At 42.3% G+C, this 72,089-nt stretch overlaps 2 protein-coding genes and 1 pseudogene across 2 annotated transcripts; 2 read left to right on the top strand and 1 right to left on the bottom strand.

Moving 5' to 3' along the window:
- Window positions 1–30,820: 30,820 nt before the first annotated feature.
- On the bottom strand, window positions 30,821–42,159 carry ctsd (cathepsin D). The gene is made up of 9 exons (XM_028576066.1): window positions 41,989–42,159; window positions 37,783–37,939; window positions 35,808–35,931; window positions 35,082–35,200; window positions 34,790–34,989; window positions 33,027–33,149; window positions 32,405–32,549; window positions 31,631–31,729; window positions 30,821–31,384 (listed from the first exon to the last, which is right to left on the bottom strand). The coding sequence occupies exons 1-9, from the start codon at window positions 42,048–42,050 to the stop codon at window positions 31,223–31,225; spliced, it is 1,191 nt and encodes a 396-aa protein (XP_028431867.1). The 5' UTR covers window positions 42,051–42,159; the 3' UTR covers window positions 30,821–31,222.
- Window positions 42,160–51,885: 9,726 nt separating this feature from the next.
- LOC114549922 (uncharacterized) lies at window positions 51,886–54,417 on the top strand. The gene is made up of 2 exons (XM_028570307.1): window positions 51,886–53,679; window positions 54,256–54,417. The coding sequence occupies exon 1, from the start codon at window positions 51,918–51,920 to the stop codon at window positions 53,289–53,291; it is 1,374 nt and encodes a 457-aa protein (XP_028426108.1). The 5' UTR covers window positions 51,886–51,917; the 3' UTR covers window positions 53,292–53,679; window positions 54,256–54,417.
- Window positions 54,418–63,808: 9,391 nt separating this feature from the next.
- LOC114555627 (uncharacterized) lies at window positions 63,809–67,223 on the top strand (annotated as a pseudogene).
- Window positions 67,224–72,089: the final 4,866 nt, after the last annotated feature.

Here is a 72,089-nt window from a genome sequence, read left to right as displayed (position 1 = left end):
TAGGTCGCACTTTGTTAAAGCTTTAGTGCGTAACTTTTTGATATTAATAAACATCCGTAACATTCAAGCCGTTGCCAAATGAGTTGCTACAAAGCTAATTAAGACTATCAGCTCCACACAACTCTCTTTCTCAGTATGACCATGTTCAGAGGATTGTGGCGTCCGGTGACTTTCTGTGCAGAAACTTGAGTGAAGATAATGACCTCTTCTGAAGAGTCCATCATGTTTTTTTTAATCCTCCGTGTCTCCTTGGCTACCAGCAACTGTGTGGAGGAGGGGTGGGGGGGTCATGTAAGACTTGTATCATGTGGACGCACCGACAGTTTTCTTGTCATTACTTTTGATTCGTCATGGGGGCGAAAGAAACTACGCACTATAGCTTTAAAGTCACCTGTTAAACTAGCACGTATGAATGGAAAGCAACAACCACCCCATGCTGCTCTGTGGGTCAAAGGTCAGCAGCACAGACATACCGTGTGTGTGTGTGTGTGTGTGTGTGTGTGTGTGTGTGTGTGTGTGTGTTTTAAAGCTCATCAGACTCAGCGGAAGCTCAGTTTGTCATTCACACTTGCATCCCATGTCGTCACACCCCTGTGACAGACCTGCGTCCCATAATCCTCAGCGTGTGATGTCACAGGGTCAGCCACGGGTGACTTGTCACTAAAGACGCAGATCAGGCAGGATTGGGACAGATTTCAGAGGTTCATTTCAAAGTTTAATTGCAGCCAATCAGTGTTGATGCTCAGATCACAGCATCATGTCTCATGCCTCGGGCCAGATTCTGTCCACACGAGCTTCGTTTGACAACATTTCTGCGCCCACAAAACGCAAAAAGGACTCCAAAGACTCGCCGGGCCAGTAGATGGAAATAAAGGCTGTGTCAACAATACAATAAAGAATCTGAGCACACGTAATGAGCCTATTTTCCTTTGACGGTGCAAACAAATCAAACAATAGTAGCTAATTAGGGCCCGAGCGCCGACAGCGGCGAAGGCCCTATTGAAACTGAATTATTTTCCCGTGAAATGAATTGGCTTTTTGAAGGGCTTAACATATTCAAAAACTCACCAAATTTGGCGGTCGCATCAAGTCTGGTGAAGATTTACGTATTTTAAGGGTTTCGGGAATAGGCGCACAAAAATGGCTCGCTAGCGCCCCCTAGAAAGTTAAGAAAATTGAGCCCCTGCAGTGCGTTTAACGTAGACTCACGAAACTTGGTACACATATGCAACATGTCAAGATGTACAAATAACTTCATTAGAGCCATACCCTAAACCCAACAGGAAGTCCGCCATTTCGAATTAAATGTTCGAAATTAGTGCGATTTTGGCCATTTCCACATGTCGTACTTTAACGAACTCCTCCTAGAGATTTCATCCGATCAACTTCAAACTCGGTCTGTGCCATCTTAAGACGTTAAAGAGGAAAAGTTGGTAAAAGAAAAACTTTTCGTCATAGGGCGTGGCCGTGGCGGGGCGGCCATTTTGTGCGTTTCGCCGCCGAAACAGGAAGTGGGTGTAACTCGAGTGTATGTTGTCTGATTACCTCGAAACTTTTCAGGATTCATAAGAGTCCGACCCTGAGGACAAATAAAGGCCGATATTTACTTAAAGTCATAGCGCCCCCTAGTGGCAACAGGAAGTAGACCTAAAAGTCAAGGTGTTATACTTTAACGAACTCCTCCTAGAGATTTCATCCGATGGACTTCAAACTTGGTCTGTACCATCCCAACACGTTAACGATGAAAAGTTATTAAAAGAAAAACTTTTCGTCAGACGGTGTGGGCGTGGTGGCCATTTTGAGTGTTTAGCGATGAACAAAGAAGTTGTTGTAACTTGAGTGTACGTTGTCGTATCTGCCCGAAATTTCTCACAATTGACAAGGGTCCAGGCCTGAGGACACCTACAGGCCAAAATTGATTTTGGTCATAGCGCCCCCCGCTGGCAACAGGAAATCTGCCTTATATGACAAACATCATCCGATTTGCATGAAACTCAGAATGTGTGGTCTACGTGTGATACTGAGCTGCCCCCTATAATATGGCCACGCCCGCTTACTCAGGCCACGCCCCCTTTTATAACATTTGAATCGTTTAAGGTAGAGTCTTGTGTGAGGTGTCATTGAACTCAGCAGAGAGTTCCTTCTTCATTGGTGATGGTTTGGCCCGCCCCCTATGTTCAAGCCACGCCCCCTTTTATTACTAATGGCCCGATTGATGTAAATACTTGTGTGAGGTATCATTGAACTCAGCAGAGACTTCCTTCTTCATTGGTGATGGTTTGGCCCGCCCCCTATGTTTAAACCACGCCCCCTTTCATACATGCTGACCCATTTAAGGTAGAGTCTTGTGTGAGGTATCATTCATCTCAGCAGAGGCTTCATTTTTAATTGGTGATGGTTGGACCCGCCCCCTTTCACGGCTAATGAACCGTATGACGTAGAGTCTTGTGTGAGGTATCGTCGAACTCGGCGGGGAGTTCCCTTTTCATTGGTGACAATTTGTGGCGTCTGAGTGCCGCGCAAATGCACGGTCGCAAGGAGCGGCGTCCGCTGGTAACCCCGACGCGCGCAGAGGCGCGAGGGACCGCCAATCGCTGCTCGCAGCTTTAATTATTTATTTATTTATACATATCTGATAGAGGTTGATTGATTAGAATATCCTTTCCAAAAAATATCTGTATACTAGTCGACCGGTCAATAGTGAGGGGTGAAATGTAACGTTAGATAGCTCCCGTTAGGTGAACTCTGTTGACACATTATGTAAGAAACAGCAAATTATATTCATTGGGGCCCGAACGCCGACGGCGAAGGCCCTATTGAAACTGAAGGAGTTATTATTACGGCAAATGAATTGGCTTTTTGAGGGGCTTAACATATTCAAAAACTCACCAAATTTGGCAGTCACATCAAGTCTGGTGAAAATGTACGTATTTTAAGGGTTTCGGGAATAGGCGCACAAAAATGGCTCGCTAGCGCCCCCTAGAAAGTAAATTTCTTTTTGCCCCTGCAGTGCGTTTAACGTAGACTAACGAAACTTGGTACACATATGTAACATGTCCAGGTGTACAAAAAACTTCATTACAGCCATACCCTAAACCCAACAGGAAGTTCGCCATTTTGAATTGAAAGTTCGAAATTGCGATTTTGGCCATTTCCACATGTTGTAAACTCCTCCTAGAGATTTTATCTGATCAACTTCAAACTCGGTCTGTGCCATCTTAAGATGTTAAAGATGAAAAGTTGTAAAAAAGAAAAACTCGTCATAGGGCGTGGCCGTGGCAGGGCGCCCATTTTGTGCGTTTTGCCATCGAAACAGGAAGTGGGTGTAACCTGAGAGTACCAACTGGCTCAAAACTTTTCAGGATTCATAAGAGTGCAACTCTGAAGACATTTACCGGAAAAAATTGTATCAAAGTCATAGGGCCCCCTAGTGGCAACAGGAAGAAGGCCGAAAATTATAGAACTATTGATTTCATCCAATCAACTTCAAATTTGGTCTGTGTCATCTAAAGACCTCAACAATGAAAAGTTATTAAAAGAAAAACTTTTCGTCAGACGGTGTGGGCGTGGCGTGGCGGCCATTTTGACCATTTATCGATGAACAAGAAGTTGTTGTAACTTGAGTGTACGTTGTCGTATCTGCCCGGAATTTCTCACGATTGACAAGGGTCCAGGCCTGAGGACACCTACAGGCCAAAATGTACTTTTGGTCATAGCGCCCCCCGCTGGCAACAGGAAATCCACCTTATATGACAAACATCATCCGATTTACATGAAACTTATAATGTGTGGTCTACATGTGATACTGAGCCGCCCCCTATAATATGACCACGCCCACTTACTCAGGCCACGCCCCTTTCATAACATTTAAACAGTTTAAGGTAGAGTCTTGTGTGAGGTGTCATTGAACTTAGCAGAGAGTTCCTTCTTCATTGGTGATGGTTTGGCTCGCCCCCTATGCTTTAGCCACGCCCCCCTTTTATAACTAATGACCCGTTTTATGTAGACCCTTGTGTGAGGTATCATTGAACTCAGCAGAGAGTTCCTTTTTAATTAGTGACGGTTTGCCCCGCCCCATATGATTAAGCCACGCCCCATTTAATAACTAATGACCCATTTCTTGTACACTATTGTGTGAGGTATCATTGAACTCAACAGAGAGTTCTGGTTTCATTGGTCATGGTATGCCCCCTATACTTTAGCCACGCCCCCTTTCACAGCTAATGAACTGTATGACTTAGAGTCTTGTGTGAGGTATCACTGAACTCGGCGGGGAGTTCCCTTTTCATTGGTGACGATTTGCGGTGTCTGAGTGCTGCGCAAATGCACGGTCGCAAGGAGCAGTGTCCACCAGTAACCCTGATGCACCCAGAGGAGCGAAGGCCTGTCCATCACTGCTCGCAGCTTTAATTTATTTTATAATCAAAGGTGCCAGAACGCCGTTCTTTATCGCTCCAGCGCCACTTTAACCCCTGAATGTAACCAAGTACATTTACTAAGGTACTCTACTTAACTACAATTTTGAGGGACTCGAGTATTTCAATTTCATGCATCTTTATATTTCCACTACGTGTCAGAGGTTTATATATTGGTGTTTGTTTTCTCCACATCTGGGGCGTTGTTGAAAGATCACGACATTAGTTTTCTTTATATTTACTGCCAGGGTCCAGCTTCTCTCTCTTTCTCTCCCTCTCTCTCTGTCTGCTTTATGTGGAACAAGAATGCTATTAACACTATTAAGTAGGTCTCTAATGAGATTAGCTTCTCTGCTAAACTCCACCAACCCCAAGTCACAATTACATCACCAACACATTTTTATATAAAAATGGGTCAGTTACATGTCCAAAGTTTCATAAACACAGACAAAAACAAAAGTTTAAAGCCACACCATGTGAGGCTGAAATGCTTCTTAGAAACCAAACTGTTATGGATGAAAAATACCAACAACTTTGCTTTCCTATCCTTAGTTATATAAAATATGACATTCTGGACTATAACATGTAACATTTGGCTTTTATTTCTATGTTTTTGGCTTGCTAAAATATGTACAGGTAGAATACAGGAAATACTGAGAGGAGGTTTTTGAACAGCTTTGGTTCCAGAAGTGATTTTCCCCGTTCAATTACTCCACTGACGTTTCAAAACATGCTTATATAAAGACTTGGACTTGGATATTGACTGTATATTTATAATGAATGGATGTATTATACAATTCCACATTTAGTTTTTAAACTTACAGCCTTCAATTGTTTTGAGGGATTATTAGTGTTCTTTCTTTCTAACCTGTTTATTGTGTGTATTTGTTCAAGCTGCTGCACACATTGCAGGGACAAATAAAGTTGTATTGAAAATTTAAATCAAGGAGCTGACAGTCGCTGATGTTAAGGCTCCTCCCAGTGGTCAGACGGAGAAGCAGCACAGAGAGAAGCTGTGTGTGTGTGTGTGTGTGTGTGTGTGTGTGTGTGTGTGTGTGTGTGTGTGTGTGTGTGTGTGTCTTCAGTGTTAGTGAGGAGCATCTCTGCATGGAAACATAATGTATGGGCTTCATGTAACATCATGACACTGTGAGCTTGTTGTTCCCACACAGAGGAGACGGTGTGTGTGTGTGTGTGTGTGTGTGTGTGTGTGTGTGTGCGCACAGTGGTGCCTTGTCCACATGTGAAGCCGATATGTGTCCCAGTTTGTGCCAGCGTAACTTTGTGTCATTATTACTGAGCGAGGGATCAGACAGGAAGGAGAGGAAATCATTTCTGAAACTTGAATTTGTGTTTGTGTAATCGGATGTCAGCAGATCGATATCATCTATCACTGATAAAATGGAGGATAAGGCTGGCAATATGTTTTTTTTATTGTTGACACATCCTATGAAAAGAACTCTGTGCAGCAGAGTTTTGGTTCCTACTGAAGACCAAAATCTTTCAAAACAAAAATATATAGTTTATTTTGTTTAAAGTGTCAGTCATTTCCTAAAACAGCTGGTCACTGTAGTTGTATAGGCAGTAGTGGAAGAAGTGTTCATTTTTTTTTTACAGATATTTTTTTGGGCATTTGTGACAGGACAGCTGAAGACACGAAAGGAGAGCGAGAGAGACATGCAGCAAAGGGCCGCAGTCGAACTCGCGGCCCGCTGCGTTGAGGCGTAAACCTCTATAAATGGGCGCCAGGTCTACCAACTGAGCTACCTGGGCACCCAAGAAGTGTTCATTTTAACTCCTTTATATAATGTTAGGTAGTTTAATCTACAGCAATGCATCATGGTCTATAAGATCATTATATATGTTTGTAGCGTCGCTGTCCTGTGAGAACCACGTATCTCTAACAAGTTTTAAACTTTTCATGGTGTCAGAAAAACAGCCCCGTTTCCAGCTTTGTGAAGATGCATTTCTCAGCTGATTCCAAGAGGCTTTTTAAAGACTTTATTTAGCTTAATCTACTCAGTGCATAAAGGAACACTTCATCCTTCAGTTTATCACAAACATTCAACATCTGGAGATACGTGGTTTTCTCTGGAGAGGAAGTGGATGAAAAACTGTCAACTGAAAAGCTTTCAGACAAATGTAGTGGAGTACAAAGTACAATATTTACCTCTGAGATGCAGAGAAGTAAGTATAAAGTTACATAAAATGGAAATACTAAAGTACAAGTATCTTGAATTTCTACTTCCCTACACTACTTGAGTAAATGCACTTGTGTTAGTATGTTTATTTGTGTGCAGTACACCTTTAACAGGTCTGTCTAACCCCGAAGAGTATTTACATTATGTGAGACATGTTTTCAGCTGCCAGCGTTCCTGTGCTGGATTCCTCCCAGAATGCATTAGGGCCACCAATTCAATTTGGCCCATCCAGCTAAAACAGATGCAAGTATTTTAGTAGGAGGCTGCGAATCCTCAGCTGGCAGGCGCTTAGTGCAATATGTGCCCGTAAGATGAAGTCACAAACATCGCAACTGTAGTCGACTCCCACTCGCCGGGCAGCACAGACGGGGCATTATGTGGACGAGTACCAGCTGGTACCACGGGCTCCTCATCCTCCTCTGGGACTTCATTTGTTTAGTGCGTCTGAAATCAGGACATGGAACTGAAATGGAAGAGCAAACCTGCGAACGTTCTCCTCGGATGCGTCGCCGTCGTCGTCGTCTGCTTTTGTACAGTTTGTCCGGCTGAAAGACGTGAGTAGAGCTCTGATTTCTGTTTAGGGTGTCATCTGTCGCTGTCGAGGGCACGGAGGGATGTGGATGTTGATGAGGCTGCTGAGAGCCAGGGAGAAAGAAACAGTTGATGTTTTCGATTAGTTTTGCTCTTTTAAAGCCTTTAGGGACACTATGTCTACTTGTGGTCCCTCATAATGATTTTTAGAGACCTAAAGAGGTCAAAGGATTCAGTATTTCACCAGAAAAACGCAGAAATTACACAAAAGTGAAAGGAAATGAACTCTGTGCAACTGAAATACTCTTTTTTTTTTTATATATATATTCCTTTAATCATTTGATGACCCCCCCCCACCTCTCAGATCAGATCTTGTGGCCCATTGGGGGGAGTTTCTGACCCTTAGGTTGGGATCCAATGCTTTAGAAAAATAGAAGCCTCTCAAAGGGTTAATTTATGTTTACTTCACACAACTTAAGTCGTGGGATTTGATTTCAGTACAGCATGAAAGAAACTCATATAAAGCACAACATAGCAGACCAATGAAATAATCACATTCAGACTTGACATAAACCCTAAAGACTTGGCTCATCAGCAGGTTCGGATTAGGTTGTTGTGCAGCTTAAACAAACAAGATATATAACCGAGAGCCAGTGAGAAAGACAGATGATGATTTTAATTTTTGCTCCCCTAAAGCAGGGGTTCCCAATCTTTAGGGACCCTATGTCTACTTGTGATCCATAATGAAAAGAGAAGATGTTTGCCTTTTCCAAATGATTTTTAGAGGCCTGGAGGCGTCAAAGAATTCAGTATGTCACCACAAAAAAACATGAAATTACACAGAAAATGGACTTTGATTTTTTCTTTTTTATCCATTTTATCAGCTGGTCTGATTTTGGGGCCCATTAACGGTTCCGGACCCCCATGTTGGGAACTAATTCTTTAAAAACATAGAAAATACAGACGTGTCTTTGAGTTGTAATTACATTTACTCCAGTACTGTACTTAAGAACAAATGTTGAGGTACTTGTACTTTACTTGAGTATTTTCTTTTCATGCCACTTTCTAATCTACTCCGGTACATTTCAGAGAGAAATATTGGACTCTTTACTGCACTACATTCATCTGTTACAGCTTTAGTTACTAGTTACTTTACAAGTTAAATATTTTGTACACAAAACACATTAAACTACCCAACAATATAACGGCCTACAAGTCCTGCTGTAATGATCAGCTGATTAAACACATCGTTTGCATCATTTCCAGTTTCAAAAATATGAGGATTTTTCTGTGTTGAGTACTTTTACTTTTAATACTTTATTTGTGATGATACCGACATACTTTTACTTGTAACAGAGTATTTTTTACAGTGTGGTATTAGTACTTTTACTTAAGTAAAGGATCTGAATACTTCTTCCACCGCTGCACTGTAAAGACATGAAGTGTCTTCTCATCTACAGTAACCAGAAAGTGAATGTTTCTCAAAATGTTGAACTATCCCTTTAAGTACAAGATCAAGTGGCAGGTTGTGTTTTATTACATAGCCTACTGTAATGTTTTGGCCCTATGGGGGTCTAACTGCGTGTCATCACTGCTCATGCACACACATTCATTCTCCCTTGTGGGGGAAGAGGCTTAGGAGACCGTTTAAGGCTTTAGTGGAAAGGGGGGAGGGACTAAGAAGTTGTTGATGTTAAAATTTTTGGCTAAGTCCTGGTTCTTCACAGTCCTACCTACAGCACCTTTAACATCTACAGAAGACAACAAGATGCCATAAAAAAGACAGAAATAGCTCACAAAATAAGCATTCTCAAGAAGCCATGCAGAGCAACAACAGGAAGCAGCGAGACGTTAGTACAGGTTAACATCTATTAACAGGTTCATCCCACCATGCAGTTAGCACTTAGTTTAGTTTCAAAGTTAGATATAATGTTTTAATGTTTTGCTAAGTAAAGCTAACTTATCAGATAAATGTAGTGGAGAAAGTGGGATGGAAAGAAAATACTCAAGTAAACTACAAGTACTTAGCTACAGCACTTGAATAAATGTAGGCTACTTACTGTATACTTCCACCAGTGTACAGTTTGTGTGTGTAATTAGGTAAATAGTACAGTCATTATGCAACATGTACACAAATTGAAATTCTTTCAACTGATCTAGTATCATAAAATTCTCCTCTATCACATTTAAAAAGTCCTAAGAAATCCAAGTGGTGGAAAGTATTGAAAAATACTGAAATCAGCAAGGCCAATTTCCCATTTCAGCCCATGTTTACCCTTGTGTTGTCTTCCATTGGACCATGCATGCAGGTCCTTCCGGGTCAAAACCAGGAGGACCTGCGTCAAAAAAGTGTTGAAAATCAACACCTTTTCTGACATTTTTGTCCTTTTTTTGGACACTTTTTTCCAATGTTTTTGGCGCTTTTTTGCCGTTTAACGCTTCTTTTCACTACCATGTAGCCTATACACACCACAAACACCAACTTATTACTAGTTTTACACTTCTTTTTGGAATTCATGGTCAATAAACCTAATTTATATGAAATTATACCTAATACTTGAGTTAAAAAAGCAGAAATTATGAATTAATTTAGACTAATATTAAAAGAAGGATCATCGTAGACTTTTATATGTCAACGTTCAGAGAGGATACTGTTTCGAAAAACATTTCAATTTCGTTTTCAAATGCTAAAACATTGAAACTTGAAAGTAGAGATCTGATCGCTTGTTGTACTTGAGAAGTGCGTTGTATGGAATCATCCATCTGTGTTATTTTTGGGTAAATAAAATTAGGTAGTTAAAAAGAAATCCATATTTCTAAAATAGAAATTTTGAAAATGGGTCAAATTTGACCCAAAGACAACGCAAGGGTTAAGGGGAGACACTACAGGTAAAGTGCACTAACTAAACAAACGTATAATAATCATATCTGCATGTATTGTAGATCTTCATCTCTAGATGATTAATCTTGTTTTTCCTCCCACAAATCTTCATTTTATCAGATTAAGATATCCAAGACTTAATGTTGCAGGCCTGATGTTGATGCAGATTCTCACTCTACTCTCTAAAACCTGATTTATCCGTTGCCTCTCCCCTCTCTCAGTCTGCACGGTTCCTCCGGGCCCCGTGGCGGTCCCAGAAAACAACACGGCCGACATCCAGGTGGTAAAAATCCTCTCCGGTAGCGATGTGACGCTGACGGTCACCGTGAACCCTGAAGATCTGTTCTACCTGAAAGGGAACGCCCTGATGGTAAAGAAAGGACTCGACTATGAGGTGATCCCAGCCAGAGTTTGAAACTATCAGCTGATAGTCGTTTCCATTGAGCAAACATTTTGATAAAGATCCCTTAAGTTTGTGACAAGAAATGTACTGTGAGTGGAACATTTTACAGTTTCTGTGCCGCAATGGCTTGTCGCTTTTCGGTCAAAATATACAACAATACTCAAATATCAATAAACTAATATCAGCTGATTCTATGTCACGTGGGCTCCGCCACAGCCACGCCTCTTTCGGAGACTAGCGGCAGGTCCCGAGTGTGTTGATCCCAATGGGAGAAGTGAACGTGAACACAGATTATTTCACAAACCACATTATCTCCAGAACATTCTGACACTAAAATGGCCTTTTTCAGACGGACACCTGAAGAGAAAATGAACTAGGGTTAACTGGGTTAAAGCCCAACGAAGTGTCCATTGTCAGGTATTAATGGACGACAGCGAGGCGTGAACTGTCCAACGCGCAGTCTGCCAAAGTTCATTAATACCTGACAATGGACACCTCGTAGGGCATTAACCCGCTTATACCATGGTCACTTGCCAAATAACATGTTTTTAAAACATTAGTTTGTATTTTAATTTGTTTTAAACTTTCGAAATCTAAAGTTTTTTTAAACAATAACTCCCTGGTAAACGCCTGAGGGTTTGACTAATACCTGGAACAATCATTCCCGTTCCATAAGGTTGGTATGCAATGCAAACGTTGTTCACTCCTCCGGGAAATAGGAAGGACCTTAGATACGACTTGCCACCATTGGCAACCGGAGATATTTTTAGTCCGCTCAGCTCGTAGAACCGTTCAGCTCAGCTACGAGCCACAAAGCTAACGCTATGCTAGCAAGATCCAAAGTCAATAACATAGTGTACAGTTGGCAATCGGTAAAAATAATTTGACAGTATGTTGAACAACAAGACAAGCTAGCTATCCAGTCATGTCATTTTCCCCAAAACAATATAACGATTTTTATGAACAATTTCCTCCGCAATGTGTAACGTTACTGTCGGCTGCAGCCTGAAGTAGCGAGCTGAACAGTGAACAGGATGTGAGATAACGTTATTTGCTGAGAAACAAAGTCAGTTAAGGGGGGCAGTGCAACATACTTCCTGCAGCGTGTGTTAGCGCCATCCTGTGGTGTTCAGAGGACGAGGCACTGAAGCACCTCACAGTGTTGGAAATTACAGATTCACATTTCCTTTTTGTTCTAATGTAGCGCATTAATTTAGAACAGTAAACAGTTTCACTGGAACCCCTTTAGTCCTAAAAAACTTTTTTTTATGGACAACCTGCAGCCAATCAGAATCAAGTATTCACCCAGACCATTTTATATATGTATATCCATCCACTTTTCATGTACCATTTTTATACCATACCATACCATATTTTGTTTTTGAGAATACTTGGTGTGGTAGCTGTGAACTTTCAATCATTTTAACTGACCTGATTGGACAGATTTCAGGGATTCTTCAGTGAGGGGAGCCAATCAGGGCCCAGTTCAGTTTGTGATGCACTTCCTGAAGATAGTCTGAAACTGGGTGAAGAGATGATGAGAGACTTTAGAAGGATGTGATTTGAGCAACTCAAACAAAATGAAAATGAAACAATACATTAACTAAGTATCTCTACTTAACATCAATATAAATAGAAGACAAGTTGAAGCTGCTTTAAATGAACCGGGTAGTAGCAGCATGAAGGGTTCAAATATCCCTCATCCCATCAAATTTTAGCAAAGACTATATTTGATCATCTATCGATTTAAAATCAAAGAAAATGTAATGACCTGCAAGAGAAGTCCTTGGCCAATAATTTACGTAGTTATGGCAACTTAACTATCATCCGTACTTGTGTTTAAATGAAGTTAAAGTATGTTAAAAGTGCTGTGTGTTTTTGTCAGTCGTTCCACAGTGCAGCTCTGGTGGTGTGGGTGCAGTGCAGCAGAGACGGCTCCAAATCTGTGAGTGAAACCAACACAATATCACAACAAAGCTTGTCAACTAAGAAGCCAATCATTATCTAGTGAACCAAGAAAATGGATTTTAAACAGCGGTGAGAAGGTGAAGACACTTTTGTTTGTTTGTGTGTTTGTTTCTGATGATTCGGTCGCTCCTTCCCTTCAAGGTGAGCGAGTCTGTTGAAGTTTTGGTTGAAAACGTGAACGATAACCCTCCAAACTTTGCACAAAGCCACTACGTACTGGAAGTGAATGAGGTGAGTGTTGCTGGTGTTTCACGTATTTTCCTGATTTTGCTGCCTCATAATAAAAGCTTTTAAAGGACAATTCCGGTGCAAAATGAACCTAGGGGTTAATAACATATGTGTACCGAGTCAAACGTTGTCTGGGATATGTTTTCATGCTAATCGAATGTGTCGCTAGCTACTGCAAACGGGTGGTTAGCTGCTAATGCTACCTTTTGGGGCAAATGGTAAATTGCTATTTTATACCACTAATAAGGCTCATGTTTACATGCGGGCGCCATCTTGGAAAACAGTCATGAGCAGTCAAACCATGAACGCTGTGTTTGAGCTATGTTGGCACAGCGTTCGTTGTTCGACTGCTCTGTTTTCCAAGATGGCGCCCGCATGTAAACATGAACGCTACTGTCTTTATAATCTATGTTTTTAATAAACTGTCTGTACACTTACAAAGTTCTCAATGCTTCAGTTTACACATAGGGACCCTCATTATGCTATCATTGGAGTGTGATGCTATTTTGAGCCTTGGTAGTGGTGTAGAAATAGCGATTTACCATGTGCCCCGAAAGGTAGCGTTAGCAGCTAACCACCCTTTTGCGGTAGCTTGTTTAAAGCTAGAGACACATTTGATTAGCATGAAAACATGTCCCAGAGAACGTTTGACTCAGTACACATATGTTATTAACCCCTAGGTTCATTTTGCGCCAGAATTGTCCTTTAATAACAAAATAACCTGGGACCTTTATTGTGAAGAACGTATAGGAAATGAAACCCTGTTTTATGAAACTTAAAATAAGGTTATTGTCTACCGGCGGCTGCCTTTTCCAGGCAACAGCAGGACACAAATTTTCCTCCGCAGCACTGTGGAGGAAGGTCTGGCAGTGCGAGACAAGTATGGGCCATATGTGGCCCAGCCCTTCTCCGAATGTGGTCTAAGTGGTCGGATCTCAATGCGTCCTGCATGGGTGCGTTTTCACCTGTACTTAGAGCTGTCCACTCGTGATCCGATCACTCAGACCGGATTTTATTACCAGGACAAAACGGAGATGTGTTGACTCTGAGTTTTGTCTCCTGCAGCTCCTTCCTGTCAACTCCAGCGTGGGACTGATAGAAGCATCGGATGTTGATTCAGAGCCGCTGTACTATCGCTTAGAGCCTGCAACAGTAAGACCAATACTAACGTAACCATGTCGCGATGCTGGACTCACTGGTTTTTATTATTTCAGAGCAGTGACCCCTGGTGGTCCGCGAGTAGATTTGGTAAATTATGTTTTCAGGGTTTTACCTACCATTATAAGGTTAAGGGGCAGCACCCGACCCGTTTTGGGCACCACCTAAGCCGAATGAATGTCCCTAAAATCTAAGATCTAATGATTGTAGTTGGTCCCCAGTGGACTTCTTCAGCAAGTTTTGTTTTTAAGCTTTTTCAGTGTTATTTATTTATCACCTGCTCTGGCTTTTCCAACATTTTAGACACAGATATGATGAATCCAAAATCATGTGAAATTGCATGTTTTTAAATTTAAAAAAGTAGCATTTTTTTGAGGGTGGACCCCTAAACCCCCCGCCTAATACGTGCACCTCAGTCTTCCACACACCTACTTTAAAATTTTAAACAGTGTTTCCTAAACTGTCTGCAAGCGACTCCAAAGCCTAACGGTGTGGAGCATAGATGGGTGGTTTTCAATATCAAAAAAAGTCATATGTAAATTATTATTTGAATCAGCTGTTGTTTTCTGGGTTGTCAGACTTCAGCAATGAAGCCAACTGTTTTTCGTCAATACCTCCAATTTACATCACAAATGATCAGCGTGACATTTGAAGGAATTACGCAGGAATAAAGTTCACGGTTACTGCATTCTCAGCATAAGCAGCACCATTATTTTCATTGAGACGGCAAAAGGACAATGAGTGAGTCAGCTATTTGTAAAAAAAACTGATTTGTAATGTACTGTTGAAATAGAAGGCCTACTGTTTTTGAGAAAATGTTGGCAGTTAGGTGGTCTGTGAGTTTTCGTTTGTTGGGTAAGTGGTCCTTGGTCTGAAAAAGTTTGAGAAACACTGTTTTGGGAGAAGAAGCTGTTTTGGAAAAATCTAACAGTAGTTTGTTTATCTATTGGGGAAGAATTCAACTTAATAAACATAAATGACATTTGACAAAGACATTTAAATATTCTTGTTACACAAAATTATGTTTGACTTTTTGCATTTTTTGCATTTATGTTCATTCTTAACTTTAGGTAGTGGTGGAACGTAAATAGGTACATTTACTCAAGTACTTACGTATACATTTGAGGTACTTTACTTCAGTATTTCGCTTCTATGCAACTTTCTACTTCTCCTTCACCACATCTCATAGGTACATATTGTATTTTTCACTTCACTACATTTGTCTGACAGCTTTAACTTTTCAGATGACAGTTTTTCACCCCCTTCCTGTCCGGTAGAAACCATGTATCTCCAGATGTGTTAATGTTGAATGTTTGTGATAAACTGAAGGATGAAGTGCTGCTTTATGTGTTGAGAAAGTTCTCCTCCTTCTTAAGCTAAATAAAGTCTCTGGGATCAGCTGGGAAATGCATCGTCACAAAGCTGAAAACAGGGCTGTGTTTCTGACACCATATTTAGAGATACGTGGTTCTCACAGGACAGCCACACTACAAACACATGATGATCTTATAGACCATGATGCATTGCTGTAGATTAAACTAGCCAACAGTATTTAAAGGAGTTAAAATGAGCACAACCTTAAACATCTAGAGCAGTCAAATGCAACATTAATATTAATCCAGCAGGAATATTAATCCAGAAACATCAGATTCAGAAGAGATCAGAACACATATCAGAAGAGGAAAACACTGACGGGGGACATTATACTGCACAATGAGTACTTTTACTTTAAGTACTTTAAGTACATTTTGCTGATAATACTTACATACTTTTACTTAGGGTAAATTTTTGAATGCATCACAAGCCAGACACACACACACACACGCACACACACGCATGCACGCACGCACGCACGCACACACACTCACCAGCATAAAATAAGCAAAACACAAATTTGCACACTAGTGGCATAAATAAGTGAGGTATTTAAGGAAGCGTAAGGTATTAAAGGAAAGTAAGATAAGGATTAAGATAAATAAGACAGACACAGACGCATGCATGCACACACACACACACACACACACACACACACACACACACACACACACACACACACACACACACACACACACACACACACAGAATCAGAATCAGAAAAGGATTTATTGCCACAATAAATTACACCTATGTGGAATTTGCCTTGGTGAAAGGTGCATACATAAACAAACATATTACACATTAATATGAAATAAACAATAAATACAGAAAAACAAATATATCACATACAAAATAAATTCTTTCTTACTTGTGATCTGTGTCCCATAAAAAAAACGTGACTTACATCCCTCCTGTCCTGTCAGATGTCCCAAAACTTTCTCACCTCTCCAAGCCTATATTTAAAAAAGTTTTTTTTTTATTTTATTTTTTTATTTTTTTTATGGTGGTGTAATTTTATTCCATTTCCTTTTCTGTATTTTATTTTCCTGATTTTATTTAACTGTTGAAATATTTTAATCTCGCTTTTTTCATTTAAATCACTTTGTACCTTAATTTTAAAGGATGCTGCTAAATGTAGTTCATTATTATTAACGTCATTGTGTCTTTCTTGTCTCTCTTTCTGTTAAACCAGGACAAATATTTCCGCCTAGAAAACATCAACACTCCAAAGATTATTGTGAAAAGCATCCTGGACTACGATGTTGTTCAGAAGATCTCTCTGGTTCTCCACGTGCAGGTACAGTTTGTCATTCATAAAAAAAAAACATCTTCTCACCTTCTCGTCTCTGACCTTTGACCTGTGAATATGTGTCACGTGTTCCAGGACACGCTGGAGGGTTCGGCCTCCGACGAGCCCTTCTTCACATCCGTGGCCACCATCACGGTGCACGTGAAGGACGTTGACAACCGGCCTCCGTGGTTTCAGCCTTGTTTGAGGACCAACTTAGGAATCGCCAAACTGTGTGTGAGCGCCGGCTACAGAGGCAAAGTCAACCTCACAGAGAAGGAGGTGAGCATCTGAGTTTTGTCATTTACTGGATTTGAATTCATAATATTTCACCTCGCAGCACATGTAAACACGTGCAGTTCAGGTGAAAAGAAAACTCCAAAATGCCCGTATGGATATAGAATTTGTGGCACATGTCCCCCCCTCACTTTTCAAAACACTACTTTTTTTTTCCGCTCACTTGTTTTTTTTTACTCGCCAAATTTATTTTAATTATATTTTATCCATCGTCATCCGCTTATCCGGGGTCAGGTCGCGGGGGGAGCAGCTCCAGCAGGGGACCCATAACTACCCTTTCCCGAGCCACATTAACCAGCTCCGACTGGGAGATCCCGAGGCGTTCCCAGGCCAGGTTGGAGATATAATCCCTCCACCTAGTCCTGGGTCCAGGCCTCCTCCCAGCTGGACGTGCCTGGAACACCTCCCTAGGGAGGCACCCAGGGGGCATCCTTACCAGATGCCCGAACCACCTCAACTGGCTCCTTTCGACGCGAAGGAGCAGCGGATCTACTCCGAGCTCCTCACGGATGACTGAGCTTCTCACCCTATCTCTAAGGGAGACGCCAGGCCCCCCTCCTGAGGAAACCCATGTCGGCTGCTTGTACCCTGGATCTCATTCTTTCGGTCATGACCTTCAGCCTTCATGACCATAGGTGGGAGGGTAGGAAAAAAAACCTGACCGGTAGATCGAGAGCTTTGCCTCCTGACTCAGCTCTCTTTGCTCTCTGGTGCGATAAAGTGAATGTGATAAATGTGGATCAGTGTTTCCCCAAAAAGCCCAAGATGATGTCCTCAAATGTCTTGTTTTGTCCACAACTCAAAGATATTCAGTTTACTGTCACAGAGGGGAGAAGAAACCAGAAAATATTCACATTTAACAAGCTGGAATGAGAGAAGTTTTACCTTTTTTCATAAAAAAAATGACTCAAATCGATTAATCGATTTTTCAAAATAGTTGCCGATTAATTTAATAGTTGACAACTGCTCGATTAACCAATTACTTTTTGTCTCTCTTTTTTTTGTCTCTAGTGAGAAATCTCATCAGTGTCCATGAATATAACATTAGTCAGTACCTCATGTTGATTATTCAGTCAGTTGGCAGATGGTAGCTATTCTCATACTCGTACTCAGTGGAGAGAGGTGTTGATGAAACTGTGAAAACTGTCACTTCCTCTCTAATTTCTCCCGAGTCTACACATGTTGAAGGCTCATCAGATGTTTTTGCTATTTCAGGCCTCCCTGTGAGAGAAAAATGTATTGGTATGAATGAATACGAACTGTGTGATGGTTTTAATCCACAGGACGGTCCGTTGGTGCTGGAGCCCGGTCCGGTGTTCGCCAAGGACGGAGACAAGAACCGGAGCGAGCAGATCAGCTACAGAATCCTCCGAGGTTTGAACTGAGCAATAGATACAGAGCGCATCTTCAACCGCTTATTCTGGGGCGGGTCGCGGGTGCCACAGCTCCAGCAGGGAACCCCAAACTTCCCTTTCCCGAGCCACATTAACCAGCTCTGAAAGGATCCCGAGGCGTTCCCAGGCCAGGGTGGAGATATAATCCTTCCACATAGCCCTGGGTCTTCCCCGAGGCCTCCTCCTCTAACCTTAAACCTTAATGGTTGCTTATTTAGTTGTGGATGTGGAGAAATACTTAGGAAGAATTTAGGTAACACTTTACTTGAAGGTCTCTACATAAGAGTGACATGACACATGAACCCTAACCCTAACCCTAACTTGTCTCGACAAAAACCGAATGACACTTACTAAAAGAAGCGTTATGTCATAAACGTTTATGACTTGTTTATAATGTTTATGACACGTTCATGACAGTATCATGTCACTCTTATGTAGATACCTTCAAGTAAAGTGTAACGAGAATTTATTCCCCCAATTCTTGTAAAATTCAAATGGTCAGAAGGACCAATAACATTCAAAATATCGTTTAAATGAATGTTCCATACATATTATTCTTACAGCTGAAGCTAACTCAGGTTATAACACTGCAGCAGGATCTAAAGCTGTCCAGCTTGATCCCACTGGGGGGTTTTAAACTGATTTTTAGGGCACTGGAAAAAAAACATCTTTAGAATGTGTTTGGAGTGTTTTAAGTCTACTTGGCACTTTCGTTTAAATATTGTATATACTATTTGGTAAATCTTGTTTACTACTTTAATACTATTGTAATCTGTTTGTCTGTCTATAACTGATGTTGGGTATTGCCCCAAACAGGTGGTGTTTGGTGTTTTAAGCCCCCAACGTCGTCTTCCAGGCAGCACTAGGATTAGGCAATGGTCAGGGTTAAGGTTAGGGTTAGGTGCCTTGAAGTCGACGGTCGCAGTGCTGCCTTGAAGTCGACATTAGGGGTTTAAAACACCATCGAGCCAAACAGATCTCTATTGAGAATGAACCCGTGTCTCAGTGAGATTACCTGTATAAATAAAGGTTAAATAAAATGAAAAAATAACCTTCATGAAGGGGTGATTTATTGCAGGGCTGTTGGGTTAGACTGAATCAGTTTAAGCTTATGAGATCCTTCTGAATGATATGCTGATTTATTGATGTTTGTTACTTATGGTGTTTTCCTTCATCATCAGGGAATGAGGGAAATATTTTCCAGATTGATGAGGAAACAGGAAACATCTCCATGGCTAAGGCTGCTGATATTGTCGGCCCAATAACTCTTACCGTTCTGGTAAAATAATCTCTTTTGGCCTGTAGTTCTGTGGTGATGTGGATGGATGGATATGGCTTTGGTGTAACTCAGTTGTCGTCCTCTCCTGGCCTCTCCATCAGGCGTCACAGGTGACCAATAGGGATCAGTTCGCGGTGACGCAGGTGACCATCAACGTGATGAAGAAGAGCAGGAACCCTCCACGCTTTGAGAGGGAGCGATACGAAGGATTTATCTACAGCAACTCGATCCCTGAGAGCATGATCCTCCGAGACCGAAGCACCAACCGGCCCTTCAGAGTCCGAGCTCAGGACGAGGACTTCGCCGCTGTGAGTGTTTAACCTCCCCGAAAAATGTTGTCTTCGCAGATTCGACTCGAAGCCAAGTCACAATGACTCACATGCACATCTCTGAAAACATAGTGGAGCATTTAGCAGCTGGAGAGACAGATATTTCTCTCAGGAGATGGTGCAGACCAAACATAGAGCTAAAAGAGAGATAATGTTGGACTGACATTCAACAGGTCGACACAAACACAACGACTTCTAACGAATGGTCATGTTGTATGTAACTGCTGGATGGGGACATAAGCAACTGTTTGCTAAAGTACTCAAACCATACGACAAAACAGGTTGTTTATTCATACCCTCTAATACAAAAGCGTTTATTGTCCTCATATATACAGTACAGGCCAAAAGTTTGGACACACCTTCTCATTCAAATGAGTTTCCTTTTTCATGACTATTTACATTGTAGATTCTCACTGAAGGCATCAAAACTATGAATGAACACATATGGAATTACTTACTTAACAAAAAAGTGTAAAATAACTGAAAACATGTCTTATATTTAGATTTTCATTTATTTCACACTTTTTTGTTAAGTACATAATTCCATATGTGTTCATTCATAGTTTTGATGCCTTCAGTGAGAATCTACAATGTAAATAGTCATGAAAATGAAGAAACACATTGAATGAGAAGGTGTGTCCAAACTTTTGGCCTGTACTGTACCTGAGAATGTAACAGTCACAGTTTTAAACAGGTTAATGTTTGTTTAAGCAGAAAAACTATTTAAAGCTATAGTATGTAGTTTCTGTCTCCCCCATGAGGAATTCTAAGTAATGACAACAAAACTATCGGCGCGTCCACATGATACAAGCCTTCCGTGACGGCGCACCACCCCCACCCCTCCTCCACACAGTTGCTAGTAGCCAAGGAGGACACGGAGGATTAAAAAAACATGATGGACTCTCCAGAAGAGGTCATTATCTTCACTCGGGTTTCTGCGCGGGAAAGTCACCGGACGCCACAATCTTCTGAACATGGTCATACTGAGAACTACAGAGAGAGTTGTGTGGAGCTGATAGTCTTAATTAGATTTGTAGCAACTCATTCCGCAATGGCTTAAATGTAACGGACGTTCATTAATATCAAAAAGTTACGCACTAAAGCTTTAAGTTTAGAAAAAGATCATGGTTTGGGTTCATATCAGACGTTCCTTTACTTTCGGTTACGCATGTGACGCAGAATGTGATTTAGCTCAGTTTGTTCCGTTTTTCGGGAGACTACAGTCTTGATTGCTAACAAGTTCAGCGTATCAGCTTGTTTGAATCTGCATTCAAAGGCATCAAAATGTGTAATGCGACAGGGTTAGTAAGCGTACTCTACCTGTCCAGCATCAAATGGTAGGAGTTGATGGTGTGAAACATCTAGCAGCTATAGAGCCAGATCATTTTTTCAGAAGTTAATAATCAGGTTGACATGAACACGACTCCATATTAAGGATAATGTTTCTCTCAGTGTGTTTCAGTGTGAGCTTCTGTAGTGGTATGTTAATTAATTAGCTAAAGCAAATTAATAAGTTGCTGGTACTTCAGGGCTGTGTTTCTGTCTGCCCCCTAGTGGTCAGAAATCACTAAATGTAGCTTTAAATGGCATACATACATAAATCGGCATTGGTCACCCTTTATGTCTGTTTGTGGGTTTTACAAATGTTTAAACAATTACAAGGTGATTTTTGGTTTTGAGAAAAATAGCTAATTTCGGTTTAGGAAGGTTTTCGCCCCGACAGCAACAAAATGATAATACCTAAAATCCAGTGTCTTTTGTGCATTTTATTTGTGTGTGTGTGTGTTTGTGTTTTTGTGTGTGTGTGTGTGTGTTTCAGGGTGCGAATCCAGATGTGAAGTATGAGGTCCAGTACAGCAGCTACGTCAACGTCACCTCAGACGGTTTTGTGATCCTGAAGAGAGTCGTTAAGACGGAGTCCTTCGCGCTTCAGGTGATGTGAAAACCTTTCTAAAAACCAAGCACAGTAAAATATCTCTCTGTACATTAACTGACCCTTTTTTGCAGTTTTTTGAAGCCTGTAAAATTGCTTTTTCCTAAATGCAGCTCAGAGCCGTGGACACGACAACGGGGGAGTTTGGAACAGCTGCCCTCTCTGTTCAGGTCATACCAGGTAAAACATCCCTCCGTCATACTGATTGACATGGGTGGAATGTAACTAAGTACTTTTACTCAAGTACAATTTTTTCTTCATGCATGAAAAAGCATGAATTCATTCTAGTACTTCATGAACAGTAACACACAAATAAACAACAATGGCGACCCCTGTTGATGCTGTACAGACGCCGGTGATTAACGGTGAGAAATAGAAATAAATTGACATAAATAGGCAACGTAAAGTAATTCCGCACATTGTAATCAAAACAATACACATACGATTGTGTACTACTACAGGTTATGTTTATTAAATGAAGCCCAAAATATGTCGCCGACTAGAAATCGCTAGTATCAGCTAGCGCTGGCTAACGTCAACGTTAGGTAGCTAGCTAGCTAACGTTTGCCTGGAACGCTGCCAAGTCGTGACTTGAAGTCGTAACTTACGGGCTAAAAATTGCGTCTGGAACGCAGCATCAGTATCATTGTTAGATTCGGCAGGTGTAATCCTGAGTCGTTCACCTGTCCTCCCTTTCCAGCCGTGGCCACCCCGTCCCCCTCAAACGTTGGCTACCGTCCGGGCGACATGGCGCTTCTGGGTCTGGTCATGGCGGCTCTGCTGGTCCTCTGCCTCATTGTGATTGGCTTCTTGATTTCCCGCTTGTGGAAGGGAAATGCCAGCGTGGACAAAATATGTGAGGTCAGTCAGTAGCCTTCATCTCTGAAGTGTTTTTAGCTGTAACATACAAACTTTATTTGAGATGTTGCATCACATCAGACATTTTAACACCATAAATGCTTCTTGAGGTATGTTTTAAACAGGAGAGAGTTTTGTTTTATTTACTTTTTTGTGTGTATTAAAGGTCCTATTTTTAATGTTTTATATGTGGTTGATTGTTGACTCTGTATGTTCCCATATTAAAGGAATATTAAGGAAAACATTTTGGTGGTATAGCCGATAAGTTGAATCAGGAGATGGATACCACTCTCAAATTTGTACGTTAAGTATAGAAAACAATATTTTTATTTCACAGGCTATTGTCCAAAGTTTACAAAAGTAATAATTGTGAGGACATTGGAATTGAAGTTTCTGTAGCTTTCTTTGCTTTTACCAATTTCAAAGTATTTAATTCAATTAATAATAGCTCCATTAAAAAAAAAACATAATTAACACATTGTATCTTATTTGCTCAATTTAAACACAAACAGAAATGGGAAAAGGACAATTTGTGTTTATTTGCTATAACATTTTCTTGATGAATAACTATTTATATGACGTATGTGAAGCATCTCCCCCTATAACCAAAAATTATGTGTATGCATATATATTTTTGTGTATGGGTAAACAAATGAGATTTAACATGCTAATTATTGTACTTGTACTTATAGACTTATATATTTTTAACTTTGGTAAGAACTAAACTGTTAATTTGTAGCATGTATGCTAAGCTAAGTGCTTCCAGACAACAGCTCCTTACATAACATATAAACATTAAAGTGGTATTGATGTATTGCGTTAAAAGACATAATGTGGCTCAAAACTTCCTGTTTAAATAAAAGTTTAATAAAATGAAGATGTAATTAAACATTGGATTAAAGTAGTTTAGTTGGTTGATTTTACTGTAAGGTTCGTGTGTTCATTCATAGTTTTGATGCCTTCAGTGAAAATCTACAATGTAAATAGTCATGAAAATAAAGAAACACATTGAATGAGAAGGTGTGTCCAAACTTTTGGCCTGTACCGTATGTGCAGTTATGAAAGTGAAAAGATTACTTTGAAGTTGGTAAAAGCGAAGAAAGTCTTGAAAGTGAAAGGAACTTAAATTCCACACTCTGACTTTGTAAAAGAAACACTGACAATAGCCTGTCAAATATGAACATTGTTTTCCTTTGAAACTATTAATGTTTTGTGCCGCTTGTTTGAAGCCTTAGTTCTCAGTGCGTTACAAAGGCACCTCCATACTGTGATGGTTTGGGCGTCAGACACAGACTCTGCATGTGCAGCGCTCCTCCTGTGCCGCTTTGATGAATATTTATCAGCTGAAATCCACAGAAGGGCTCTGTGTTAAAGCACAACAAATGAACCTAGCTCACTCTCGGGGAAGCACGGTGGCATCTGTAACTTTGAACAATGCCTCAATATTCTCAATGCTTCATTAACTGCAGTTTTAATGAGGGGCCTCTCTCCTCCCTGTAGTGCCTGGGCCCCTGCCTGAAGTCGGACCAGCCGCGGTCCGGCCACAGGGACTCCCTGCAGTACACCAACGACGGCTTCCAGAACGAGGGCGACCCGAGCCGAGGGGGCGGCAGGCGCTGGACCAACGTTCTCCCCAGACGGAGCACCTTCCCCCAGGCACGGGGCCGGGTCATCCCCATGGAGAGACGGAGCCGCCACTGCTCCTCCTGCGGCGTCTACACCAACCACGTCCCCAAGGGGAGCCCCTCGGTGAGGCCGTCCCGCAGGGGGAGAGGCGATGGGGACGAGTACAGCCGGAGGTCCATCCTGGCCAAGCAGAGGAGGAAAGAGGGCCAGAAGACGGTGTGGTTCAAGGAGATCGAGGACTCGTCTGACATCGAGGTGGAGATTATCCCGGACACTGTAGGCCGGGTGGAGGAGGAGACGGAGGAGGAGCTGGATATGGAGGGGGTTGTCAGAGACCCGGCGGCCCCGCTGAGAGAGCCCGACGGCGGGCAGGAGAGCCAGAGCGCGGAGCCTAGTGAGGAGCGGGACCGTGGGAATACCAGCTCAGAAAAAGAGAAGGGAGGCCAGGAGCAGGAGGGCTGACAGAGGGGGGTCACAGGGGAAACTCCAGTGGGAGAATGAAACTGAGCTTTGTTTTCTTGTCACTTTTTTTGGAGACGCCAGCCTTCAGCAGGGAGGTCCCAGCAGACCAGGGTGACTGGATAACTGCCCAAACCTCAAGAATACATTCAAGGATCCAAAAAAGTATTTATTTTCTACTGTGAGTATCTTCAGAAGACTAGTGTCCAAGGTAATAACTTCATACAATGTTTCAAAACCTTTCCAACGCATTCTCATGAACGGGTTTGTATATCGCACAAACACTTATGCACAACAATTCGTATATTATATCCTACGAAATTAGGGCAAAGGCCAGTCACATGACGACCTGTTAAGTTTAGTGGTCTTTACAGTTACATTCAGCTGAGAAAAGGTGACTATCATGCAGCGACGAGAGTTGACTTTGAGTTGAGACACCAAAACGGCTAGTTAAGATTAGAAAAAAATATTGTAGTTTGGATTAAAATGCCAGCCCCCTTAAAGGGATACGCCACCGTTTGTTGAAATAGGGCTTATTTTTTTAAATACGGTCTCCCCTCGCTGTAGATAGATAGGCATTGTTTTTGCATGCATCGTTTTAGTACGGTGCAACACCGGCAGCGCTGCCGCTAGCTAGCTTAGCATAGTGAATGGAATCCTATGTTGCCGGTTAGCATGTTGTGAGTAAAAGTGAGCCAACAAAAAACAAAAAACAACCTAATTACAGCCTATCTACAGCCAGGGTAGAACGTTTGTCTCTGTGACTATTTCAACAAATGGTGGCGTATTCCTTTAAGTGGTAGGCTACTCCCTTAACTTCTTCCGGGACATAAACTCCGCTCCCCTGCTTGAAAGCCCTGTGTTTTATGACCCAACTATCCACCCTAACCCTACTCCTTATGCGGTTCTTCGCTGTCGTATACAGCTGCAGTCATTGTGCTGCATACAGAAATAAATACGTGGAATACATACTTATTACAGAGCTTTACTTTTCATAGTTATACCTACGAATGGTTCATGAGACCAGCCTGACTTGTCACTAGTGTTGGCCAAGTATACATTATAATATGTATACCAAGGTGAGTCTGGCTTCACACAACCTGTCTTCCCCCTGTAGTTTTGGTTATAACATTGTACTCAATATAGTGCAAATTGCTAAAAAACACAGCAACATGAATTTAATTATTAGTCAAAATTTCCAGTCACTGTAGTCAAAAACAGTTTTTCCTGTGCAATGTGGGATTATTACTGACTAGGCCTGCACGATAAATTGTTATAAAATCGCAATCTCGATTCACGATTTTCACTTTTTTTTTTCCTTTCTCCTTCAATTAATTTATTGAAAGCATTTGACATTGACATTAACATGTTTTAATTATGTAAAGACATGTTCAAGGAGTTCAGATAGAGCTTGTATCAGGGCCATATTTAGGTCAGTGTGTTATAAGTCACTATTTTTGGTAGCCTACTGTACTTAAATGGCCACTATGTACTTTATTTTCTTTATTCATTGAAGCCTCCGCGTTTACAGGCTTGTGGTGATGCGCAATGTGCTATAGGTGCCAAAAAAAATCGATGTTTGGTACTGCCAATTTGTTTTGTTTTGTCATGGTTTATGTGTGCAATAAACATTACACTTCGTGAGAAAAAAAATCTTGGCATAGAATCGTGATATCAATTCTAAGCTAAAAAAAATCATGCAGACCTATTACTGACATTTCTGATGTAAACCTACAGTTTGGGGTAATTGTGAAATGTGTTTCATCATGTCCGGAAGCAAGTGTTTTGTGGCCCGGTACTGGCCTGCAGCCCAGGGGTTGGGAACCTTTTGGATTTAGGTAAACTGCTGGGTGTGTTTACAACTTGACGGACTGTCTTCTCTGTCTTAATGTCACCGTGTCTTAATGTCACCGTGTTCCCAGATCTCTGGTGGGTACAATGTTTTCACAATGGATAGAAACGACGGCCCAAAGTACTAAAGTAAGATCCAAGTAGTAATAAAATGGAGATGTTGCAAATCGACAAGCGGATCGCTCTCTAATAAGGCATCGTTTATAAAAAGGTTTATACGTTGTGATGAGGGGCTGCAACTGACTCTGCATTATCGATTCATCTGCGGTTTATTTTCTCAGTCTATCGAATACTTATTTTGTGTATATAAAACATCAGAAAACAGTGAACATCACATTCATTTAAAGCCCAATGTGACCTCTTCACATGTTTTGCTTTGTATCACAGTTCAAAACTCAAAGATATTACATTCACTAGTATCTAAGACAGGAAGAGCACTTTCTCACATTTCAACGATCCAACGTTTGACATTTTTGCTTAAAAAAATGATTATCGCCTGATCACTGCAGCTCAAGTTGTAATTAATGGTTTTAATTAATTAGTTAAATCATTTATTAACGCTTTATAGACCGGTTATGGGTGATCAGAACAACTCTTAGGTTTCCAGGTTTTAAAACACCCTCTATCATGCAACATCCTCTATTCTTAAATTATTAAAGTGTGTAGTCATAGGTGTAATTTACAGGGGGGACGGGAGGGGGCGGTGCAACCCCCCCCCCAAAAAAAAATAAAAACTATTAAAATTTCCATTATATAAATAAAACATTTGCACCATAACTTGATGCAGAAAAGGCGCAAATTGTTGCAGAAAAATTCACCAGAATGTAGGAAATTAAGTGGTTGATATGCTCAAAATTTTTATTTTCAGCAGAGTATGAGGGCGTGCCCTGACAGTAGCTAGGTAAGGACTACTAGCCAGTCAGAAGCAGAGTATGAGGGCGTGTCCTGACAGTAGCTAGGTAAGGACTACAAGCCAGTCAGAAGCAGAGTATGAGGGTGTGCCCTGACAGTAGCTAGGTAAGGACTACTAGCCAGTCAGAAGCAGAGTATGAGGGCGTGTCCTGACAGTAGCTAGGTAAGGACTACTAGCCAGTCAGAAGCAGAGTATGAGGGTCCTGACAGTACCTAGGTAAGGACTACTAGCCAGTCAGAAGCAGAGTATGAGGGCGTGTCCTGACAGTAGCTAGGTAAGGACTACTAGCCAGTCAGAAGCAGAGTATGAGGGTCCTGACAGTACCAAGTTAAGGACTACTAGCCAGTCAGAAGCAGAGTATGAGGGCGTGTCCTGACAGTACCAAGTTAAGGACTACTAGCCAGTCAGAAGCAGAGTATGAGGGCGTGTCCTGACAATAGCTAGGTCCTACTAGCCAGTCAGAAGCAGAGTATGAGGGGCTCCTGACAGTAGCTAGGTAAGGACTACTAGCCAGTCAGAAGCAGAGTATGAGGGTGTGCCCTGACAGTACCTAGGTAAGGACTACTAGCCAGTCAGAAGCAGAGTATGAGGGCGTGTCCTGACAGTAGCTAGGTAAGGACTACTAGCCAGTCAGAAGCAGAGTATGAGGGCGTGCCCTGACAGTACCTAGGTAAGGACTACTAGCCAGTCAGAAGCAGAGTATGAGGGTCCTGACAGTACCTAGGTAAGGACTACTAGCCAGTCAGAAGCAGAGTATGAGGGCGGGTCCTGACAGTAGCTAGGTAAGGACTACTAGCCAGTCAGAAGCAGAGTATGAGGGTGTGCCCTGACAGTACCTAGGTAAGGACTACTAGCCAGTCAGAAGCAGAGTATGAGGGCGTGTCCTGACAGTACCTAGGTAAGGACTACTAGCCAGTCAGAAGCAGAGTATGAGGGCGTGTCCTGACAGTAGCTAGGTAGGGACTACTAGCCAGTCAGAAGCAGAGTATGAGGGCTTGCCCTGACAGTAGCTAGGTAAGGACTACTAGCCAGTCAGAAGCAGAGTATGAGGGTGTGCCCTGACAGTACCTAGGTAAGGACTACTAGCCAGTCAGAAGCAGAGTATGAGGGTGTGCCCTGACAGTACCTAGGTAAGGACTACTAGCCAGTCAGAAGCAGAGTATGAGGGCGTGTCCTGACAGTACCTAGGTAAGGACTACTAGCCAGTCAGAAGCAGAGTATGAGGGCGTGCCCTGACAGTAGCTAGGTAGGGACTAATAGCCAGTCAGAAGCAGAGTATGAGGGCTTGCCCTGACAGTAGCTAGGTAAGGACTACTAGCCAGTCAGAAGCAGAGTATGAGGGTGTGCCCTGACAGTACCTAGGTAAGGACTACTAGCCAGTCAGAAGCAGAGTATGAGGGCGTGTCCTGACAGTAGCTAGGTAAGGACTACTAGCCAGTCAGAAGCAGAGTATGAGGGCGTGCCCTGACAGTAGCTAGGTAAGGACTACTAACCAGTCAGAAGCAGAGTATGAGGGTGTGCCATGCTAGCAGCTAGGTGAGCATTATAACGTGTGTTACAAAGTGACCACGTTGGTCTCTGAAGTAAAGGCTGGACTACAATAGAGCTGTTTGGAGCAGTTGGTGAACTGTGTTTTCTGTTGGAGATGGTAAGTCCCTTTGGGGGGGACTTTGGGCTTTTTCACTTTGTAAACACAATAAAGGAAAAGGCAAAATCCAAACAGCATAATATGAGCACTTTAAGTTAAATCAATAACATTAAAGTTAAGAGAATTCCATCACATTTATAAAACATGTTTAACAGATGAGTGAAATTGAGGCCACACATGATTTATTAACCATGAATAAACCCGTTCTAAAGGATGCCTTATTAGAAAGTTGTAACTTTTATTTTTCAGGTATTTAATTCCCTTGACATTTGTTATGTATGTTTGTTTCTAAATTGAATTTTCAGGACATTTACTATATAATTTCTACGATATATAATGACCACGATAGATTTGATCTGCATCTCCTGCTCCTGATTTGTGTCCGCAGTGACGCGGCTCGCTGTGGTGCTGCGATTAGGATTTCACTCTCACTCTGTTCAAGCTTTACTAAACTGGACTTTATAGTGAAAAATACATGTGAAGAGAAACTTTTATCTACTGAATACTAAACAGCTGAGAGGACGTTTTTATGTGGACTGTATTTTTATTGAGCATGTTAAGTAAAATAACTTGTTTTATGGATAAATAGCCTACATGGTTAATGTATAGTTGACTTTTTGTACATTAAAAGTGATTGAGGGAATAATAAAGTTTAAAGGATTTGTCGAGTCTTGGGAGATCGTCTCGCTGGTAAATTCATTTTTTCCTGCACACAGTTTCACACTGTAGGAACTTAAAGATTACTTTTTGGGCATTTTAGGCCTTTATTTGACAGGACAGCTGAAGACATGAAAGGGTAGAGAGAGAGGGGGGGAATGACATGCAGCAAAGGGCCGCAGGTTGGAGTCGAACCCGGGCCCGCTGCGTCGAGGAGTAAACCTCTACATATGGGCGCCTGCTCTACCAACTGAGCTCTCTGGGCGCCCGGAACTTGTGATATTTAAAAAGGAACAGGAGCCCAAAAAGGATTTTCCCCGTAGGCCACCATTGTGAAAGCTGACAGGTTGGTTGTGACCCTTTCTATTGAGAATTCTTTTAATACATTGACTTTTCATATTTGAAAGATTTCCCTTAAGCCGAGAAAAAAAAAAAAAGTGACATCACTTTTCAAGTCTCTGGGCTGAGCAGAAACTCAATGGCGTATGTGCCAGGCGAACTGAGTAGGCGCCATTTTGGGGTCCAGTATCCAGTTATTAATATACATCCATGACTGAGATGTACCCTATAACAGTCCTTCCAGAAAAATGTTGAGGTTTTGTTTGCGGGCAAAAATCCTTGATTATGCGGCACATTTTCTTAAAAAAATGCGATGGAATATGCGGGATAGGTATGCAATTTTATACGATGAATTTGCAGGAACTCGCAAAAACTGCAGTTTGATGAAAAAGAGGGGGAAAAAAAAGTGATTCCCCCAACACCCTGCTTTTCGATGATGTTCACGTCGGGTAATTATGTCACTTCATAACGTTCCTCTGGCAACAGGGAAAAATGGCTGTAAACGCAACATTTTTCAACTTTCTGTTAAGATATATGTGATGTATGTTTGAAAATAATAAATCACGTTTTTCTGGAGGGACTGCTATATGCCTGGTTCTAGGGCAAAGATTTTGATTCTTTTGGGCATATGTGGAAGATCCAGAAATAGTGTTTATTGAACATCAAAGCATCTAAACATGTAGAAACCCAAAATACTTCTGGAAATTAGCATAATGTGGGACCTTTAAGGCAACTTTTAATGAGATAATTGTCTAAGAGAAGCTACAAACCAGTTGAGACTCGCTGCTCCTTTTAAAAACTTGTTTATTCAGGCCCATCACATCACTATACATCTCAAAGTCAGTAGTGGAGGAACAACTCTCTCCTAAAATGCAAATTAAGTTTAGTTTAAAACAAATCCCTGATTTAAAAAAAAAGTTATGATCACTTAAGATGTTCACAAAAGGGCAGTACTGTTACAATCAACTGATTCCTGATCATGTACCCCCGCCACACAACCTCACCAAATCTCCAGTCGGTTTCACACACACTGCTGGAAATCATACAAAATCTTCAGATCAGTGCATTTAGGCTCTACACAAAATCTATTGCTAAATACGGTTGGATTGCAAAGCAACAGAAAACGTGAGCAGCTCAGATTGGTTTTCGTCTCCTAAAACTTGGGATGCTCAGCTCTTGCAGGACGTGCTCACTTGGCCTTGGCAAAGCCCACCCTGTTGTTTTCCCGATCAAAGACGGTGTAGTACGGACCAATGAATACATCTCCCAGAATCCACAGGGGCCCGGCCGGGGCGGGGATGTCCAGACCCATGAAGCCGCTCAGACACATGGTCTTTCCAGCCTGACTCACCTGAATAATCACAAGCAGAAAGACCGAGTCAGAGCTGCTGAAGGCTTAGAAAATAAATCTGGGAATGTGTAATCACTTCTCAAACAAAGCAGCCTCCTCCCTGCTTCGCCAAGGGAAACAAAAGCTGCACTTGTTTAATATTCTTTTTGTTTCTTTTTTTAAATGACGCAACACAGTCAGTGTTGTAGTGGTGCTGCGGCAGCAGACTCTGTGGCCCCCTGCTGGTTAATAAACATCACGGCTCACCTTGAGGACGTACTGCTCTCCGGTCAGAGAGTAAGACTGGCCGCCCACGTTGAAGGTGATGACCGGCAGCGATGGGATCTTATCACAGCTCACCATGTACTGAAACACAACCAGAAGCCACTTATTAAATGCACTGTTTAGTTCTTAAATTCATTATTTTAACTACAAACTGACAAGAATGGAAAATAAAACGGCATTAAACAGCGTTTACATTTGATTTGACTCCACAACAGTAAAGTCAATGTACAGAGAACCCTGCCGTTACATGAATGAACTGGAAAATATGACGATACAATAAAAAAAGAAAATGAAAGTTAAACTGAAACTCAAATAACTACTTTAATGTAGACCGTGTAACTTCAACACACATTTCTAAACTTTAGGGCACGAGTTGATCAGAATTGCTGGTTTAGTACAAAATTGCTGGTTTGTCAAACCAGCAATTCAAAACTCTAGACTTTTGTGTCTTATAGTTTATTAATCACATAAGACAGAAACACAAATAGCCTATATAGAAAGAAAAAGAAATAGTGCATTTGTTGGGGGCTATTTTCAGTGGCGGATGAATCCACATTTGTTGCTCTAGGAGGTATTTGTGGCAGCAGGACGGTGTGTGCGGGATTGAGAACATTGAAGAAAATATTGAACATCAGACGTATTCTTTAAAAGCAACATGACTGCAGTGTGCCTTGTATCTTTAAAAAATAAATAAATAAAGTAATCAAAGGTTGCTTCTTGATCAGAGCGGCTGAATGAAGTGTGTGTGTGTCTCACCTCTCCCTGGATGAGTGGCGTGGCGCCGATGGCCTTCTGCAGGGCCCGGACCTCCACAGAGGGGCCGGTGATCAGAGACGTCCCGGTGTCCACGATGGCCTCGCAGCCGCTCTTACACAGACTCAGCTGGCTGCCCACGGCCATCCTGACACACACACACACACACACACACACACACACACACACACACACACACACACACACACACACACACACACACACACACACACACTTAAATGGCGAACCAGAGCACAAGGTGAAGTCTCCAAATTGCTTGTTTTGTCCGACCAACAGTCAATTTTTTTTTAAATATTGTCAAACTACAATTATATAAAAAGCAGAAAATCCTCACATTTGAAAAGATGGACACTGCAAATGTTTGAAAGAAAAAAGATAATAGACAACAATGTCACTGAAGTCAATGGACTTGGTCGACAAATCTTAACTTAATATCTTCAATCTCTTCAAAAGTGTGGGTTTCCATACTTTAGTTTGTTCCCGTGGAGTTTAAGATGCAGATTAGGATCATCCCCAGGCAGAGAAGCTACAACTGCCCGACTTGGAGAATGATGCTAACATAACGATCTGTGTGTTTGGACCGGAAAATTGGAGCACCACTCACCCGTCCATGTGGATCTGCCAGTAGGCCTGGCGAGAGATGTTGACATAGTTGAAGTCACCGGTGTAGTATTTGGGGTCTGTTCCTCCCAGCAGCAGCTCACCGCCGGGCTCAGTGTCCGGGTTCCTGACCACACAGGAGACAGGAACTTCAGGACCAACTTTTAAGGATGGCTTTAGAGTATTGTTTCAGCTCTTGCAGTATCAAGACACGCAGAGTTTGTTTTAAAATAGTTAAGGCAGCAAACAGTTGCCCATTTAAATTGCAACGTTAACATTCATTTGGAGTTGTATCGTCTGATATTTCCTTTTTATTTGTTAAACTTTCTTCACCAGCTAGTTGCAGGATTTAATGCTGGCCAGGTACTGTACAGTGGGTTTATTAGCACCTTTTTTTTGCGGCCTGCTGCTGCCGATAGTTGAGAACGCTGAAACGGCAGCCTAATGCTATGAGCTAAAAAGCACTAAAAACGCTCCTCGGAGCTGCTGTCGGGTGACATTTCTCAGTGTGACCTCTTTCAGTCAGTTCATCCAGGTAAAAAAAAATATTAGTGCAGCTTTAAATGCTAAATCTAATGAACTAAAATTATGACAGTTCTACAAATAAAGATCTATGCATGTCAACAATTTGTTCACTACCCACACTTAAAGTGCTCATATTATGCTCATTTTCAGGCTCATAATTGTATTTAGAGGTTATATCAGAATAGGTTTACATGGTTTAATAAAAAAAAAAAAAAAAAAAAAAAAAAGACCATATTTTTGTTGTACTGCACATTGCTGCCACACGTTTGTCTCTGAAGTAAAGGCTGGACTACAATAGAGCTGTTTGTGAACAGTGTTTTCTGTTGGAGATGGTAAGTCCCTTTGGGGGGGGACTTTGGGCTTTTTCACTTTGTAAACCTATAATGTGCACAAAAAATATATATATATAGCACAATAAAGGAAAGGGGAAAAAGCCAAAAAGCATAATATGAGCACTTTAAGTTTTTAAATTCATAATTTCAGAAATCTAACAATGACTGAGTGTCTATGATAAAGCGCTTTGTACATGTAATTCATTAATTATTATTATAAAAAGGGACAAGAAATGTTGTCATATGTTCTTTACGGTCACTAAATGTTATGACCACGTTTGTGAGAATGATCCATCTGCACATTATCTTTATCTACTTCTGTTATCAGAGGCCCTGCTACTGTGTACACACACACACACACACACACACACACACACACACACACACACACACACACACACACACACACACACACACACACACACACACACACACACACACACACACACACACACACACACACACACACACACACACACACACACACACACACACACACACACACACACACACACACACACACACACACACACACACACTTTGGAGGAAGGCTGTTTCTCCATATGATGGCAACACCATTTGAGTGTCCTAACCAGATATTCCATACACTGGTCAGTCCTGCCAGTGAGCAGCTGTAAAGGATTTTGTGTCTTTGGCTTTTGCAGCAGCATGTGGAGAATAATGCAGCTTTTATACGGAATATTTTCTCCCTTTTCTGCTGCAGAAACTCAGTAAAACTTAGGACAGAAGGCCATTCAACACAGCCAAACAGTACAGGACAAAAATGAAATGAAACTAGATCACAGAAAAACAAAAAAGGATCATAATGCAAAAGGTGGTGCAAACAGAAAACTATGAAGTGGAGTGATGCACTGGAGGAGGTGTTGGGCCCCCGGTTCCGTGTCCCCACCTGTTCAGGTAGAAGGAGAAGACGTTCTGCTCCACCTTCTTCTGGCTCATGATGTTGTCAAAGACCGGAGCCACCCCGTCGACGGAGATGCGAGGGTAGGCCATGCCGAGGATCCCATCGAACTTAGCTGCGATGAAGGCCACGCCGGGCTGCTTGATGGCTTCTCCGAAAAGCTGCTTATCCACCGATATGTCTCCGATCTAGAGAAACATTAAAAAAACCACAACTTCGTCACGTAAAGCTTCACTGACACTACAGTTTACTTTGATGCTAACGTGCGAGATAATCTTACCGTGCACGAGTCCTGACTGAGGTAGCCCGACAAACTGCCACTTCCATACTGGATGGCGAAGGCAGTGCCGTTCTTAACGTATGTGCTGGACTTGCCAGAATTATATTTGTGGTGAAGCACTGTGAAAAAGGAGAAGGAATGGAAAGATTATATTTAAAGCTTTAACATTTTACCTAGAAGACTATACTAGGGTTGGGTATCTTTTGTTCCCCCCTCCCTCCCCCAAATACTGGTGCTAATATCACACTTTTAAAAACGGGGCCTAAACCGATGAAGAAATGAAGCACAAAACGACAGTCGGTTTTAAAGAACAGCTCGTTTGTTGTTAAGGCCATATAGTCAAACATAAATCATGTAATAATTTTTCCCACAATGTCAAATGCTGTTAACTAAAAATAAGAACCACTAGATGGCAGAAAGTATTTTACAACAGCAGCTTGAGTTTCTGGAGCACCATTAAGTCCCGTCTGTACCATTTCTCGGACAACTCCCAACTCTAAGATCAGCTCGTCTCCTCTGTGTCTTTAGCTGCAGACTCTTGTAGGGCTCGGTGTTTGATTCCCTTCCAGTGAAATACAGACACCAGTAGACCGCTTAGCCAGCTACTAGCTAACAGCAGGCTAACGGTACCTGCTGCCAAGTGTAATGTTAACTATTGTCATGTGTAGAAATGTTTCTGTTGCATTTCGGACACCCACAGAGAGAGAGGACTACAGATGAACTTACAGCACGCGATGTCTAAGAGAGAGCAGTGAATGGAGGGAACCCACAGGTTGGAGGACCCGGTGTCAAACACCACAGTGAAGGTCTGAGGAGGGGTACCCAGGCCAATCTCACCGTAATACTGGGCCTGGACAAAAAAAAAATAAGAACATGTTTATTACAACCATGTGTGTCTTAAAATCTTGCAGAAATTTACCCATAAGAACCTGAGCTTTAAAATCCCAACAGTAAACAAATCTGAGAGAGAACACAGACTTCTGGAGCTGGTCTTATGTTTTTCGGATTACAAATATCCTTTAAAGCCGAAAGCGGGTCAACAGCAGAGAAACTGAGCAGGTCTAATGATTATAACAACAACAGCAAAGCAAAGGTCAGGCCTGACAGCTGTTGGTGTCAGCGAATGTTTTCGAAGGACGCAGGTCAAATAGTTACAGAGTCATGTCAATAAATCACTTCTAGTTTCACAGTTACAGTGTGACACAACAAATGATTACTCCACAAATTTAGAAGCTGACGCAAACATCCGTTTCATGTGACTGCGAGATTTGTCAAGTTATCCAGGCCCCTCAAAGTACTTCCTTTTTTACAGCAACACGTGATCGCTGCTTGATTTAATCGGTGCTTTGGGTTGGTTAGTGGTATCTAGCAGTTTAGACTAGTTGTCCAGATTTAACCCAATACAATGGCAGTGACATAAAACATTTTAAGAAAGAGTTCCTGATTTTGTTTTTTAAAACATTTTTCAGGAAAAGTTTAACTTGGGGGGGTGTTTTGGTAAACTCTCTCGCTGTTTCACTTCCTGCCCGGCCGTCTGAACGCCCCGCGGCTCGTGTGAAAATAGACTTGAATGGCCGAGATTGCTCGCGGCGCCTCCGGAACGCAGCGCAGACGCGCCTGGTGGAAAATACCGGTTATTGGCCAACAGAAATACTGTTATTGATGAGTGGGAATCACCAGAGGCCTCACGATATGATTTCTTCACAATACTTGTCACAATACTATTGCAATTTTAAACATGTTGCAATATTCTGCTGTATATTGCAATTTATTTACTTTTTTCCAACCAAACTTCAAAGTATGTCCCCTAAAAGGAAACTTTGTCAACATCCGTTTTATCTTAAAAGATACATTCCTCTCTTCGTTCATCTCACTTCAATTGTATAGCTGCAAACTGGGATTGTCAAGCAGACAATATATATATATATATATATATATATATATATATATAGATAGATAGATAGATAGATAGATAGATAGATATATATATCTATATATATAAAATAAAAGAATCAATACGTTGCGTCTGTGTATGTATACAGTATTGCCATGGAAATATTGCGATACTATGCTGTATCGATTTCCCCCCCCTGCCCCCACCCGTAGTAATTACTAATTAGTAGTAATTACAGGTAATTAGGGTAATTACTCATTTGACGTAAAAACCCCAAAATAGGAAACCTATTGAAGCACAATAGCTTAAAAGATAATCAGATTATTTATCCATCTAAAGCCACTCAGAGTCAAATGTTTTTCACTCTTCTCCTCTTACAATCTTAAAAGGCTGACTGATTTCATTATTGAAGATAAAAGCTGATTGCCTAACACGTTGAGAGCAAACAAACCAACTTTCTGTCAGCTGACGGGGATCAAGAAGCTTAAAGATCAACAGTGAGTCAGCTGTCACGCGCTAAACGTTCGCTCTTCTGTCACTCTCAGCTCATCACCTAAAAGCTGATATTAGCCAACACCAGAATGAATCAGCCTTTCTAAAAAAAGAATAAAAAAACTGTGTTCACAGAGGATTTTCTGGACTTGATAGGCAAAGTCTAATTTACCATTCAGCTGGGAGGATTTACAGAAACGGGCCGAGGTCACAACACAACAGGGCCTTTGTTGTGGCTCTCCCCTAGAGTGATGCAGTAGGGGAAAGGGAAGCCTTAAGAGTCCACAATTCAGTGGTTTGGAGAGTGATGCTTACGTCAAGGTAGTTCTTCAGGGTTTCTGGAGTGGGTCCATTACTGGACGGGAAGCCAAAGTTGTACTTAAGGGAGTGCTTGTGGGCCAGAAGCTCCTCGGCTCTTCTCCCCGAGTCTGTCAGCTCACGTCTGATGGAACGGAATTTCTTTAAAGGAATTCTGAACGATAAGAAACAGGAAGAAAAACTGTTATTTCACAGGCTCTGAATGTTAGTTTTGGGGAGGGGGGTTGAAGAATATAACCAAGCACAAAGAAGGGCTACTCGGTTATGGAAATAAAAATCACAATTATTTTGGTCACTATTGAAATCACGATTACTTAACATGATTACCAATTGACTTTTGGAAAGATGTTGCATTTATTGAACTTAAAAAAAACCAAAAGAACAGTGAAACCGTTAAACACTGAAAACACCCTGAACTGTGAAATATCCCTTAATACTTTTCCCGTTGAACCTTTTGAATTCCCCTTAAAATATATTCAAATGTTTGAACAGTATTAAATAAACACAAAATAAGTACACATTCACAATCTTTTGAAAACAAGTGATAAAATACAAAAAAAAAGAGAACACTGTATGAGAAATTTGGGTCATTCAGAACTAGGTTTGGCCGGTAATACGGTATACCACGGTATCAGTTTCAATACCGTCATTAAAATATAGGAGACAAGGATTAAATATTAACTATAATGTATGTAATTATGTGTGGTTGTCATCACGTGACAGTGTGGAGGAGAAAGGAGTTTTTTTGTAAGTTGTTGTTATGTTATTATTGTTCCAGTATTAGTGTTTGGTATTCAATTTCTGAACGGTGCACAAGCCAACAGTTTGGTGACGGCGTCTGAGCCTTACGTCATCATTTTTAATTAGTCACGGTAATACCGAATACCGCGATAAAATAGGGAGAAGATTTGACGGTATCAGAATTTGGATACCGCCCAACCCTATTCAGAACACAAGACAAAATAGGAGTTTACTTGCCAACTGCAATGTGCAAAATTATTGTTTTTATCAATTACAATTGCTCATTAGAAGCCGAAATCGCGATCAAAATTCAATTAATTGCACAGCACTAGTACAAATTAAGTTTGATTGTCAGGCTACTTCATTTATGAAATACACAGACACCACTGGTGGCCTTGCAGATAAGATTTCACCCACATACTTCCACCTTATCTGCACAAAGACATCAGTGCTGCAATATATTGCAAGTCTTATGCATACTGCAGCAATGCCTGTGACCACAACATGTCCCCATTAAGTGAACATGTTCCACTCAGTGGCCATAGGTAGACCAAGCTAAAACTAATCCAGTCTAAAACAACAGTAAATCCTCCCTTGATGAAGATTAAAATGTTCAGTTTGTGTTGAAAGAGACAGGTTTTCCTATTATGTTGCGCACCCAGTTTATATCAATAAAGGGTAGGCTAAAGAAACCTGTCTGTTTGAAGTAAATAGTGTTCCAACAGCAACGCAAATGATTGTACAGTTGCATCAACACGTCTCTAAAAACAACAAACAACACAACACAACCTGAACATTATAACCCTTCATTTAAAAGCCTGTATGTTCCCGGTATATTCATTTATATTGTTAAAAGCTTTACTGGCTAAATTACCGCGGTACATATCCAGTTTACACACATTTCTCCAGTAGTTATAACACTAGATCAGATACAAGTCTACTCATGATCGCAACAGAGCTGGGCAAAATATGCCTTTTTCCTCCCACGCCCCGCAAACTTGGAATGAGCTGCAGGGCATACTTCACTAGAAATCTTCAACCTCTCGATAGGTCTGAGTCATTGTTTTTTACAGAACAACGTTTTTGCTTTTAACAGGTGCCATTATATGCCATGATTCTTCTGTTTTGGCAGGTTTTGTTTTGTGATGTTATCAGTCTTCCTCGTATATGAAACTCTATTTTGCTGCCCATATTTACCAGCACTCCCTAGCAGAAGAAATATTGTATCTCAATGGGACATTTCTGCTTAAATAAAGGATAAATGAACAGAAAATAAATAGGGATGATTTATTGTACATATTGAGGGGGGGTTCTGACACAACTTCAGCTACTTTCAAGGTGCATGGAGAGGGGGTAAAAAAGTCAAAACTCCAGCAACACTTGTAGCATATAGAACAACTTTAATGTAAGACCGACGCATTTCGGCTTGTGGCCTTCATCAGGTTCAGCTGGACTGTTGTATTGCACTGCATTAGCTTTACCTTCCTGCCTAATAAACTCAATCTATATCCCAACTCCATCCAATTTTAATGAGCTCATGAAGAGTCAAATAACTGCATTCGGCTTTGTCATTCCCCCCTGAAGAAATTAAATATTAAAACGAAGAACAATCCTTCTGTTAAAGCTATAGTGCGTAGTTTCTGTCTCCCCCATGAAGAATTCTAAGTAATGACAACAAAACTGTCGGCGCGTCCACATGATACAAGCCTTCCGTGATCACCCACCCCCACACGGTTGCTAGTAGCCAAGGAGGATACGGAGGATTAAAAAAAACATGAGGGACTCTTCAGAAGAGGTCAATATCTTCACTCAAGTTTCTGCGCGGGAAAGTCACCAGACGCCACAATCTTCTGAACATAGTCCTACTGAGAAATCCAGAGAGAGCTGTGTGGAGCTGATAGTCTTAATTAGATTTGTAGCAACTCATTTGGCAATGGCTTGAATGTAACGGACGTTCATTAATATCAAAAAGTTACGCACTAAAGCAAACAGTTAAAGCCTGTCTGGCTCGATTAAGTTTCCTTTAAGCACTTTAAATGTAATTTTTAAATATTTTGGTTTATTAGACTTGGTGAATTTAAGGACAGTCTCAAATATTTTCTTCAGATTATAAGTTTTCATTATATTTGCACTTCTGTGAAATGTATTTAATTTGTGCTGCGGGGCATCTTGTTTATTTTCTTAATAAGCATGGGCAGCTAGGCTAAATGTAGCCATTAATACATATCGCAATAAAAAAAAAACAATCGGCACCCATGTATCGCGAAAGAATCAAATCGGGACAAAAGCACATCGTTCCAGCTCTTCTAATTACAGTATAAGAGAAACTTATTGGATAGACGTTGAGATACTTGTACTTCTATTTCAGGGTATTTTATACTACTACATTTCAGAGGCAAATGTACTTTTGACTCCTTTACATTTATTTCAATACAAGTAGCCTATTAGTTACTTCTTGGATTAAGACTTTACTTACAAAACACATGGACCAGTTTTATAAAATATAAACACATTGTTAGATTGAGTACATTTTGTTGCCAATATTTCTCACTTTTGCTTAGTAGAATTTTGAATGCAGAATTTACATGTGATGGAGTATTTTAATACTACTTTTACTGAAGTAAATGAGCTGAATACTTCCTCCACTGCTTGGTTCTTCTCCTTCTGGAAACCAGACTCTTAGGTCCCATGGATGAAAGTAACGGAGTACAATTTTGAGATACTTTCACAATATTGCACTATTATGCTACTTGCACATGGATTACTTCAAATTTAATATTATACATATTTTATTTTGGTATCTATATACATAGACACACACACACACACACAATGTAGGTTGTCCATTATATTCCATTATTGTATTTACATCATTTTAAGTATATTGTTTTGTAGTTGTTCTGGAACTTTTATCTTTGCTATCTTATTTATTATTTCTAGTATATTTTCTTGTTTTTTCTGTATGCGCTTGTAACTTGCTGCTTATAACAGAGTAATTTCCCAATTTGGGATTAACATCTATCTATCTATCTATCTATCTATCTATCTATCTATCTATCGCCAAAAACAAATTTAAAAAAATAAAAAGAGATGCACCCCCAGTAAGATGAATTGGTATGGGCCTACAGGGAAGTGATGGGATCACAGGATCAGCTGTCCTCGCTGGAACAGACGATTACAAAGAAACAGAGGAGATAAAAGCTAGCTAGCGTTAGCGATATATATATATATATATATATATATATATGCTATGGAGCTAAAGTCGCTGTTAGCAAACACACTCCTCCTCTAACTTACGTGACTTTGTAGATATTGCAGGTTTAAAATGTGCAACCAGACCGTGTTCAGTTACAAAGCGTTAGGTAACGTTGTGTTACGTGCACGCTAGCTAGCATTAGTTCACATAAATGGTGTTGACTTCGCTCATAAAACAACATTTGTATTCATATTTAATATTCTTACCGGACCAGTGCGTCGTTGGTCAGGGCTAACGCCGCGAACACAAACAGGAGTAAAACCTTCATTGTAAAAAGCGGAGGAGAGTCACAACAATGACGGAGCAGTTTAGTTTGGAGGTCCTGGTCCAGACTGTTGTCGACTAACTGCTGCAGACTGTAATCAGCTGACTGGAGGCTCACGTGAGGCCGAACCTACAATCACGTCACTTCCGGTGGTTGTTGGGCTGATGTCTTTCTCTATCACTCTGGGCTGACCGTTAACTCTCTGTGAGCAAGCTGCTTTTACATTTACAGTAACAGCTACACTGGGTATTTATTGCATTGAAGATATCCTTAATTCAATTCTTCCTAGTCATAAAGAACATTTCAGATATCCACAGTGGCATTCTTGGAAAAATAAAAACAAGGTTATCAATATGTGTGTGGATATCTGCAATTGCATCGTTTCTAGTCATAACTCTAGGCCTACTTTTAGATATTTGATATTGCATATTTACTATTTACAATGGCAATTTTGGTAATTCATAATTACATGTGTAGCTTCAAGTCAAAATGTATTCTAGATATAGGCTGTTCAAAATGACATTAAGTACATACATATAGTCAAATGTGTTTCCATTTTGGACATCTGAAATCAAAATTATGAATAGTAACCCTAGTGACAAATGGATTGTAGATAGCCTCTGTGAAATTGAAGTTCTTCCTGTAAGAATTATATGTCAGATATCCAGAATGTTTATTGTAGATAGGAATAACGTAATGTAATGTTCTTCCTGGTTGAAAGAAGGGTTGTCGGTCGGCTTCCAGGAGCTCCTGGCTTTCACCACTCAACGTCATAGGTCTTTGAGTTGAAGAGCCATTCTCTCCCAGGTCAAAGTTCTCTCTTTGTTCCCTTGTCGTCGTTACTGTAACATCTTGTTTTTTTTTCGGGGGTGGGGTTGTTAGCCCCACGCCCAACCCCCAACCTGGAGGCCCAGTGTGCTGTTTTTCGTCATGCCTCTCCTCTGGAAACTGCCCGAACCTGCCGGAGGGGTTAAACCCCCTGCCGGTATAGCCTCCAGAATCCTAGGGCCACACAAGCCTCCCCACCTCAACAAGGTAACAGCATGAGGGGAGGAATGTTATTGTGGATATCTTTAAATCCCATTGTGACTAGTGAGAGTATAATCGACATGGACAAATGCTATTATGGATTGGCTATGTAAATGTAATTACAGAGAGGAGTGTGGTTTGAATAAATGTTAAAACAGCTAAAAGATGTAATCCTTGACCAGCCGTTCAAAGCATTTCATTACCACAGAGATTAATGCCACTGGGCATCATCATGTGTTTTGTGTGCAAAAATCTTAATTTGTAAAGTAGCTAAAGGTGTCAGATAAATGTTGTAGATTAGCAGTAGAAGGTGGCATGAAAAGAAAAGACTCAAGTGAAGTACAAGTACCTCAAACGTTTACTCAAATAGGCCTAGAGTACTTGAGTACATGTAGCTTATTCAATTACATATTCCATCACTGGTGCTTTCTCAAATATATTTTTCATCAAATTTATAATTTTTCTGCCTAGAACGTCTTCCACCAGGTGAAATGTTCGGTGGAGAAGTTACGTTTTCACAATGTACTCTGCAGCGTATTGTGTTAATTAGATCATGTCTGTCACTTAGCATACAGGAGAAGGCTCTTTGTCACACGGCAGGAAGAAACCTTTGCAGACTAGAACAAATAATGTTATTCCTGTAGCTTGAAAAGAATTGACATGGTAGGATCTTGTCACCAGAAATAACCCTTAAAACACATGGATTTGGAAATAACGCCTTCTTTTGGGCGACGACGGACCAATAGAGAGAGTTTTTATTTATAAGGAACCGCCCACAACTTCAAGATAATATATTTGTGAAACTGAGAAATGTTTGGGACGGTAAAATGTGAACCCACAAGGGAGAAGCATCTTTTCAGTCCGCTGCAGCGTTAAAACTTTTTTTTGTCATTTCGTTATTTACAGTTTTTCTTGATTGCTTTGACCTGCTTAAACAAACTGGGATTCACTCGGTTTTCATCATCACTGTCTCAGCAGAGCAGAAAACACCTCTTGCAAACGTGTTAACCCTTTCTCATTGGATTGACACATTTCCCCCACCCTTTTGCAGAACAGTTAACATGGATGTCATTCAAGCAGTCCAAACTCAGTTGTTTTAGCTATGGTAACCAAACAGAAACCATCGGTTCCTAAGTATTACAAACTACCTACATCAGTATTTAATCACTGAAGCACCTGTTTGACACTCCTTCACACAAATCTTCAATTAGCAATCAGTGTGCAGGGTTATGGTCCGTTCTTTTTGTCCACCGAAGTTGATTTAAGAGTTGTTTTCCGGCGTTACGAACCGGAAGTTGCAAAAAGAACGCCACTGAGGTCATATATACGACTCGTCAAGTCGTCTGAACTCAGAGGACCCCGAGTTCACTTTCAAAGATGGCTACGTCGTGCATCACACGTAGTAAACATTGTGGTTTTCTACAATTTTAAGCACTTTTGTCTTTGTTGTAACCAAATGAAGAAGTCGTACACATAGTGCTGTATACTGCTACCTATAGACGTGTCTCTACAGTCTTATTAGGAGTTAAACATAGTGCTGTATACTGCTACCTATAGACATGTCTCTACAGTCTTATTAGGAGTTAAACATAGTGCTGTATACTGCTACCTATAGACATGTCTCTACAGTCTTATTAGGAGTTAAACATAGTGCTGTATACTGCTACCTATAGACATGTCTCTACAGTCTTATTAGGAGTTAAACATAGTGCTGTATACTGCTACCTATACACATGTCTCTACAGTCTTATTAGGAGTTAAACATAGTGCTGTATACTGCTACCTATAGGCATGTCTCTACAGTCTTATTAGGAGTTAAACATAGTGCTGTATACTGCTACCTATAGACATGTCTCTACAGTCTTATTAGGAGTTAAACATAGTGCTGTATACTGCTACCTATAGGCATGTCTCTACAGTCTTATTAGGAGTTAAACATAGTGCTGTATACTGCTACCTATAGACATGTCTCTACAGTCTTATTAGGAGTTAAACATAGTGCTGTATACTGCTACCTATAGACATGTCTCTACAGTCTTATTAGGAGTTAAACATAGTGCTGTATACTGCTACCTATACACATGTCTCTACAGTCTTATTAGGAGTTAAACATAGTGCTGTATACTGCTACCTATAGGCATGTCTCTACAGTCTTATTAGGAGTTAAACATAGTGCTGTATACTGCTACCTATAGGCATGTGTAACCAAGGTTAAAAATCTATATTAAGAGCTAAGTTTATATTAAAAAGTCAATTCATTAAGTATGTTATTAATGTTAAAGATTAAAAACATATTTGTCTAAAAAGCAATTCAACTGAGAGAGAAAATAAATAGGAAGTTTATTTTGAAGGAGGTGGGTTGGGGATGTGCTGTCAGCCAATCAGGAAGAAGCTCGGACTGTTGACCTGCACGGAGCAGAGTTCACTTCCCCTTGAGCTGTTGGAAGAATAGAGAGCAAACCCCACGTCGAACTATACCTACCTCGTCAAGACATTCCAATAGAAGTTGTTAAAACTCAGAATAAAAACTCTTAAAAACAATCCAGTGTGGAGCCCTGGACCTGTGAGAGTGCAGCCGGAGAGAACTGACGTGTCACTCACGAAGAAAACGCATCGGTGAGCGATCGTTTTACCATGCTAACCGCTAACGATAGCGCTAGCCGCTAACACTAGTGCACCTGGAGCGCTAGCTGAGATGCTAACTAGCAAAAAATGGCAGACGCCATTCACTAACGCTAAAACCATTAGCTTGGTATGTTAAAGCTGCAGACTTAATCCAGTGCTGTGTAATATGGTTTAGATAATTGTTACACACTTAACTGTGGAATGTGTTGATTTAGCACTTTTATCTGTGTATTTTGGGCACATTAATATTTAAATTATCCTTATGTGCTACATTTTATTTGAGATGTGTTTAAACATGCCTTCACATAGCCAAGGGTACACAAAGTGTCTGCTTACTAGTATCTGTTATTTTGTGTTCTATTATGTGGAAGCAGTATTTTGATATTATATTGAAGAGTTTTTCAATCATTATCTCGAAATATATTTTGAGAATAGTTTACCAATATTGTGATATCGTATTACAATGTTCAGTTTAATATGATGATTTAACATGAATTATATTCTAGTTCATGATTGAAAGCTAAAAGAAAAAAGCTAAATGATTGTTCTGACCTTACTTACTGTAGGTCAGGTTTTTTTGTTGGACCCTTTGAACCTTTGATCTACCTGGATGTTGGAGCCTGGATCGAGACATTGATGGCGAGCCACAGCCCAGAGGAGAACTAGAGATACGGCGCCTGCAGATTTCAACACTTCATTACACACACACGCACCCACCACCAACTGTGCGGTAGGACAAACTCTCTCCACTTCCACAGTGGACCAAACTGAACTGAAACTGAAACAGAATTGAAGTGACTGAGAACGGGGGGAAATTCAACTTTTAAATCACAGCTGTGAGTTTTGTTTAAATTTTTTATTTTTCTACTTACCCGGGTAAGATTTGTGTAATTTTAAAGTGTTTAATTTTTATATGTTTTGCTATCCTTCCCACACGTGTAATAAAAGGGAAGCGATTTTGTTTCTCAAAGAAAGCATAACTGTGTTTGAATCATTCCTGGCGTATTGTTTGGTTAATCCTGGGCTCCGTGAGTCGAACATAGAACTTCTGATCCCACTGGCCATAATTAATCATTTTATAGAGTAATCCATTTCTGCTCCCCACCCCTAAACGGTTACATAAAATTTGGCGAGCCAGCCAGGAGCCTAGTTCATTGCCAAACAATTACCTGGAACTAACTGCTTTTGTTTACTACATGATAATTCCACACACTACTAGAAAATGGATATTATTGATAAATTGAGCATCAAGGTCCCAAATGCAGTTCTAGTGAGTGGGTTGACAGGATCCGAGAAAGATGAAAACATTTTTGACTTTTTGAAAAAATATGGTTCAATCAGTAGGACTGTAAAGATAGATGACCCAACTACAGGGTTTCATACAAACATGATAGTAGAGTATAACCACGGCACTGCTGTACAAGCATTAGAACCTCTTTTGCCTTACACTCATCCATTCCCAGACAGTCCTGATATCACCTACTATGTTCGAGCCCTTGCAAGTGTCTACACACAACAAGTAGGCAGTAATGTCACACAAACTTACCTTGACAAGCTCAAAGAAATAGCCAAGCTCAGTGGAAAGGATTTTGAGGAGGTTTTGAAGGAGGTAATGTCCCAAATAGAGGAGTCTATTGAGGGTGCTGGATCCAGTGAGGATCCTACTTCCCTCCAACACCTACAGGAAGTTGAGCAGGCTGCAGAGACCAGCCAGCATGACGTTCCATCACAACAGCTGGTTGATGTTTCCCCTCTCATCGAGCTTGATCTCTTGGATGTTAATCAGAGGAAAACTGCTCCCTCATTTAACTCAAAGACACCCATGACTCTGAGCCCCAGTGAACTCAACCCACTTGAGGTGCAAAAAATAGTGGTGGAGCACATTGTAAGGAGCGAAGACAATCCATCACTCTCTCATTCCACTCTGAGGTTGAGAGCTTTCTCTGGGAAAATCCCTAGACCATACAGTGAGGTTGATTACGACGCTTGGCGGTCTCATGTAGATTTAATGATGAAAGATTTTTCCGTTTCTGATCTTGAGAAAACAAGGAAAATCCTTGAGAGCCTTCTCATCCCAGCTTCTGATGTTGTTGTAGACATCTTGGTCCTGAAGCACCCCCTACAGCTTATCTGCAAATGTTAGACTCTGCATTTGCCACCGTTGAAGATGGGGAGGAACTGTTTGTAAGGTTCATGAACACGTTCCAGGACTCTGGAGAAAACCCGTCTTCCTACCTGCAGCGTCTTAAAGTTTCCCTGTGTAAAGCTGTGCGCAGAGGAGGCGTCCCAGCACAGGACGTGGACAGTCACCTACTTCGACAGTTCTGCAGGGGCTGTTGGGACAACGTTCTGCTTAAAGACCTCTGCCTAGAACATAAAAAACAGAACCCCCCATCATTCGCTTAACTCTTAATGCTTCTACGTACTGAGGAAGATAGGCAGGAAGCCAAGGCCGTGAGAATGAAACAACACTTGGGCACCACGAAGCAGAAAGCTGTGTCCCACGTGCAAACTGTGTGTAACTGTGGTGAGACCCAAGCTGAGCCTGACACTAGCAGCATAAATCAGCTAAGGAAACAAGTTGCAGACTTAAAAAGTCAGCTAACATCCCTCATGAAAAAGAAAAGTACAGTGCCTCCCAAGAGAGAAACGTCAAAAGTGGTGAACACACAAAAACCTGACCATGCAACCACAGAAACCAACTTAACTTCTCACAAGGGTGCAACTTCCAAGCCAAAGCCTTGGTACTGCTTTCGTTGTGGGGAGGATGGGCACGTCGTTGCCACTTGTGAGTCTGATGCCAATCCTGTTTTGGTAGCAGCAAAACGGAAAGAACTGAGACAACAACAGCAGTTGTGGGAAGCACAGAACACCCCTACTTTCCCTTTAAACTGAGTTCAGTTCCTGTCGAGGGACAGACAAGAACTGATATTGGTCAACCATGTCCCACTGAACCCAAGCAACGTGTCATGCTAAAACAGTCTTATACAAGAAGTCGTCCTTCAAGCTACCTAAAGGCTTAGTAGGTACAAAGAGCACAGCACGAGTGGAGGTGGAGGGAGCTCCACAATCTCCTTACTGGACACAGGCTCCCCAAGTTACCACGGTCCCTCAGTCCTTCTATCAGCAACACCTTTCTGGACATGAACTCAAACCACTGTTCAACTTACTTGAAGTTCAGGGAGCCAATGGTCAGTGTGTACCTTACCTTGGATACATTGAGCTGAGTGTCACCTTCCCCAAAGACTTCGTGGGAGTGGAAATCGAGGTACCAACACTCGCCTTGGTGGTTCCAGATGTTCATGCTGCTTCTGACTCACTCATGCTGATAGGTACCAACACGCTCGATGTACTTTATGAGATGTACTGTGAAACTGCTCCTGAGGCACGGCAGTCAGCAGCACATGGCTACAAGGCAGTGCTCAAAGTCCTTGAGCTCAGGCAGCAACAGAGTAAGCATGGTAACCTTGGGTTGGTGAAGATGCATGGCAAAGACCCCCAGTTGGTCCCAGCTGGCCAGACTGTGGTCTTGGAAGGTTGTGTTGCAGTCAGTGGATTCACTACGGAGAAATCAGTAGTTCTGGAACACCCTTCCTTATCTTCGTTGCCAGGTGGTCTGCTGGTGAAAACCTGCCTTGTTGATTTGCCCACTACAAAGCCATGCAAAGTCCCAGTAATACTTACCAACGAGTCAGACCATGATGTTGTTGTCCCCAAAGATGTGTTATTGGTGAGATCAATGCCTTTCGGAAAGTTCTCTCACAAGAGCATAGTGTACTTACCTCAAAATCAGACTCTCTCCAGAAGTCAGACATCACATTCAACTTCAATGATTCTCCAGTTCCTGCTGAATGGAAAGAGCGTATCACCTGGAAACTGAACAGCATGCCTGAAGTTTTCGCACAGCATGATCTTGACTTCGGCAGAACTGATCGGGTTAAGCACCAAATCAAACTCTCAGACGAGACGCCATTCAAGCACAGAGCCCGCCCCATACATCCTCATGACGTGGAGGCTGTCCGTAAGCATTTACAAGAACTGCTTCAAGCTGGAGTAATTAGAGAATCTGAGTCTCCATTCTCGTAAGCCCATAGTGGTAGTGAGGAAGAAGAACGGAGAGGTCCGTCTCTGTATTGATTATAGGAAACTCAATCTCCAGACTGTGAAAGATGCTTACGCCCTCCCAAACATGGAAGAGGCGTTCTCCTCACTCACTGGGTCAAAGTGGTTTTCCGTCCTTGACCTAAAGTCCGGCTATTATCAGATCCAGGTTGAGGAAAAAGACAAACCCAAAACCGCCTTCGTCTGTCCCATGGGATTTTGGGAATTTAACCGGATGCCTCAAGGAGTCACAAATGCTCCGAGTACGTTCCAGCGGTTGATGGAGAGATGTGTGGAGATATGAATTTGAAGGAGGTTCTTGTATTTCTTGATGACATCATTGTTTTTTCAAAGACTTTGGAAGAACATGAGGTGAGGCTGATGAAAGTCCTGAACCGTCTCAGAGAATTTGGCCTTAAGCTCTCCCCGGAGAAATGCAAGTTCTTTCAAACGTCTTTCCTCGGATTTTCAGGCTATTACAGACGATTCATAAAAGACTATTCCGCCATCGTCAAACCCCTCACCGACTTGACATCTGGCTATCCCCCACTGCACAAGAACATCAAAAACAAGACCCAGACTAACCAATACCATGATCCAAAGAGGCCCTTTGGTGATCGCTGGACTGACAGATGTGAGCTGGCATTCAACACAATCATTGAAAAGCTCACCACAGCTCCTGTTCTTGGGTTTGCTGATCCCGAATTGCCTTACGTCCTTCACACCGACGCCAGTACCCTGGGCCTTGGGGCAGTCCTATATCAGGAGCAGGGCGGTCACATGCGGGTGATTGCATACGCCAGCAGAGGGCTATCACGCAGTGAATCACGTTACCCTGCCCACAAGTTAGAATTTCTAGCTTTAAAGTGGGCTGTTGTTGAAAAATTTAATGATTACCTGTACGGAAACCAGTTCATTGTCGTGACAGACCGTAACCCCTTGACATATACGTTCTCACAAGTGCCAAACTGGACGCCACCAGTTACAGATGGCTAGCAGCCCTGTCCGCCTTTACTTTCAAGCTCCAATATAGACCCGCAAACTGAACTCTGATGCAGATGGTCTTTCTAGAAGACCACACGGAGAGCTTTCAAATGACCTAAAGTCCCAGAAAGAACAGGAGCGCACATCAGTCAGTTCACACAAACCCATTTGGCCGACCTTGGGAGTGTTGTGAGCCAAGACATTGTGCACGCCATCTGTGAGAGGCATCTTGTTTGTGGTGTATCTGATGAATGTGGAGACAGAGATGGAGGCATGACGCTGGTGCAATCTCTGGCAATCTCTCCTGAGGCCTTACCGGACAGCTTTGTGAACGAACAGCAGCATGGTGATTTACCTGGTTTTCCCCATCTGTCCGAGAGAGAGATTGGAGACAAACAGCGAGCTGACCCCTGTCTCCGGGAGGTAATAGTTCAAATGGAGAGTGGAGAAAAAGTACCTCCAACAGTGAGAAAAGAACTCTCTGATATCCCTTTCCTTCTAAGGGAGTGGAATCGTCTTGAAATGCATGACGAAGTGCTGTACAGGAAACGTCAAGACAATGGCAGAGTCACATATCAACTTGTCTTACCTGAGGAGCTCCGGACTGTAGTTCTGCAGAGCCTTCACAATGATATGGGCCACCTAGGCATCGAACGAACCCTGGATTTGGTACGGACCAGATTCTTCTGGCCAAAGATGGCAGCTGATGTGGAAAGAAAAGTTAAGACCTGTGATCGGTGCATCCGCAGAAAAGCACAGCCAGAAAAGGCAGCACCGTTGGTAAACATAAAGTCCACCAGGCCTCTGGAACTTGTTTGTATGGACTTCTTGTCTTTAGAGCCTGACAGAAGTGGTGCAAAAGACATCTTGGTTATCACCGATCATTTTACAAAGTATGCAGTTGCCATCCCGACGCCAAATCAGAAAGCTCAGACCGTCGCCAGGTGCCTTTGGGACAACTTCATGGTCCATTATGGAATCCCTGAGCGCTTGCACAGTGACCAAGGACCTGACTTTGAGTCACGGACAATCAAAGAGCTATGCAAAATTGCTGGAATCCACAAAATCCTTACGACCCCTATCATCCCCAGAGGGAATCCAGTCGAACGTTTCAATAGAACATTGCTGAACATGCTGGGAACACTTGACAATAAAGACAAATCACAGTGGCGAAACTTCGTGAAACCCTTAGTACATGCGTACAACTGTACAAAGAATGATGTAACAGGGTTCACACCTTATGAATTCATGTTTGGTCGCCAACCGAGGCTGCCCATCGATCTGGCACTTGGGTTACCCTTGAGGGATGGTGAGTACAAGTCTCACTCACAGTATGTACAAAAGCTCAAGTCTCATCTGGAAGAGAGCTACAAGATAGCCACCCAAAACGCCACAAAGATAGCAGCAAAGAACCAGGCAAGATTCGACAAGCACGTCAATGCCTCCAAGTTAGAGGCTGGCGACAGAGTGTTGGTGAGAGCTGTCCGTCTGCGCGGCAAACATAAGCTTGCTGACAAGTGGGAGTCGGATGTTTATGTGGTGGTGAAGCAAGCTGGGGATCTTCCAGTCTACATCCTCAGACCAGAGAGCAAGGAAGGCCCTTTGCGGACTCTTCACAGAGACCTCCTACTTCCCTGTGGTTCTCTCCCACTGAATGTTGAAAAGCCAGAATTGCCAAAAGTACGCAGGCCACGAACACGCAAGTCAGTTGAACAGTCTGATGATGTCAATGACCAGTGTGACTCCGAGGATGACATTCCATACGAGTGGTTCAGAGAACAGCCAGACAAAGAAATTGGAAGATTTACAACTGTCTATGAAATTCCCATATCAAACATCAATCCTGAGTCCACCTTCTCAGAGAATGAGGGAAGAAACATATCCAAACCTGTCGATGCTCCAGTGGGTGAAGATCGCTTACCCGTTAATCCATCTGGCGACTCGTGTAGCTCGGATGCAGGAGACCTACCTGATGCTCTGCCAGCTGCTGCCGGGAGTGGATGTTCGCCTGCTACTTCTCGTACAACACCTGAAAAAGAAACAAGGGCTAAAGAATCAAGAAGTGTATACCTACCTTTCAGTATCCCTGGATCTGCTGGAGATGACCTCCTTACTGAGAAAACTATACAAACTCCTGAAAAGGATGTCCCTGTTGAAAGAAAAGGGAGAGAGATGAATGATGGTGCACAAGTTACCAGTGATACAGTGCCATCTGAAAGTATTGACACTGATGGACAAAGTAGCACTGTAAGGCGATCAACCAGAAACCGAGAAAGACCTGAACGACTGCAGTATTCACATCTTGGAAGCCCACTTATATCCATTGTCCAGTCTCTGTTTCAAGGCCTCAGTACGGCTCTTACTGATGCTTTGTTGGAAGTTGAGGATTCAAAAGCAAACCTGAACTCATCCTCCAGACCTGTTACTAAACAGCCGCTCCCATGCACAGAGGCGTGCATGAATTCAAGAGGGGAGGGTGTAACCAAGGTTAAAAATCTATATTAAGAGCTAAGTTTATATTAAAAAGTCAATTCATTAAGTATGTTATTAATGTTAAAGATTAAAAACATATTTGTCTAAAAAGCAATTCAACTGAGAGAGAAAATAAATAGGAAGTTTATTTTGAAGGAGGTGGGTTGGGGATGTGCTGTCAGCCAATCAGGAAGAAGCTCGGACTGTTGACCTGCACGGAGCAGAGTTCACTTCCCCTTGAGCTGTTGGAAGAATAGAGAGCAAACCCCACGTCGAACTATACCTACCTCGTCAAGACATTCCAATAGAAGTTGTTAAAACTCAGAATAAAAACTCTTAAAAACAATCCAGTGTGGAGCCCTGGACCTGTGAGAGTGCAGCCGGAGAGAACTGACGTGTCACTCACGAAGAAAACGCATCGGTGAGCGATCGTTTTTACCATGCTAACCGCTAACGATAGCGCTGGCCGCTAACACTAGTGCACCTGGAGCGCTAGCTGAGATGCTAACTAGCAAAATGGCAGACGCCATTCACTAACGCTAAAACCATTAGCTTGGTATGTTAAAGCTGCAGACTTAATCCAGTGCTGTGTAATATGGTTTAGATAATTGTTACACACTTAACTGTGGAATGTGTTGATTTAGCACTTTTATCTGTGTATTTTGGGCACATTAATATTTAAATTATCCTTATGTGCTACATTTTATTTGAGATGTGTTTAAACATGCCTTCACATAGCCAAGGGTACACAAAGTGTCTGCTTACTAGTATCTGTTATTTTGTGTTCTATTATGTGGAAGCAGTATTTTGATATTATATTGAAGAGTTTTTCAATCATTATCTCGAAATATATTTTGAGAATAGTTTACCAATATTGTGATATCGTATTACAATGTTCAGTTTAATATGATGATTTAACATGAATTATATTCTAGTTCATGATTGAAAGCTAAAAGAAAAAAAAGCTAAATGATTGTTCTGACCTTACTTACTGTAGGTCAGGTTTTTTTTTATTGGACCCTTTGAACCTTTGATCTACCTGGATGTTGGAGCCTGGATCGAGACATTGATGGCGAGCCACAGCCCAGAGGAGAACTAGAGATACGGCGCCTGCAGATTTCAACACTTCATTACACACACACGCACCCACCACCAACTGTGCGGTGGGACAAACTCTCTCCACTTCCACAGTGGACCAAACTGAACTGAAACTGAAACAGAATTGAAGTGACTGAGAACGGGGGGGAAATTCGAACTTTAAATCACAGCTGTGAGTTTTGTTTAAATTTTTATTTTTCTACTTACCGGTAAGATTTGTGTAATTTTAAAGTGTTTAATTTTTATATGTTTTGCTATCCTTCCCACACGTGTAATAAAAGGGAAGCGATTTTGTTTCTCAAAGAAAGCATAACTGTGTTTGAATCATTCCTGGCGTATTGTTTGGTTAATCCTGGGCTCCGTAGTCGAACATAGAACTTCTGATCCCACTGGCCATAATTAATCATTTTATAGAGTAATCCATTTCTGCTCCCCACCCCTAAACGGTTACATAAAATTTGGCGAGCCAGCCAGGAGCCTAGTTCATTGCCAAACAATTACCTGGAACTAACTGCTTTTGTTTACTACATGATAATTCCACACACTACTAGAAAATGGATATTATTGATAAATTGAGCATCAAGGTCCCAAATGCAGTTCTAGTGAGTGGGTTGACAGGATCCGAGAAAGATGAAAACATTTTTGACTTTTTGAAAAAATATGGTTCAATCAGTAGGACTGTAAAGATAGATGACCCAACTACAGGGTTTCATACAAACATGATAGTAGAGTATAACCACGGCACTGCTGTACAAGCATTAGAACCTCTTTTGCCTTACACTCATCCATTCCCAGACAGTCCTGATATCACCTACTATGTTCGAGCCCTTGCAAGTGTCTACACACAACAAGTAGGCAGTAATGTCACACAAACTTACCTTGACAAGCTCAAAGAAATAGCCAAGCTCAGTGGAAAGGATTTTGAGGAGGTTTTGAAGGAGGTAATGTCCCAAATAGAGGAGTCTATTGAGGGTGCTGGATCCAGTGAGGATCCTACTTCCCTCCAACACCTACAGGAAGTTGAGCAGGCTGCAGAGACCAGCCAGCATGACGTTCCATCACAACAGCTGGTTGATGTTTCCCCTCTCATCGAGCTTGATCTCTTGGATGTTAATCAGAGGAAAACTGCTCCCTCATTTAACTCAAAGACACCCATGACTCTGAGCCCCAGTGAACTCAACCCACTTGAGGTGCAAAAAATAGTGGTGGAGCACATTGTAAGGAGCGAAGACAATCCATCACTCTCTCATTCCACTCTGAGGTTGAGAGCTTTCTCTGGGAAAATCCCTAGACCATACAGTGAGGTTGATTACGACGCTTGGCGGTCTCATGTAGATTTAATGATGAAAGATTTTTCCGTTTCTGATCTTGAGAAAACAAGGAAAATCCTTGAGAGCCTTCTCATCCCAGCTTCTGATGTTGTTAGACATCTTGGTCCTGAAGCACCCCCTACAGCTTATCTGCAAATGTTAGACTCTGCATTTGCCACCGTTGAAGATGGGGAGGAACTGTTTGTAAGGTTCATGAACACGTTCCAGGACTCTGGAGAAAACCCGTCTTCCTACCTGCAGCGTCTTAAAGTTTCCCTGTGTAAAGCTGTGCGCAGAGGAGGCGTCCCAGCACAGGACGTGGACAGTCACCTACTTCGACAGTTCTGCAGGGGCTGTTGGGACAACGTTCTGCTTAAAGACCTCTGCCTAGAACATAAAAAACAGAACCCCCCATCATTCGCTGAACTCTTAATGCTTCTACGTACTGAGGAAGATAGGCAGGAAGCCAAGGCCGTGAGAATGAAACAACACTTGGGCACCACGAAGCAGAAAGCTGTGTCCCACGTGCAAACTGTGTGTAACTGTGGTGAGACCCAAGCTGAGCCTGACACTAGCAGCATAAATGAGCTAAGGAAACAAGTTGCAGACTTAAAAAGTCAGCTAACATCCCTCATGAAAAAGAAAAAGTACAGTGCCTCCCAAGAGAGAAACGTCAAAAGTGGTGAACACACAAAAACCTGACCATGCAACCACAGAAACCAACTTAACTTCTCACAAGGGTGCAACTTCCAAGCCAAAGCCTTGGTACTGCTTTCGTTGTGGGGAGGATGGGCACGTCGTTGCCACTTGTGAGTCTGATGCCAATCCTGTTTTGGTAGCAGCAAAACGGAAAGAACTGAGACAACAACAGCAGTTGTGGGAAGCACAGAACACCCCTACTTTCCCTTTAAACTGAGTTCAGTTCCTGTCGAGGGACAGACAAGAACTGATATTGGTCAACCATGTCCCACTGAACCCAAGCAACGTGTCATGCTAAAACAGTCTTATACAAGAAGTCGTCCCTTCAAGCTACCTAAAGGCTTAGTAGGTACAAAGAGCACAGCACGAGTGGAGGTGGAGGGGAGCTCCACAATCTCCTTACTGGACACAGGCTCCCAAGTTACCACGGTCCCTCAGTCCTTCTATCAGCAACACCTTTCTGGACATGAACTCAAACCACTGTTCAACTTACTTGAAGTTCAGGGAGCCAATGGTCAGTGTGTACCTTACCTTGGATACATTGAGCTGAGTGTCACCTTCCCCAAAGACTTCGTGGGAGTGGAAATCGAGGTACCAACACTCGCCTTGGTGGTTCCAGATGTTCATGCTGCTTCTGACTCACTCATGCTGATAGGTACCAACACGCTCGATGTACTTTATGAGATGTACTGTGAAACTGCTCCTGAGGCACGGCAGTCAGCAGCACATGGCTACAAGGCAGTGCTCAAAGTCCTTGAGCTCAGGCAGCAACAGAGTAAGCATGGTAACCTTGGGTTGGTGAAGATGCATGGCAAAGACCCCCAGTTGGTCCCAGCTGGCCAGACTGTGGTCTTGGAAGGTTGTGTTGCAGTCAGTGGATTCACTACGGAGAAATCAGTAGTTCTGGAACACCCTTCCTTATCTTCGTTGCCAGGTGGTCTGCTGGTGAAAACCTGCCTTGTTGATTTGCCCACTACAAAGCCATGCAAAGTCCCAGTAATACTTACCAACGAGTCAGACCATGATGTTGTTGTTGTCCCCAAAGATGTGTTATTGGTGAGATCAATGCCTTTCGGAAAGTTCTCTCACAAGAGCATAGTGTACTTACCTCAAAATCAGACTCTCTCCAGAAGTCAGACATCACATTCAACTTCAATGATTCTCCAGTTCCTGCTGAATGGAAAGAGCGTATCACCTGGAAACTGAACAGCATGCCTGAAGTTTTCGCACAGCATGATCTTGACTTCGGCAGAACTGATCGGGTTAAGCACCAAATCAAACTCTCAGACGAGACGCCATTCAAGCACAGAGCCCGCCCCATACATCCTCATGACGTGGAGGCTGTCCGTAAGCATTTACAAGAACTGCTTCAAGCTGGAGTAATTAGAGAATCTGAGTCTCCATTCTCGTAAGCCCATAGTGGTAGTGAGGAAGAAGAACGGAGAGGTCCGTCTCTGTATTGATTATAGGAAACTCAATCTCCAGACTGTGAAAGATGCTTACGCCCTCCCAAACATGGAAGAGGCGTTCTCCTCACTCACTGGGTCAAAGTGGTTTTCCGTCCTTGACCTAAAGTCCGGCTATTATCAGATCCAGGTTGAGGAAAAGACAAACCCAAAACCGCCTTCGTCTGTCCCATGGGATTTTGGGAATTTAACCGGATGCCTCAAGGAGTCACAAATGCTCCGAGTACGTTCCAGCGGTTGATGGAGAGATGTGTGGGAGATATGAATTTGAAGGAGGTTCTTGTATTTCTTGATGACATCATTGTTTTTTCAAAGACTTTGGAAGAACATGAGGTGAGGCTGATGAAAGTCCTGAACCGTCTCAGAGAATTTGGCCTTAAGCTCTCCCCGGAGAAATGCAAGTTCTTTCAAACGTCTTTCCTCGGATTTTCAGGCTATTACAGACGATTCATAAAAGACTATTCCGCCATCGTCAAACCCCTCACCGACTTGACATCTGGCTATCCCCCACTGCACAAGAACATCAAAAACAAGACCCAGACTAACCAATACCATGATCCAAAGAGGCCCTTTGGTGATCGCTGGACTGACAGATGTGAGCTGGCATTCAACACAATCATTGAAAAGCTCACCACAGCTCCTGTTCTTGGGTTTGCTGATCCCGAATTGCCTTACGTCCTTCACACCGACGCCAGTACCCTGGGCCTTGGGGCAGTCCTATATCAGGAGCAGGGCGGTCACATGCGGGTGATTGCATACGCCAGCAGAGGGCTATCACGCAGTGAATCACGTTACCCTGCCCACAAGTTAGAATTTCTAGCTTTAAAGTGGGCTGTTGTTGAAAAATTTAATGATTACCTGTACGGAAACCAGTTCATTGTCGTGACAGACCGTAACCCCTTGACATATACGTTCTCACAAGTGCCAAACTGGACGCCACCAGTTACAGATGGCTAGCAGCCCTGTCCGCCTTTACTTTCAAGCTCCAATATAGACCCGGCAAACTGAACTCTGATGCAGATGGTCTTTCTAGAAGACCACACGGAGAGCTTTCAAATGACCTAAAGTCCCAGAAAGAACAGGAGCGCATCAGTCAGTTCACACAAACCCATTTGGCCGACCTTGGGAGTGTTGTGAGCCAAGACATTGTGCACGCCATCTGTGAGAGGCATCTTGTTTGTGGTGTATCTGATGAATGTGGAGACAGAGATGGAGGCATGACGCTGGTGCAATCTCTGGCAATCTCTCCTGAGGCCTTACCGGACAGCTTTGTGAACGAACAGCAGCATGGTGATTTACCTGGTTTTCCCCATCTGTCCGAGAGAGAGATTGGAGACAAACAGCGAGCTGACCCCTGTCTCCGGGGAGGTAATAGTTCAAATGGAGAGTGGAGAAAAGTACCTCCAACAGTGAGAAAAGAACTCTCTGATATCCCTTTCCTTCTAAGGGAGTGGAATCGTCTTGAAATGCATGACGAAGTGCTGTACAGGAAACGTCAAGACAATGGCAGAGTCACATATCAACTTGTCTTACCTGAGGAGCTCCGGACTGTAGTTCAGCAGAGCCTTCACAATGATATGGGCCACCTAGGCATCGAACGAACCCTGGATTTGGTACGGACCAGATTCTTCTGGCCAAAGATGGCAGCTGATGTGGAAAGAAAAGTTAAGACCTGTGATCGGTGCATCCGCAAAAAGCACAGCCAGAAAAGGCAGCACCGTTGGTAAACATAAAGTCCACCAGGCCTCTGGAACTTGTTTGTATGGACTTCTTGTCTTTAGAGCCTGACAGAAGTGGTGCAAAAGACATCTTGGTTATCACCGATCATTTTACAAAGTATGCAGTTGCCATCCCGACGCCAAATCAGAAAGCTCAGACCGTCGCCAGGTGCCTTTGGGACAACTTCATGGTCCATTATGGAATCCCTGAGCGCTTGCACAGTGACCAAGGACCTGACTTTGAGTCACGGACAATCAAAGAGCTATGCAAAATTGCTGGAATCCACAAAATCCTTACGACCCCCTATCATCCCAGAGGAATCCAGTCGAACGTTTCAATAGAACATTGCTGAACATGCTGGGAACACTTGACAATAAAGACAAATCACAGTGGCGAAACTTCGTGAAACCCTTAGTACATGCGTACAACTGTACAAAGAATGATGTAACAGGGTTCACACCTTATGAATTCATGTTTGGTCGCCAACCCGAGGCTGCCCATCGATCTGGCACTTGGGTTACCCTTGAGGGGATGGTGAGTACAAGTCTCACTCACAGTATGTACAAAAGCTCAAGTCTCATCTGGAAGAGAGCTACAAGATAGCCACCCAAAACGCCACAAAGATAGCAGCAAAGAACCAGGCAAGATTCGACAAGCACGTCAATGCCTCCAAGTTAGAGGCTGGCGACAGAGTGTTGGTGAGAGCTGTCCGTCTGCGCGGCAAACATAAGCTTGCTGACAAGTGGGAGTCGGATGTTTATGTGGTGGTGAAGCAAGCTGGGGATCTTCCAGTCTACATCCTCAGACCAGAGAGCAAGGAAGGCCCTTTGCGGACTCTTCACAGAGACCTCCTACTTCCCTGTGGTTCTCTCCCACTGAATGTTGAAAAGCCAGAATTGCCAAAAGTACGCAGGCCACGAACACGCAAGTCAGTTGAACAGTCTGATGATGTCAATGACCAGTGTGACTCCGAGGATGACATTCCATACGAGTGGTTCAGAGAACAGCCAGACAAAGAAATTGGAAGATTTACAACTGTCTATGAAATTCCCATATCAAACATCAATCCTGAGTCCACTTTCTCAGAGAATGAGGAAGAAACATATCCAAACCTGTCGATGCTCCAGTGGGTGAAGATCGCTTACCCGTTAATCCATCTGGCGACTCGTGTAGCTCGGATGCAGGAGACCTACCTGATGCTCTGCCAGCTGCTGCGGGGAGTGGATGTTAGCCTGCTACTTCTCGTACAACACCTGAAAAAGAAACAAGGGCTAAAGAATCAAGAAGTGTATACCTACCTTTCAGTATCCCTGGATCTGCTGGAGATGACCTCCTTACTGAGAAAACTATACAAACTCCTGAAAAGGATGTCCCTGTTGAAAGAAAAGGGAGAGATGAATGATGGTGCACAAGTTACCAGTGATACAGTGCCATCTGAAAGTATTGACACTGATGGACAAAGTAGCACTGTAAGGCGATCAACCAGAAACCGAGAAAGACCTGAGCGACTGCAGTATTCACATCTTGGAAGCCCACTTATATCCATTGTCCAGTCTCTGTTTCAAGGCCTCAGTACGGCTCTTACTGATGCTTTGTTGGAAGTTGAGGATTCAAAAGCAAACCTGAACTCATCCTCCAGACCTGTTACTAAACAGCCGCTCCCATGCACAGAGGCGTGCATGAATTCAAGAGGGAGGGTGTAACCAAGGTTAAAAATCTATATTAAGAGCTAAGTTTATATTAAAAAGTCAATTCATTAAGTATGTTATTAATGTTAAAGATTAAAAACATATTTGTCTAAAAAGCAATTCAACTGAGAGAGAAAATAAATAGGAAGTTTATTTTGAAGGAGGTGGGTTGGGGATGTGCTGTCAGCCAATCAGGAAGAAGCTCGGACTGTTGACCTGCACGGAGCAGAGTTCACTTCCCCTTGAGCTGTTGGAAGAATAGAGAGCAAACCCCACGTCGAACTATACCTACCTCGTCAAGACATTCCAATAGAAGTTGTTAAAACTCAGAATAAAAACTCTTAAAAACAATCCAGTGTGGAGCCCTGGACCTGTGAGAGTGCAGCCGGAGAGAACTGACGTGTCACTCACGAAGAAAACGCATCGGTGAGCGATCGTTTTACCATGCTAACCGCTAACGATAGCGCTAGCCGCTAACACTAGTGCACCTGGAGCGCTAGCTGAGATGCTAACTAGCAAAATGGCAGGCGCCATTCACTAACGCTAAAACCATTAGCTTGGTATGTTAAAGCTGCAGACTTAATCCAGTGCTGTGTAATATGGTTTAGATAATTGTTACACACTTAACTGTGGAATGTGTTGATTTAGCACTTTTATCTGTGTATTTTGGGCACATTAATATTTAAATTATCCTTATGTGCTACATTTTATTTGAGATGTGTTTAAACATGCCTTCACATAGCCAAGGGTACACAAAGTGTCTGCTTACTAGTATCTGTTATTTTGTGTTCTATTATGTGGAAGCAGTATTTTGATATTATATTGAAGAGTTTTTCAATCATTATCTCGAAATATATTTTGAGAATAGTTTACCAATATTGTGATATCGTATTACAATGTTCAGTTTAATATGATGATTTAACATGAATTATATTCTAGTTCATGATTGAAAGCTAAAAGAAAAAAAAGCTAAATGATTGTTCTGACCTTACTTACTGTAGGTCAGGTTTTTTTTTGGACCCTTTGAACCTTTGATCTACCTGGATGTTGGAGCCTGGATCGAGACATTGATGGCGAGCCACAGCCCAGAGGAGAACTAGAGATACGGGCGCCTGCAGATTTCAACACTTCATTACACACACACGCACCCACCACCAACTGTGCGGTAGGACAAACTCTCTCCACTTCCACAGTGGACCAAACTGAACTGAAACTGAAACAGAATTGAAGTGACTGAGAACGGGGGGGGAAATTCCGAACTTTAAATCACAGCTGTGAGTTTTGTTTAAATTTTTTATTTTTCTACTTACCCGGGTAAGATTTGTGTAATTTTAAAGTGTTTAATTTTTATATGTTTTGCTATCCTTCCCACACGTGTAATAAAAGGGAAGCGATTTTGTTTCTCAAAGAAAGCATAACTGTGTTTGAATCATTCCTGGCGTATTGTTTGGTTAATCCTGGGCTCCGTAGTCGAACATAGAACTTCTGATCCCACTGGCCATAATTAATCATTTTATAGAGTAATCCATTTCTGCTCCCCACCCCTAAACGGTTACATAAAATTTGGCGAGCCAGCCAGGAGCCTAGTTCATTGCCAAACAATTACCTGGAACTAACTGCTTTTGTTTACTACATGATAATTCCACACACTACTAGAAAATGGATATTATTGATAAATTGAGCATCAAGGTCCCAAATGCAGTTCTAGTGAGTGGGTTGACAGGATCCGAGAAAGATGAAAACATTTTTGACTTTTTGAAAAAATATGGTTCAATCAGTAGGACTGTAAAGATAGATGACCCAACTACAGGGTTTCATACAAACATGATAGTAGAGTATAACCACGGCACTGCTGTACAAGCATTAGAACCTCTTTTGCCTTACACTCATCCATTCCCAGACAGTCCTGATATCACCTACTATGTTCGAGCCCTTGCAAGTGTCTACACACAACAAGTAGGCAGTAATGTCACACAAACTTACCTTGACAAGCTCAAAGAAATAGCCAAGCTCAGTGGAAAGGATTTTGAGGAGGTTTTGAAGGAGGTAATGTCCCAAATAGAGGAGTCTATTGAGGGTGCTGGATCCAGTGAGGATCCTACTTCCCTCCAACACCTACAGGAAGTTGAGCAGGCTGCAGAGACCAGCCAGCATGACGTTCCATCACAACAGCTGGTTGATGTTTCCCCTCTCATCGAGCTTGATCTCTTGGATGTTAATCAGAGGAAAACTGCTCCCTCATTTAACTCAAAGACACCCATGACTCTGAGCCCCAGTGAACTCAACCCACTTGAGGTGCAAAAATAGTGGTGGAGCACATTGTAAGGAGCGAAGACAATCCATCACTCTCTCATTCCACTCTGAGGTTGAGAGCTTTCTCTGGGAAAATCCCTAGACCATACAGTGAGGTTGATTACGACGCTTGGCGGTCTCATGTAGATTTAATGATGAAAGATTTTTCCGTTTCTGATCTTGAGAAAACAAGGAAAATCCTTGAGAGCCTTCTCATCCCAGCTTCTGATGTTGTTAGACATCTTGGTCCTGAAGCACCCCCTACAGCTTATCTGCAAATGTTAGACTCTGCATTTGCCACCGTTGAAGATGGGGAGGAACTGTTTGTAAGGTTCATGAACACGTTCCAGGACTCTGGAGAAAACCCGTCTTCCTACCTGCAGCGTCTTAAAGTTTCCCTGTGTAAAGCTGTGCGCAGAGGAGGCGTCCCAGCACAGGGCGTGGACAGTCACCTACTTCGACAGTTCTGCAGGGGCTGTTGGGACAACGTTCTGCTTAAAGACCTCTGCCTAGAACATAAAAACAGAACCCCCCATCATTCGCTGAACTCTTAATGCTTCTACGTACTGAGGAAGATAGGCAGGAAGCCAAGGCCGTGAGAATGAAACAACACTTGGGCACCACGAAGCAGAAAGCTGTGTCCCACGTGCAAACTGTGTGTAACTGTGGTGAGACCCAAGCTGAGCCTGACACTAGCAGCATAAATGAGCTAAGGAAACAAGTTGCAGACTTAAAAAGTCAGCTAACATCCCTCATGAAAAAGAAAAGTACAGTGCCTCCCAAGAGAGAAACGTCAAAAGTGGTGAACACACAAAAACCTGACCATGCAACCACAGAAACCAACTTAACTTCTCACAAGGGTGCAACTTCCAAGCCAAAGCCTTGGTACTGCTTTCGTTGTGGGGAGGATGGGCACGTCGTTGCCACTTGTGAGTCTGATGCCAATCCTGTTTTGGTAGCAGCAAAACGGAAAGAACTGAGACAACAACAGCAGTTGTGGGAAGCACAGAACACCCCTACTTTCCCTTTAAACTGAGTTCAGTTCCTGTCGAGGGACAGACAAGAACTGATATTGGTCAACCATGTCCCACTGAACCCAAGCAACGTGTCATGCTAAAACAGTCTTATACAAGAAGTCGTCCCTTCAAGCTACCTAAAGGCTTAGTAGGTACAAAGAGCACAGCACGAGTGGAGGTGGAGGGGAGCTCCACAATCTCCTTACTGGACACAGGCTCCCAAGTTACCACGGTCCCTCAGTCCTTCTATCAGCAACACCTTTCTGGACATGAACTCAAACCACTGTTCAACTTACTTGAAGTTCAGGGAGCCAATGGTCAGTGTGTACCTTACCTTGGATACATTGAGCTGAGTGTCACCTTCCCAAAGACTTCGTGGGAGTGGAAATCGAGGTACCAACACTCGCCTTGGTGGTTCCAGATGTTCATGCTGCTTCTGACTCACTCATGCTGATAGGTACCAACACGCTCGATGTACTTTATGAGATGTACTGTGAAACTGCTCCTGAGGCACGGCAGTCAGCAGCACATGGCTACAAGGCAGTGCTCAAAGTCCTTGAGCTCAGGCAGCAACAGAGTAAGCATGGTAACCTTGGGTTGGTGAAGATGCATGGCAAAGACCCCCAGTTGGTCCCAGCTGGCCAGACTGTGGTCTTGGAAGGTTGTGTTGCAGTCAGTGGATTCACTACGGAGAAATCAGTAGTTCTGGAACACCCTTCCTTATCTTCGTTGCCAGGTGGTCTGCTGGTGAAAACCTGCCTTGTTGATTTGCCCACTACAAAGCCATGCAAAGTCCCAGTAATACTTACCAACGAGTCAGACCATGATGTTGTTGTCCCCCAAAGATGTGTTATTGGTGAGATCAATGCCTTTCGGAAAGTTCTCTCACAAGAGCATAGTGTACTTACCTCAAAATCAGACTCTCTCCAGAAGTCAGACATCACATTCAACTTCAATGATTCTCCAGTTCCTGCTGAATGGAAAGAGCGTATCACCTGGAAACTGAACAGCATGCCTGAAGTTTTCGCACAGCATGATCTTGACTTCGGCAGAACTGATCGGGTTAAGCACCAAATCAAACTCTCAGACGAGACGCCATTCAAGCACAGAGCCCGCCCCATACATCCTCATGACGTGGAGGCTGTCCGTAAGCATTTACAAGAACTGCTTCAAGCTGGAGTAATTAGAGAATCTGAGTCTCCATTCTCGTCGCCCATAGTGGTAGTGAGGAAGAAGAACGGAGAGGTCCGTCTCTGTATTGATTATAGGAAACTCAATCTCCAGACTGTGAAAGATGCTTCGCCCTCCCAAACATGGAAGAGGCGTTCTCCTCACTCACTGGGTCAAAGTGGTTTTCCGTCCTTGACCTAAAGTCCGGCTATTATCAGATCCAGGTTGAGGAAAAAGACAAACCCAAAACCGCCTTCGTCTGTCCCATGGGATTTTGGGAATTTAACCGGATGCCTCAAGGAGTCACAAATGCTCCGAGTACGTTCCAGCGGTTGATGGAGAGATGTGTGGGAGATATGAATTTGAAGGAGGTTCTTGTATTTCTTGATGACATCATTGTTTTTTCAAAGACTTTGGAAGAACATGAGGTGAGGCTGATGAAAGTCCTGAACCGTCTCAGAGAATTTGGCCTTAAGCTCTCCCCGGAGAAATGCAAGTTCTTTCAAACGTCTTTCCTCGGATTTTCAGGCTATTACAGACGATTCATAAAAAGACTATTCCGCCATCGTCAAACCCCTCACCGACTTGACATCTGGCTATCCCCCACTGCACAAGAACATCAAAAACAAGACCCAGACTAACCAATACCATGATCCAAAGAGGCCCTTTGGTGATCGCTGGACTGACAGATGTGAGCTGGCATTCAACACAATCATTGAAAAGCTCACCACAGCTCCTGTTCTTGGGTTTGCTGATCCCGAATTGCCTTCGTCCTTCACACCGCGCCAGTACCCTGGGCCTTGGGGCAGTCCTATATCAGGAGCAGGGCGGTCACATGCGGGTGATTGCATACGCCAGCAGAGGGCTATCACGCAGTGAATCACGTTACCCTGCCCACAAGTTAGAATTTCTAGCTTTAAAGTGGGCTGTTGTTGAAAAAATTTAATGATTACCTGTCACGGAAACCAGTTCATTGTCGTGACAGACAGTAACCCCTTGACATATCGTTCTCACAAGTGCCAAACTGGACGCCACCAGTTACAGATGGCTAGCAGCCCTGTCCGCCTTTACTTTCAAGCTCCAATATAGACCCGGCAAACTGAACTCTGATGCAGATGGTCTTTCTAGAAGACCACACGGAGAGCTTTCAAATGACCTAAAGTCCCAGAAAGAACAGGAGCGCATCAGTCAGTTCACACAAACCCATTTGGCCGACCTTGGGAGTGTTGTGAGCCAAGACATTGTGCACGCCATCTGTGAGAGGCATCTTGTTTGTGGTGTATCTGATGAATGTGGAGACAGAGATGGAGGCATGACGCTGGTGCAATCTCTGGCAATCTCTCCTGAGGCCTTACCGGACAGCTTTGTGAACGAACAGCAGCATGGTGATTTACCTGGTTTTCCCCATCTGTCCGAGAGAGAGATTGGAGACAAACAGCGAGCTGACCCCTGTCTCCGGGAGGTAATAGTTCAAATGGAGAGTGGAGAAAAGTACCTCCAACAGTGAGAAAAGAACTCTCTGATATCCCTTTCCTTCTAAGGGAGTGGAATCGTCTTGAAATGCATGACGAAGTGCTGTACAGGAAACGTCAAGACAATGGCAGAGTCACATATCAACTTGTCTTACCTGAGGAGCTCCGGACTGTAGTTCTGCAGAGCCTTCACAATGATATGGGCCACCTAGGCATCGAACGAACCCTGGATTTGGTACGGACCAGATTCTTCTGGCCAAAGATGGCAGCTGATGTGGAAAGAAAAGTTAAGACCTGTGATCGGTGCATCCGCAGAAAAGCACAGCCAGAAAAGGCAGCACCGTTGGTAAACATAAAGTCCACCAGGCCTCTGGAACTTGTTTGTATGGACTTCTTGTCTTTAGAGCCTGACGGAAGTGGTGCAAAAGACATCTTGGTTATCACCGATCATTTTACAAAGTATGCAGTTGCCATCCCGACGCCAAATCAGAAAGCTCAGACCGTCGCCAGGTGCCTTTGGGACAACTTCATGGTCCATTATGGAATCCCTGAGCGCTTGCACAGTGACCAAGGACCTGACTTTGAGTCACGGACAATCAAAGAGCTATGCAAAATTGCTGGAATCCACAAAATCCTTACGACCCCCTATCATCCCAGAGGGAATCCAGTCGAACGTTTCAATAGAACATTGCTGAACATGCTGGGAACACTTGACAATAAAGACAAATCACAGTGGCGAAACTTCGTGAAACCCTTAGTACATGCGTACAACTGTACAAAGAATGATGTAACAGGGTTCACACCTTATGAACTCATGTTTGGTCGCCAACCGAGGCTGCCCATCGATCTGGCACTTGGGTTACCCTTGAGGGATGGTGAGTACAAGTCTCACTCACAGTATGTACAAAAGCTCAAGTCTCATCTGGAAGAGAGCTACAAGATAGCCACCCAAAACGCCACAAAGATAGCAGCAAAGAACAAGGCAAGATTCGACAAGCACGTCAATGCCTCCAAGTTAGAGGCTGGCGACAGAGTGTTGGTGAGAGCTGTCCGTCTGCGCGGCAAACATAAGCTTGCTGACAAGTGGGAGTCGGATGTTTATGTGGTGGTGAAGCAAGCTGGGGATCTTCCAGTCTACATCCTCAGACCAGAGAGCAAGGAAGGCCCTTTGCGGACTCTTCACAGAGACCTCCTACTTCCCTGTGGTTCTCTCCCACTGAATGTTGAAAAGCCAGAATTGCCAAAAGTACGCAGGCCACGAACACGCAAGTCAGTTGAACAGTCTGATGATGTCAATGACCAGTGTGACTCCGAGGATGACATTCCATACGAGTGGTTCAGAGAACAGCCAGACAAAGAAATTGGAAGATTTACAACTGTCTATGAAATTCCCAGATCAAACATCAATCCTGAGTCCACCTTCTCAGAGAATGAGGGAAGAAACATATCCAAACCTGTCGATGCTCCAGTGGGTGAAGATCGCTTACCCGTTAATCCATCTGGCGACTCGTGTAGCTCGGATGCAGGAGACCTACCTGATGCTCTGCCAGCTGCTGCCGGGAGTGGATGTTCGCCTGCTACTTCTCGTACAACACCTGAAAAAGAAACAAGGGCTAAAGAATCAAGAAGTGTATACCTACCTTTCAGTATCCCTGGATCTGCTGGAGATGACCTCCTTACTGAGAAAACTATACAAACTCCTGAAAAGGATGTCCCTGTTGAAAGAAAAGGGAGAGAGATGAATGATGGTGCACAAGTTACCAGTGATACAGTGCCATCTGAAAGTATTGACACTGATGGACAAAGTAGCACTGTAAGGCGATCAACCAGAAACCGAGAAAGACCTGAACGACTGCAGTATTCACATCTTGGAAGCCCACTTATATCCATTGTCCAGTCTCTGTTTCAAGGCCTCAGTACGGCTCTTACTGATGCTTTGTTGGAAGTTGAGGATTCAAAAGCAAACCTGAACTCATCCTCCAGACCTGTTACTAAACAGCCGCTCCCATGCACAGAGGCGTGCATGAATTCAAGAGGGGAGGGTGTAACCAAGGTTAAAAATCTATATTAAGAGCTAAGTTTATATTAAAAAGTCAATTCATTAAGTATGTTATTAATGTTAAAGATTAAAAACATATTTGTCTAAAAAGCAATTCAACTGAGAGAAAAATAAATAGGAAGTTTATTTTGAAGGAGGTGGGTTGGGGATGTGCTGTCAGCCAATCAGGAAGAAGCTCGGACTGGTGACCTGCACGGAGCAGAGTTCACTTCCCCTTGAGCTGTTGGAAGAATAGAGAGCAAACCCCACGTCGAACTATACCTACCTCGTCAAGACATTCCAATAGAAGTTGTTAAAACTCAGAATAAAAACTCTTAAAAACAATCCAGTGTGGAGCCCTGGACCTGTGAGAGTGCAGCCGGAGAGAACTGACGTGTCACTCACGAAGAAAACGCATCGGTGAGCGATCGTTTTACCATGCTAACCGCTAACGATAGCGCTAGCCGCTAACACTAGTGCACCTGGAGCGCTAGCTGAGATGCTAACTAGCAAAATGGCAGACGCCATTCACTAACGCTAAAACCATTAGCATGGTATGTTAAAGCTGCAGACTTAATCCAGTGCTGTGTAATATGGTTTAGATAATTGTTACACACTTAACTGTGGAATGTGTTGATTTAGCACTTTTATCTGTGTATTTTGGGCACATTAATATTTAAATTATCCTTATGTGCTACATTTTATTTGAGATGTGTTTAAACATGCCTTCACATAGCCAAGGGTACACAAAGTGTCTGCTTACTAGTATCTGTTATTTTGTGTTCTATTATGTGGAAGCAGTATTTTGATATTATATTGAAGAGTTTTTCAATCATTATCTCGAAATATATTTTGAGAATAGTTTACCAATATTGTGATATCGTATTACAATGTTCAGTTTAATATGATGATTTAACATGAATTATATTCTAGTTCATGATTGAAAGCTAAAAGAAAAAAGCTAAATGATTGTTCTGACCTTACTTACTGTAGGTCAGGTTTTTTTTTTGACCCTTTGAACCTTTGATCTACCTGGATGTTGGAGCCTGGATCGAGACATTGATGGCGAGCCACAGCCCAGAGGAGAACTAGAGATACGGCGCCTGCAGATTTCAACACTTCATTACACACACACGCACCCACCACCAACTGTGCGGTAGGACAAACTCTCTCCACTTCCACAGTGGACCAAACTGAACTGAAACTGAAACAGAATTGAAGTGACTGAGAACGGGGGGGAAATTCCGAACTTTAAATCACAGCTGTGAGTTTTGTTTAAATTTTTTATTTTTCTACTTACCCGGGTAAGATTTGTGTAATTTTAAAGTGTTTAATTTTTATATGTTTTGCTATCCTTCCCACACGTGTAATAAAAGGGAAGCGATTTTGTTTCTCAAAGAAAGCATAACTGTGTTTGAATCATTCCTGGCGTATTGTTTGGTTAATCCTGGGCTCCGTAGTCGAACATAGAACTTCTGATCCCACTGGCCATAATTAATCATTTTATAGAGTAATCCATTTCTGCTCCCCACCCCTAAACGGTTACACATGTCTCTACAGTCTTATTAGGAGTTAAACATAGTGCTGTATACTGCTAACTATAGACATGTCTCTACAGTCTTATTAGGAGTTAAACATAGTGCTGTATACTGCTACCTATAGGCATGTCTCTACAGTCTTATTAGGAGTTAAACATAGTGCTGTATACTACTACCTATAGACATGTCTCTACAGTCTTATTAGGAGTTAAACATAGCGCTGTATACTGCTACCTATAGACATGTCTCTACAGTCTTATTAGGAGTTAAATACCGCCTGATTAGTTATTTTGTAGCTTGTGCAGCTGAGACGCTCGGTTGCTATATGACAACAATGGCTTTAAGCCGAGTCTGGAGCAGAAAGCAGAGCAGTAGCCTAATGTTAACGTTAATCAAAACGTAATTTTCATGTATCAAACTGTGAAATATATTTGTGTATATGTCAATAACTGGGTAAATAGAATCCTAAATGTTACTAAAAGTTTTACAAAAATCCATCTTTTCTCCGACTCGTAGTATTGTGTGACAAAAAGAACGCAACAACCCCGCAGTTATTCGTTTTTCGACACGGATGTGACGTCACACTCAAGCTACTAGTTGCGATTACAAGACAAAAAGAACGCACCATTAGGCCATGTGGCATCATACATCTGTGTGCAGGGTTAGGCCATGTGGTCCCATCATCAAGACACAAGAGAAAAAGAGAGTATCAATAGTGGCTATTTCTTATACTCTACAGTAATAGATGTTTATACTTTACTGTAATATATTTTTATTTCTTAATTTCTTATACTCTATAGTTTTCAGCCACAGTTTGAAAATAAGAATCAATGGAATCAATAAAATTTGCATCAAAGCATTTCTGATTCTGGATCCAATTTGATAACAAATGGCTCTGGCATGAAAGCTACGTACAGTAATAGGCTACAATAGAGATAGAGAGATAGAGATACAGTGGGGGAAATAAGTATTTGACCCCTTGCTGATTTTGCAGGTTTGCCCACTTACAAAGAATGCAAAAATCTACAATTGTAATCATATGTACATTCTAACAGTGAAAGACAGAATCCCAAAGAAAATTCCAGAAAATCACATCATATGAATTTATTAAAATTGATAACCATCTGATGAGGAAAAACAAGTATTTGACCCCCTGGACAAACGGCAAGTATTCTGGCTCCTACAAGCCAGTTAGTCTTTCTTTAAGACACAGCCCCAATCCGAACCAATTATCTACATCAAATATACCTGCCTCACCTCGTTACCTGTATAAAAGACACCTGTCAACAACCAGCATCCAACATCACCACCATGGGCAAGACCAA

This window comes from Perca flavescens, chromosome 1 (genome assembly GCF_004354835.1).
Source record: "Perca flavescens isolate YP-PL-M2 chromosome 1, PFLA_1.0, whole genome shotgun sequence".
NCBI lineage: Eukaryota > Metazoa > Chordata > Actinopteri > Perciformes > Percidae > Perca > Perca flavescens.
The sequence above is the reverse complement of the archived record's forward strand: the minus strand, read 5'-3'. Positions and strand labels throughout refer to the sequence as shown.

Bases quoted from the DNA above. Each gene is read 5' to 3' on its own strand.
- ctsd (XM_028576066.1), bottom strand. From the start codon at position 42,050: ATGAAGGTTTTACTCCTGTTTGTGTTCGCGGCGTTAGCCCTGACCAAC. The intron at 37,940-41,988 runs GTAAGAATATTA...CTTATCGTTCAG, and splicing joins ACCAACGACGCACTGGTCCG to AATTCCTTTAAAGAAATTCC. The intron at 32,550-33,026 runs GTGAGTGGTGCT...TGTGTGTGTCAG, and splicing joins TGGCAGATCCACATGGACGG to GATGGCCGTGGGCAGCCAGC.
- LOC114549922 (XM_028570307.1), top strand. From the start codon at position 51,918: ATGCTGGGAACACTTGACAATAAAGACAAATCACAGTGGCGAAACTTC.